At 40.0% G+C, this 54,802-nt stretch overlaps 1 protein-coding gene across 1 annotated transcript; it reads left to right on the top strand.

Annotated features, from left to right (window-relative positions):
* The first annotated feature begins 20,759 nt into the window (after nt 1-20,759).
* Nucleotides 20,760-49,821, top strand: SLC41A2 (solute carrier family 41 member 2). Its single transcript, XM_063134566.1, has 10 exons — nt 20,760-21,495; nt 24,619-24,726; nt 25,340-25,411; nt 27,386-27,530; nt 29,799-29,945; nt 36,969-37,116; nt 37,879-37,958; nt 41,359-41,490; nt 42,279-42,427; nt 49,267-49,821. The coding sequence occupies exons 1-10, from the start codon at nt 20,938-20,940 to the stop codon at nt 49,450-49,452; spliced, it is 1,725 nt and encodes a 574-aa protein (XP_062990636.1). The 5' UTR covers nt 20,760-20,937; the 3' UTR covers nt 49,453-49,821.
* Nucleotides 49,822-54,802: the final 4,981 nt, after the last annotated feature.

Raw genomic sequence — 54,802 nt, 5'->3', positions numbered from 1 at the left:
TTTCACTACTGTTATAAACCATTTTAAAGCAGTAGTGTAGATTCTGCCAAGGTTTTATGACGCTGTTTTCCAATGCTGTTTGTTTACCTTGTTTCATTGCTAGGATTGATTTTGTTGTGATTTATATATGTATTTGCAAGCCACCTTACAAATACCTTTATTTGTTTGATATTGTCAGCAAAAAATAGGTTTTAGGGCTGGAGAAAGGTGAGATTGTAATATCACAGGCCTCTTTTTATGCATGCACACAGCTGGTATTTGCTGAAAACTTACAGAACCAGTATTTCCTGAGCTTGACTGTAAAGATAAAAGTATTTGAACAAAACATGCTGAGCACACCTCCCCACTAAATAATATTGTGACTGCATACAGTTGAACAGAGCAATCTCATATATCTATGCGAAGAAATGGGCCCCATTTGATTCTAAGGAACTTTCTCCCAGGTACACTAAGAATAAATTCCATTGAACTCAGTGGGACATATTTCTGAATAGATATGCATAGGGTTGCACTGTTAAGAGTTCCTTTCCATCTGAAACTCAGAAACACTCTTGCCAAAAGCCTAACATTTATTTATTTATTTATTTTTAGAAAGGAAAATAGTTGAAGTTAGCGAAAGCATTTATTTTAAAAAGTAGTAATAAAATTGACAAGACCCAGTAATAATAATAATAATAATAATAATAATAATAATAATAATAATAATAATACATGATCAAACTATAAACTCTACTTATGTGCAAATTAGGGGATCTTATCTTAGAAAGCAAAAACCTTGCCTATCCCTAATATTAGGCAGGTGAGCAAGTCACAGAGAGTGAGATCCCAAAGAGCATTTATTTGAACCATTAATGGCAATGTGATGCAGTGCATTGTATTGTGCTGGCATAGTTCATATGGTTCAGAGGTTGCATCGCAGAGCAACCAGAGATGGTACACCTGTGCTCACATCACTGCAACACATAAGTCCTTGAGGAATTCAGAAGAGGGAGAAGAAAGTCCTGGATGTGGGCAAGAGTAGCGATGTTTGGCTTAATCCTGTCCATGCTCACAGGATCCAAACCTCTCCTTGGCCCAGTGCATTATATCTCCACAGACACCTGAAATTCACTCGTATTCATATGAACATAGGTTCGAAAAGGAACAGGATCTCAAAGAAAGACAGGCAGCACAGCCAATAAGCACTAGGCAAGCATACAGAACAACAATATAGACATCAAGTATCACAGTCTGCCCCTTTCCAGTCCACCACCACCACCACCACAACAACACAGTAGCACACTAGTAAACATCTCGAGGGAAAGCCAGACACAGGATACAGCTGCACAGCACACAGCAGATGGAACCCGAAGCAAACACACCACAGAACACACAGAGGTGGGAGATGTTGAGTCAACACAGTATGGCACTTTGAGCAGTAAAGGTTTTCATATGTGCACACAGTTCTTTAAAATTTGGTTTCATCACATTTCATCTTTGAACTTTCGAAATGCCAGGTGGAGGAACCAGGCAAGTGTTAGTGCAACTGGCACCAGTTCATGGGACAACCTACATCAGCATTCCTTTCTTATTTCAATAACTTCATTGCTAATTTAAAGTTATGTGAATGAGCAATCACATATGTAGACTTTAGAGCTGAAAATCCAAGTTACAGAGCATGTAGAGATAATCATTGAACCGTGCCCTGAGCCACTTATCTGCAACTGTGGTAAGATATTATCCTGGGGCAATTTGATCTTATGCAAGGGCTCACGATGTTCAGAATTTGGCACTGATCACAAAACGTATTGGTATTGAATGGTCACATCACACACCCCTGATACTGGATTCCATGCTAAGGACCACAGAAATCAAGGCATGGTTAAGGGGCAAAAGCTTTATCTTTGTTATGGCCATTTCCTCCATGATGGTCTCCCTGTTATACAGATAGTGAATTTGGGTGTGAACCTCACAGAGTAGTCTGTCTAATGCCTTGCTTTGGTATGGTTTGTAGTGTGAAGGTGCAATCCTATGCATGTTTAGACAGAACAAAAGCCCCACAGCTACCAGCATTTAGAGGTCTTTTCCCCTTCTAAATGTATTTATTATTGATTTATAATCACACCCTGAGATTGTGAAGCACTAGCTAACCTAAGTCCTCAATGCAATAAAATCCAAAGGCTCCAGATCATAGGGGTGTGCAAGGGGTGTGCTAGGTGTGCCCAGGCACACCTTAATGTCTCGAGCAATAAGTGCTGAATTGAGGAGGCCTTTGAGTAGGGAAGGAATGGGAACAGTTCTCCAGCTGCCCTCTGGCTGCTCTGCTGCCACTGCTCCCAACAGTGTGCCGTTGCTCCAGGCAGCAGGGCAAAAAGAAATTGCTTTGCCAGGAGCCACACTTCAAAGAGGCCAGGAAGAGGGGCCCTGAAAGCTAATATCACCTTGTAAGGCCCTCCTTCAGCCAGTATCACTACAAAGCCCCAACAATGCTGGGGCTTGAGGAGCATCTCCTCATACCCACTCCTCACATGAAACGGCAAGCTGAATGCAGAGTAGGGTGTCAGTGACTACAGTGTTTAATAAATAAATGAATAAAAATAATGTGCTTTATGACTGAGAATTCAATAAATGTTGGCCTTTAATTATTATTTTTTAAAAATAAAATTATCTGGGTGCACACCCTAATGAAATGTGCTGTGCACACTTGTGCTCCACATCTAATAACTTTCACTGCATTATTATATTTTAGGCGTTGAAAAATACATCCATGTTTTAAGATTAGGACCCATGTTACAGTTCCTAGGTAAAGTTTCTCTTATTTGTGATGTCCAACAGTAATTTCACAAAAAACTGTGCAGAATTTCCTTCATCTTCACAAAGGCTCCTACAGGAAAGGGGCTATTTTTTTTTCTCCAGGGAGGGGGTACAATACTCTGGCATGAAAAACACATTGAATTAAAAAGAGTGGTACTGCTAAATTAAATTAAACAAATGTGCAAAGTGCTTGAATGCTGGCAAACAGGCAAGTAGTTGCTATTTTTACAACCCTTCCTGTGCTAATTGTCTCTGCTTGGCAGGTGCCTCTGAGATTAAAACATTCCCCTTAAGGCACTCAAATTATCTTTTGATAAAATTACTCACACACTTGTTGCTGACTCAGGCTGAGTAGATAGAATTTGCTCTACTCTTTTTATTGCTGTATATGCTTATTATGAACTAGACCTTGAAATCAGTAAAAACAATAGGATAATTTAAACAGCAATTTGATACTCACTTCTACATTGCAAAATCCAGCTCAGATCAGTTGTGGTATTCCCAGCCTGTTGTCCTCCAGATGTTTTGAACTACAAATACAAGAATTCCTGACCGTTGGCCTTATTGGCTGGGATTGATGGGAGTTGAAATCCCAAACAAATCTGGTTGGGGTAAATTGTATAGCAACAACAACAACATTATTTCTATACTTCCCCATAGCTGAAGCTTCCCTCTGGGCATGCTTCCAGACATAGGGCTCCTAATGCTACCAATGAACATACACCGTTCAGCCAATGAACATACATTGTGCAGCTTTATGGATTTTTTTCTGATAAGAAAAAAGATGGAGGAAGTGGTCAGAAAACACAAGAATATCACAAACAGAAGCCAAGAACATCTGTACCCTGTGTATAATTCCATCAATGATGCAGGCCAATGTGAAATAAAAGCCTCATCTGAAAGCATCTGGAATGTCCCTAGATAGATCATGGATTGTATTTGTTACAAGGCATGCTTACTTTGAAACCAGTCCCATCGAACTTAATGGAACCTATTCTAGGGAAGCAGGCTTCATATTGGACGGTAGCATACCCCTTTCTATGTACTTTTCTGCATAAGGGCTATGACAGATTCACACAATAAACACCATTCTACTGGATCTGCAAGTGGACATGCAAATGTCTGCAGCCAACCTTGGCATCCAACTCCTGGGATATGAATGTGTGTACACAACGTTCCTTCGCTGCTTATCAGATGATCAGTACCATTCACTCTGCTTAGTGTGGGGAGATGATTCTGGTATCCCTTTCTCCAACCCACCTGAGCAGTACTGTCAGAGCTGACAGTGCATCCTATCCCCTCATAAGTGAAGGAGCACAGCGGACTTGCTGCTCAGTCTCTTGACCAGGGCCAATTATAGCAGCCAAAAAACACTGCAACAATATTATTTCCGGCTATGCCAGCTGGTATTTCCAAGGGAAGTGTATGTAAAATAAGTTTAAAAAACTGTTGACTCTTATCTTCCGTTGCCAATAAAGCTTTCTCAAGTGCAAGCAAATGAATCTTTATTTGCCAATATTCCCACTTGGCTGACCAGTTTTGATGTTGTTTTTTGTTGTTATTTTGCAGTCTTGCTGGGAAACAGAAATGTTTGAAGCCTTTCGCTTTCTACTCTCCTGAACTTTTAAAATTAATGACAAATAAGTAGTTGGAAAAGGGCATGTTGCAGAATCAGGAAGTGAACAGAGTATTTAGGGGCTTAAGCAGGGGAGAAATGTAATGACCTGAACATTTCATTCTTAAACACTTTCCTTTCATTTTTGGTATGGCTCTTTCCTCAAAGCAACCACACAATCAGTTGCTTGTAAAGTAATTTGACCTATCTCCCTGTCAGAAGGAAGAAATTATACAACGGACAGCACTACTGTAGTTTTAAGGGATTCTTGGAGGTAATTTAAAACAGGATTATTCTGGAGGGGTCGTTTATAATTAACTCTGTTGTTTTCCATTATTGAGAAATAGGCAGTATAGTTATGGTTCCTTTCAGAACCATTGCTCAGGGCTTGAGGGAAGGAAATATTTTCATTTCTACATTTTCTTCTAGCATTTTCTTCTTACTCCTTCTAAAAGTGTGTAGCATTTTCAGTCGTTTCCCTTTTTGTTTTGAGTTCAGGGTGGAAAATACATTTCTTCTGTCCCCCAGCACCGGATTTCCAAACAATTTGAGATATATAAGATTTAGTGCCTCCTTTTCCTCTAACATTTAAATTACTTAACTAGGAATACCAAAGATTTACCAAATATTAAAAGGACTCTGAGACAGATTTGCAAAACATGAGATCAGTTTTCCAAAGTAATTAAATATGGTCTCTTTGATTTGTCTATACTGATAATTTATGACACATTGTACATTTCCCTGTGTTTGTTTATATATGAAAGTACAAGGGTCAGAAACTGTAATTAAAAGAAAATGAAAGATCCTATAAGATGTTTAGCAGTGTTTATCATTCAACAGAAGTGGAAAGATAAAACCACACAGCCAAAATCTTTGTTTCACTGCCTGTGTAGTGTAGTTTTTGTGTGTTTGTGTGGAAGTGGGGTACTCCTGTTGAAAAGCTATTCAGTTGCTTTGTATAGCTGAGTGATTGATGGGGAGAGACAAGCATCAAGGAGTTGAGCATATCTACCTGTCGTGCCTCTCTCTCTTGCCCCCTCCCCCTTACCACCCTGGACCTTGATAAAACTACCTGCCTTGATGACAGTACTGGTGTATATTAGATTTGAAGATATGTGAGATATGGAGTCTAAGGATATAACTGGGAAGAAGTCTGCCACAAATGAGAGTTGTGGCAGCCAACCAATTTGTGCAGGTTAATTGTGGAGATATCTTCATGCTATCCCATACAGCCTATGTGCTCTATTAGGTCTTGTGTATAGTGTGCTTTAGTCTCTGTGTTAGGCTTTATTCTCTCTCCTGTTGGATTGAAGCTGTTGCATCTGGTCAGTTTATTGAATTGTTTTACACAAAGCTGTATAGTTTAACTTGGCATTTTGATAATGTGCTTACTTATTGACATTATGGTTATTTTGTAATTGTAAAGATTCCTACTCTCATTTTGAATAGTTTGATTTATTGCTATTCATTTGATACGTTGTGAGATGCTTTGGGCACAATCTTGTGGGAAAGTGGCATACAAATAAATGGATGATGATGATGACGACATGATAGTGTCGTTTGTATCTTTGTCTCCTCTGTTTGTTAGGATACAGCTAACATCCCCCTACAATTCTTTCCCCATTTGGTGTTGGATGTTGATTATGGTTCCTACTATTTCTTGGGAGGCCCCTATATATACTTGCAAGAAGCCTGCAGTAGGCTCTAATCTTTTGCTTGGGACACTTGCCTCTTCCACAGGGAGAATATGTGACTTGCTTAGTTTACTTCTGCAGTCCTTAACCCACCCTCCTCCCACAGTTCTCCCCAGAGCTAGGAAAGCACAAGGGAGCTTGGATTAGGAGTTGCATTGGATCGGTGGGAGGCGGGGCTTGGGTTGATAGTCTCCAATAGATCCTGGACACTGCCTGACCTGGCTAAGTGATGCTGGCACTAGCCAAGGTCTTGGGTGCTTCCAGATGAAGCTTTTATTGCCCTGCCTCATTCACAGAATTTTATGCGGGGTCCAGGCAACATCTTCAAACTCATAACCTCTTGCGTTTTCCCATTACAGAATATCTGCATATTGCCTTTTGATTGTTAGCATAGAAGCCTTCTGTCTGCAACCATCTTTCAGCTCTGTATTTGAACCTGTAATATCCTCTACCTCTACACACTCTTACCTCTTCTAGTTTGGTTTGGGAGGCTGTCACCCCTTCCACTGTGGGTTGTATGTACTATTTCTCCCAATATCCCTTCGCTGATGTGCCCTTAGGATTCTCTTGTTTTAAAGGTAACTAGGAAAGTCTCACCCCTTCCACCACCCATTATTTTGGTTTCTTAGCTACATATACAATCAGAGCTCTCTTCAAGTTCAAGGGCAAGAGTTGGGAGGAAAACTGAGAACAGAAATAAAAGCCACTTTTAGTGTGTTTTTCCCCTGCACGGAAAACACTTGGATCATGTACACTGGTGATTAAAGATATGTATGCATTAGCGTGTATGCCTTCCACACATTACATCACGGGTAGGTAACTTGTGGTCCTCCAGATGTGTTAACCTACAACTACCATCTGCCTTCTCCAGCAAAGGAGATCGTTACCTTGTCGTGGTGCTGGAGCTTGAGCAACTCAAGAATGCCATGAGCTAAACTGTGAAGGGACACCAATATGTCGGTATACCATCGGAAGATAGGACCCCCAGATTGGAAGATGGTCAAAATGCTACTGGGGAGGAACAGAGGATAAGTTCAACTAGCCCCAGACGTGATGACGCAGCTAGCTCAAAGCTGAAAGGACGGCTAGCGGCCGACGGTGCTGGTGGTGAACGATGAATCCGATGTTCTAAAGGTCAACACACCATAGGAACCTGGAATGTAAGATCTATGAGCCAGGGCAAATTGGACGTGGTTATTGGCGAGATGTCAAGATTAAATATAGATATATTGGGTGTCAGCGAACTGAAATGGACCGGAATGGGCCACTTCACATCAGATCAGCACCAGATCTACTACTGTGGACAAGAGGATCACAGAAGAAACGGAGTAGCCTTCATAATTAATAATAAAGTGGCTAAAGCAGTGCTTGGATACAATCCAAAAAACTATAGAATGATCTCAATTCGAATTCAGGGTAAGCCATTTAACATCACAGTGATCCAAATATATGCCCCAAACGCAGATGCTGAAGAAGCAGAAGTAGATCAGTTCTTTGAGGATCTGCAGCACCTACTGGATAATACACCAAAAAGAGATGTTATTTTCGTTACAGGAGACTGGAACGCTAAGGTGGGCAGTCAAATGACATCTGGAATTACAGGTAAGCATGGTCTAGGAGAACAAAATGAAGTGGGACATAGGCTGATAGAATTCTGCCAGGACAACTCACTGTGCATAACAAACACTCTCTTCCAACAACCAAAAAGACGGCTTTATACATGGACTTCACCAGATGGCCGACACCGAAATCAGATTGACTACATCCTTTGCAGCCAAAGGTGGCGGACATCTATACAGACAGTAAAAACAAGACCTGGAGCTGACTGTAGTTCAGATCACGAACTTCTTATTGCACAATTTAGAATCAAACTAAAGAGAATAGGGAAGACCCACAGATCAGTTAGATATGAGCTCACTAATATTCCTAATGAATATGCAGTGGAAGTGAAGAATAGATTTAAGGGACTAGAGTTAGTAGATAGGGTCCCGGAAGAACTATGGACAGAAGTTCGCAACATTGTCCAAGAGGTGGAAACAAAAAACATCCCAAAGAAAAAGAAAACCAAGAAGGCTGCTGAGACACTGGAAGTAGCCCAAGAAAGAAGGAAAGCAAAAGGCAACAGTGATAGGGGGAGATATGCCCAATTAAATGCAAAATTCCAGAGGTTAGCCAGAAGAGATAAGGAATTATTTTTAAACAAGCAATGTGCGGAAGTGGAAGAAGACAATAGAATAGGAAGGACAAGAGACCTCTTCCAGAAAATTAGAAACATCAGAGGTAAATTCCAGGCAAAAATGGGTATGATCAAAAACAAAGATGGCAAGGACCTAACAGAAACAGAAGAGATCAAGAAAAGGTGGCAAGAATATACGGAAGATCTGTATAGGAAGGATAATAATATCGGGGATAGCTCAGACGATGTGGTCAGTGAGTTAGAGCCAGACATCCTGAAGAGTGAGGTCGAATGGGCCTTAAGAAGCATTGCGAATAACAAGGCAGCAGGAGATGACGGTATCCCAGCTGAACTATTTAAAATATTGCAAGATGATGCTGTCAAGGTGATGCATGCCATATGCCAGCAAATCTGGAAAAAACAAAAATGGCCATCAGACTGGAAAAAATCTACTTATATCCCCATACCAAAAAAGGGAAACACTAAAGAATGTTCCAACTATCGGACAGTGGCACTTATTTCACATGCCAGCAAGGTAATGCTCAAGATCCTGCAAGGTAGACTCCAGCAATTCATGGAGCGAGAATTGCCAGATGTACAAGCTGGGTTTAGAAAAGGCAGAGGAACTAGAGACCAAATGGCCAATATCCGCTGGATAATGGAGAAAGCCAGGGAGTTCCAGAAAAACATCTATTTCTGTTTTATCGACTATTCTAAAGCCTTTGACTGTGTGGATTATAACAAACTGTGGCAAGTTCTTGGTGGTATGGGGATACCAAGTCATCTTGTCTGCCTCCTGAGGAATCTGTATAACGAACAAGTAGCAACGGTAAGAACAGACCATGGAACAATGGACTGGTTTAAGATTGGGAAAGGAGTACGGCAGGGTTGTATACTCTCACCTTATCTATTTAACTTGTATGCAGAACACATCATGTGACGTGCTGGGCTTGACGAATCCAAGGCTGGAGTTAAAATTGCAGGAAGAAACATTAACAACCTCAGATATGCAGATGACACCACTTTGATGGCTGAAAGCGAGGAGGAGCTGAGGAGCCTTATGACAAAGGTGAAAGAAGAAAGTGCAAAAGCTGGGTTGCAGTTAAACCTCAAAAAAACCAAGATTATGGCAACTAGCTTGATTGATAACTGGCAAATAGAGGGAGAAAACGTGGAGGCAGTGACAGACTTTGTATTTCTGGGCGCAAAGATTACTGCAGACGCTGACTGCAGCCAGGAAATCAGAAGACGTTTACTTCTTGGGAGGAGAGCAATGACAAATCTTGATAAAATAGTTAAGAGCAGAGACACCACACTGACAACAAAGGTCCGCATAGTTAAAGCAATGGTATTCCCCGTAGTAACCTATGGCTGCGAGAGCTGGACCATAAGGAAAGCTGAGCGAAGGAAGTTAGATGCTTTTGAACTGTGGTGTTGGAGGAAAATTCTGAGAGTGCCGTGGACTGCAAGAAGATCAAACCAGTCCATACTCCAGGAAATAAAGCCAGACTGCTCACTTGAAGGAATGGTATTAAAGGCAAAACTAAAGTACTTTGGCCACATAATGGGAAGACAGGATACCCTGGAGAAGAGGCTGATGCTAGGGAAAGTGGAAGGCAAAAGGAAGAGGGGCCAACCAAGGGCAAGATGGATGGATGATATTCTGGAGGAGACAGACTTGACCTTGGGGGAGCTAGGGGTGGCAACGACCGACAGAAAGCTCTGGCGTGGGCTGGTCCATGAAGTCACGGAGTCGGAAACGACTGAACGAATAAACAACAACAAAAAAACCATCTTCTTTAGCCAGGCACAGCCAACGTGAGGGACGATGCGAGTTGTAGGCAAAAACACATCTGGAAGGCCACAAGCGCCCCCCTGCCTTATATGGGCACCCACAAACAGAGACTCGTGTGTATGGTCTTCTTCACACATGCCATTCTGTAGTATGTGAGGTGGCTCCCTGCTCGCCGCCGCCCCACCTCAGTCTAGACGCCATGAATGTGCGAGGGAAGCCGCTAGGGGGGCTATGAGGAGGAACCCCTTTTTAGCCCCCTCAGCTCAGCACTTCCGCGCGCTCGAAAGGCAGGCGGCGGGTTTGCTGTCTTTCTTCCCCCTCTCTGGAATTTCCCCTCCAAGGGCGGCTCAGCTGCCAAGCGTCGGTGACGACGGGCCACATCACCACAGCCGGGGGCGCCCGGCCCAAGAAGCCCGCCCTCTTTATCCCCCCCCCCCCCATACACGCTCTCTCTCTCTCTCTCTCTCTCTCACACACACACACACCCTTCACCCGCCTTCATTGCCGCGCCTGCTCAGTGGCGGCGGCGGCGGCGGCGGCATTGCTTCTTCTACCCTGAGGAGCTGTCACTGCCTCGGTCGAGGCCGCCTGGCAGGTTCCTTCCTGTGAGTTGCGGGCGGCGGTAGCGGCAGCAGCAGCAGCAGCAGGCGCTGAAGCCGACTGAGGATGGAGAGCTGCGGCGGCTGCGGGAGGCTGGTCCCTGCCACGCCGTCGCCATTGCCCAGGTAGGAGAGAGGGGCGGCCTGAAAAGGAGATGGGCGCGAAGGGCTGGGGCGGGGGAGTAAAGGGAGGGGACCCTCCCGGGATGGGGAAGGGCGTCCCAGCAGCAAAGTAAGCAGGTGACTGAAAAATGACGCGGACACCTTCCTTCCGTCCCTGCCAGCCTCGGGGCCGGCTGATGGGACTTTCTTCATCCTCACTCTTGGTGGCCCCCTTCCCTCGCTCCACGCTCACCTTACCAAATAATTAAGGCCAAACGTTAATCGCCTCAACCAGGTAGAGGCTGGTGGGTCCGATTTCGCTGGGGCGGTGAATTCATTCTGACTTTCCGTCAGAACCAGCCAGAGCTCTAAAGGAGCTCTCCAAAGTGCTGAACTCGAGCCTCAAAATGGCTTCAGCACCTCGTGGAGCACCTATAGTGTTCTGTCTGGTTCTGACTGAAACCCAGAATGGATTCGCAGCCCTTCCAAAATTGGAGCCACCAGCCTCCACTGGCCTCAATTCTCCTGGCAAATGCACTTAATCTCCCTCCCTGTGCTCTCATTATCTAACTGATTTTAGTTCTCTTTCTATCCTGCCCTATCCCCAGGGCTTGAGGTGGATTTAGGATCACTGTATTTTATTTTATTTTAAAACAACTAGACTTTCATATAACAAGCTAATTGGTCTTCAGACTCCTACAAAATAGGTTCCCAATAAGGGTGTTACTCTGATGATGTTCTAAAAGATCCAAGTTACATATAATATGCTTTTTATCTCAAATATGTACACATAATATAACACCATACGTATGTAATACAAACATATAATCAATAAGGAGCTGAAGTATGGTGAACATCCGTTTCGACAAATAGCTTTTATCAAGTTCATATGATTAATTCTGATTCCTTGGGAGGTTTTACAGCTGGAAGGGCACAAGAACAACAGAAAAAGTGGGAGATTTTCAGCTTAATAATGACACAATGGGATTCCAACAGAAAACTTCCTTTTAATGTGTGTCTTTGTATACATGTTTGAGATAAAATCATTTTCTATTTATTTTGGGTCTTGTGCTATATTGGGATACATATTTTGAAGACCCCTATTTTGTGCAGATGCTCTAACAATGCCAATCTTGGACATTCTCTCTAAATGTGTGCTTAATTTACAATAATTTACAATAAGTGTTTTAATGACATTAGGCAGAATGAGTTACTATAATCATGACTGTAATCATGATTTATGATCTTTCTTTGTAATTCTACCCAGAAAGTGTTGTGAAAAGGAGAATTTGAGCACTTGGCTCATTCAAAAAAGTGCATTGTGGGGGTGGGGGGCAGAACAGGGAAATCTACTTGAAATATTAGTTGCAATCCCTGCACATCTGAATTGCAACGTAATGATCATGCATATCATAGAATCATAGAATAGCAGAGTTGGAAGGGACCTATAAGGCCATCGAGTCCAACCCCCTGCTCAATGCAGAAATCCGCCCTAAAGCATACCTGACAGATGGTTGTCCAGCTGCCTCTTGAAGTCCACTAGTGTGGGAGAGCCCACGACCTCCCTAGGTAATTGGTTCCATTGTCATACTGCTCTTACAGTCAGGAAGTTTTTCCTGATGTCCAGCTGGAAACTGGCTTCCTGTAACTTGAGCCCATTATTTCATGTCCTGCACTCTGGGAGGATCGAGAAGAGATCCCGGCCTTCCTCTGTGTGACAACCTTTCAAGTGTACAATGACTGTGTACAAAGTTCACCATATATTTTTAAAAAGTATTTTAATGGTCATCATACAAGTGTATCGTCATAGAAATACTATTTATAGAAGCAGCAAGGGTGTAATCCTATGCATGCAATGTGCATAGGATTGCACCCTAATGCTTTTAAAATACATTAAAGTCAGAGAAACAAGAAATAGTTGTCTGTTTGCTTGTATGAAAGCCATAAGCATTAAACAATGGAAATTAAAAGTACAATATGAAGAAAACAATAGAAACATCAGAAATAACCAGTATGATAATATTCCATAATTGTTTTCAATTATTACTTGAAGGCGAAACATCTCTAGCTGGGCATCTTCATAATACACCTTGTTCATCTGGACCTATTGCATGTATCTATAAATGTGGGCCTAAGATTTCAACCTTGAATGTGTTGGACAGATGCCTTCCCATTCAGCCAGTGCTCAGGGACGAAGCTGAGCATTTTTCATCCAGATAAAAAATTACCAGGATTCGGCAGCAGACTACCAATTCCAGTATAATGTGTGTACGTAACAGTATGGGAAGATGCTACTAGATTAGCAGCATTACATGTCACTGTTGGAAGAGATTTGGATAGAAAGGAGGTAGGGCTTGGGATGTCTCCTCTCCATGACATCTTAGAAATATCAGCTATAACAGAGACAGCTAATCAGGGCTTGTGAGTTCTTTCTGTGCCAGAACATATACAAAGGTTCTCTGAATAGCTCTCACCTATACTAAATACTTTGATATGGCCATGCAGATGCGAATATGTCTACTGGTTTGTTGCCATGACTAGGTTGCATGCTTAAGAACCATGCTAGATTCACACTTAATTTTAGGGGTGAGGAAGAGCTCCTAGATTATTAAAACACAGCAAGGCACAGTTTTTTTATTATTCTGTTCTGTAGATAAGATTAATCCAGGCCTATGTTTTCATAACCTTACTTGTGCATTATTTTAGAATAGCTTTTTATAACGTGACTGCAGTTGACAAGCCGCATAGACCTGAGGGCTGTCTTCATAGCGCTGAGTTGGCACCACTCCATTGTCAAACCCCGCGATATTGCCAGTGCAGGGTGTCAGCAAATAATCCCCACTAGGGGTGGCAGCAAGCCTAATGGCAGTTTTCCATCTGCCATTAGGCTTGCCTGGCCAGCCCCCTCCCACGGCTTCCAATGACCAATGGGAGGTCACCTGCCCGGGAATGCCTCTGGAGCAGCACCAGAGTGAGGACAGATTGTGGAAGAGCCACGCTTACCTTGCTTGGACTTTTCTGCTGTGGATCTTCAGCTTTTGTCCCAGGGTGGCCCCGCTTTGGTGGCTGCATCGTATAGCCAACGCAGAGCAGATTTGGAGCCACCCTGGGGCTTCCAGAGCATATGTGGTAACTTGTGATCTGTGGTGTGGTAACTTGTCATTTGTGAGGGGAAGGCAGTCCACAGCCCAATTTCATGCATCTCCTGGCCTAATATCATGTGGGGTAGGGACACACACGAAGAAAGACAGATGGGAAGAGATGTAATCCTGTAATGCTGTAAACCCTGCCCACTTTTTACTCTAGGGCTACCTATACGGTGGCAGGTTTCTGCTGCACTAAACAACCCCCCGCGCTTTTGCTGCTTCGGGGTGGTGGTGGCTAATCCTGAAGCAGCAGCAAAAATGTGGGGGTTCCAGAGGCCAGGCCTGCCCCCTGCCCAGGTGGATGGCAAACCATCAGGGTTTGCCATCCACCCAGCCACGCCTTTGCCTCGACTCCAGAGCAAAGACAGATGGCGGATGTGCCATACTTGCCTTGCTCTGGAGAAAAAAAGCAGGGGTGGTGGGTGGTGGGTAAGTCCCAAACGTTTTTTTCTTTGTAGCTGCTGTGTCATATAATCAATGCAGCACCACAGTGCACCCACTCTGGGGCTTTCCATGCATATAGACAGCACCTCTGGTTCCAACTACCAGCTCACACTCCGTGTACTTTTGTAAACTGCCCAGACAGCTTCAGCTATGGGGTGGTATATAAATGTAATTAAATAACTAACTAACTAAATAAATAAATTTGACCCCTTCATACCTTTGGGTGAAGATGATCAAACTTATAAAAACAGGATGCTGCTATATTTATGTCAGTGCAAAGTATTTACTATTGCAAATGAGTTTGGTCAGTACCAATTGTAAACATTTTTTTTAATATGGCTCCTGGTTTATCTAATACTGAAAATCTGTTTATGCTCTCATTCTTTTTGACAGTTATATTTACCACATAGTGCCACAGTTTTTTAAAATCATTACAATTGGAAGTATTTAATCCAGGGGTGGGGAACCCATGATCTGTGGGCCTGCAGTGTTGTTCTGGCTGCTTCATCCCTACTGCCCACTCTGGGACCTTTAAATATCCTGCTCATGCTTCTGGGCCAAGCTCCACTCCTGCCCATGAAGCTTCTGCCATTCCTGCCTAAATGCCATGTGAGGACAGCTGGGGAGAGAGAGATTGAAATCTCTCCTCTCTGCATGCGACTGCCAGGACCGAAATCTCCCCCATGCAGCAGTCTGGCTTAGAAAAAGGTCTTCATTGGCACTAATGGGAGCTTCTATTCCTATGATAATTGCTGTGCTGGTAGGGTTTGTAGCACATGGGGAGAGTTAACAGGGCTGGATCTACACTACTGCTTTAAAGCACTTTAAAGCTCTTCATAACTGTTTTGACAACTGTATATGGAGTGTGTCCTGGGCCTCAACAGTTTTCAAAACTGTTATAAAGCACTTAAAAGCAGTAGTATAGATCCTGCCCAGGTCTCCCTGTTGATCCTGATAAAAAATTCCCTCTTCCCCAATGTGCACTTGGTGCTAAGTTCCTCCCTCTCTCCCCCCTCTCCTATCATGCCTGTGACCCCTTTCTTTATTGGTTTGTGGTTGTTAGTCACTGCCCAACCTACATTTAAAATGTTTGTGGAGTCATGTAAAAGCTTTAACTTGTGTTTGTGGCAAATGTGTCAGACAACGTATTTGCCATGAGCTGTCAGACTGTGAGCAAAGCAAAACTACAAGCAAGATAGAGTTGTGTACATTGACTACTTGTTCAGTGCTACTTTGCCACATTTCCCTTTTGCCAAGATGGACCTGCAACAAAATGGTGCAGCATGGAGTGCAAGTGTTTAGGTTTCCAGCCAGGCAGCCATGCTCTCTTCTAGAATACTTCATTCTATTCAATCCCATCCTCCTTTTCCATTTTCCTCTTAACAGTCAGTCATTCTATGCCTACTGAGAATACTCAGCTCATTCAGGCTGTTTGGTTTTCCCTCCTCAGGGATTTCCTTTTCCTTCATAAGATTTTTGTTGCACTTCTGTGAATCTTGGGATTCTCCTGCTGATATCACCCTTTTCTTTGTGGATGGAAATTATGTTGAAAAGAAGCAATAACATCCTATACACTAACTAATTTCCATGAATACGTGCAAACAAGAAGTTGTGACTGATTCCAATTGATGTGCACCTTGAACATTCAGTAGAAACCCAAGGTAGGATTATGAGGTAATATGAGATCATTTCTTTTGACCTTTTACCAGCTTAGGCTGATATACCAACTGCACCCTTATCTGGACAGAGATAGCCTAGCTACAGTTCTCCATGCTCTCATAACCTCTTGTTTGGGTTACTGCAATGCGTTATGCATAGGGCTGCCTTTGAAAACAGTCCAGAAATTTCAACTGGTACAAAACAGGGCAGCACATTTACCAACAGGGACTGGCCAACGAGACCACATCACGCCAGTCCTTTTCCAACTTCACTGGATGCCAGTCCAGGTCCAGGCTCGATTCAAAGTGCTGGTATTAACATTTAAAGCCCTAAATGGCTTGAGACCAGGCTATCTGAAGGAACACATCCTCCCATATGTACCTGCCAGGACCCTAAGGTCATCCTCAGGGGTCCTTCTCCGTTAGCCCCTGTCAAAGGAAGTGAGGCAGGCGGCTACTAGGAGGAGGGCCTTTTCTGCTGTGGCACCCCGGCTGTGGAATGAGCTCTCTAAGGAGGTTTGCCTGGCACCTACACTGTATTCTTTCAGATGCCAGGTGAAGACCTTTTTATTCTCTTAGCATTTTAACAGTCTATAAATTTAATATTAACTTTGCTGATTTAAATTTGTATTTTCAATTTGCATTTCTGCACTGCTGCTGATTTTATCCTGGTTGTGCTTTCATATTGTATTTTGTATCATGTTTTTATACTGTTTGTTTTATATTTTGAATGGTTTTAATTTTTGTGAACTGCTCAGGGAGCTTCGGTTATTGGCTGGTATTAAAATACTATAAATAAATAAATCTTGTTCAATGTACGGACATGCACAATTGGTCAGATTGATATAGTTCATTTTTGTCCCAATAAAAATATTATGGAGAAAGAGACATTTATTTATAGTACAACACTATTCCATTAAGATGGAATTAATGTAAATTAATGTTCAACCTATGGCTGAATCGTGTCCAGTTATGCTCCTTAAAACCTTTTGGAGTTAGTATGAGTAAGCAGTCTGTATACAGGATTGTAGTCACCGGCAAAAGTGTGACGTCTGAATTGACAAACCATAGTTTGCTGTCATCTGGCAAACCAGATTCAGAAAGCATGGTTTGAAGTAGGCCTGCTAATCTGCTTTGTGCTTAACTTCATCTTGTTATAATGTCTGATTTTACAAACCATAGTGACAACTGTTGATACACCATAAAAATGAGAGTGTTGAACAGATGGAAAACAAGCAAACAAACAACATGGTTTGCTCAGCAGATGGAAAATGAAAATGGACAAGCCACTCTAAATTATAATTTGTTTGTAGTATTGCAAGCTCTAATCATGGTTTGGGTTTTAAACCATAGCTAGTGTGACATTTGAAATTAACCATTGTTTTCAGGGGATGAAGGATGGCACTCATTGTGCTGATCTAAGCACATCTATTAATTTTTCTCTGAAAATCTGTAATGCAAAATGCAGGGCACAGATTTCAATGCTCATAGACTCTGTGTAGACATTCAGATTATGAGCCTAATCCCCACCCCTTCAAAGACTATACACATTAGTCATGTAATTAAGGTTAACTTTATGTTGGGGAGCAGGTAAAATGTAGGAAGATATACTGTAAGCCACGAGAACAAGAAGTACAGCAAATTGAAATAGGATTCCTGCATTGTAGATCCTCTCCAAAACATTTGAGCAAGTAATTCTCCTGAAAAATTGGCACAATGATTTTCCTATGAAGCCTTTGTAACTGCACAAATGCAGAAACCATTATGCCTCATAGTAAGTAGTTATTTACTGATCCAGCAAGGGTAAGCGTAGGCTGTAAGTCACTGACTAAGCAAACCACTTTGAGGTCTCTAAGCCATGAGTTATACTTAATGAAGACAATGTGATTATTGACAATCCAATTTGGTAATTAGGAAGAGTAAAGAATTAACAGGATCTATCAGTCATAAAATGCAAAAGGTGTGAAATAGTTTGAAATACAGTGCACCCAGAAAAGATTTATAGAGTATAGCAGTTCTTACAATGCTATGAGACTTTGTTATTATATGTCTTTAGTATCACCCACTCCAACTGCTAAATTGAAAGGTTTACTTTTAAAGTGCCTCGCAACTATATATCTATTAATTTATTGGATTGATTTTTTTAAAGCTAAAATATAGAACGTGGCATTTGCAGAACATTCCAATGGGTGATTTCTTTTAAAGAGGTTCTGCAAGTTTCCCTTACAGCTATTATTACACAAAGTACATTTTTGCTAGAATCATAGAATAGCAGAGTTGGAAGGGGCCTACAAGGCCATCGAGTCCAACCCCCTGCTCAATGCAGGAATCCACCCTAAAGCATCCCTGACAGATGGTTGTCCAGAAAGTATTTATGAAGGTGCACCCAGACCAAATTGCATGTCGTTGACAAATTGCATGTCATTTCATTTTGTTGTGTCCCTTAATGTTCTTACAGTGTTTTTGTATGTTTCTGTATATGCTGCAACAGGAGCAACAGTTGAACTAGCTGCTGCTATGCTGCTGCTGGAATTGCATCTCAATGCCAGACCAAGGGCACTGCGATCCTTAAGCTTGATCCTTTGGTCTGCAATAGTTCAGAGGACTGGATTGTGAAGCTTTGATTTTTCTTAAGTATATTTGTTTAGAGGTAGACTTCAGTAAATTAGTGGGATCTAATATTATGTGGGTTTAGATAGTTTCTGAGAGTATTATTTCAAACCATATCTGCAAATATGTAATTACAAATAAAAAGAAAAACTTTTATGAAAAATAGAAACTGTCTTACTCCGAGAAACTGTCTGACTGCATTCCAGAATGATGAATAATTCCAAAGAGCCAGACTGTTCTTCCACATTATTATTTGTGGCAAGTGTGCCCAAAATATGCAATTAAACCCTGAGATGTGGTGTTCTTTGCTGCTGAAATCATTCAGCAGGCATGTAAGATTTTCAGCCTTTTCTTTCATTCTTGTACCTTAGACTATGTGTTAATCAGCTCACCATTGCAATGATGCCTGTGTTAACACACACACCCCATGGCAATTGTTAAAGTAATAATCATGGTCTGTACTTTTTGCATTTCAAACATCACCACCTCACCCTCAACCCCAGCATGTGTATATAAATTTGCCAATTTTAGGTTAACATTTCCTGCATCTGATAATGTGGACAATTTCTTTGAAAGCTGAACCCAGAATAAATTTAAGATGCCACAAGACTTTGTTGTTTTGACTACAACAGACTAACATGGCTACCCCTCTGGAAATTAGCACTAATGCTGTGACTCTTGCTAAAATGATTTTATATTGTACACATGTTTATGTCTGCTATTTATTTATTTATTATTTATTTAGAATATTTATATACCGCTCCCCATTGAAAAAATTCAGAGCAGTGTACAAGGTAAAATGAAAATAAAAACAGAATAAAACAGTAAAAACAAAATTTAAAAAAGAAGCAAAAACAGAAATCCAAGGCTGCATGTTAAAGAAAGGCTTCTTGGAATAAAGATGTTTTCAGGAGGCGCCGAAAGGAGTACAAGGTTGGTGCCTGCCTGACCTCCAGAGGCAGGGAATTCCCTATTTATTAAAGTGTGGAGGTGATTTTCAGGCAGAGCATTACTACGGTCCGCTTAAGATGACCACCATTATGTCAGAACTTATACTGGAGTAATTCATTGGTATCCCTGCAGAAACATCAACGGATCAATCATAACAGTAGAAAAGAGATATGATAGCAAAGATAATGATCACTCCACAGGGTAACTGCAACACCATTACCACCCACAAATTACAAAATCACTTCTGAAAATGTCCTCACTTTACCAATGGATGGAAGGCATCAATACATAAGTGGCAATGGCAGGAGCAACACATGCTAATGTCACTGAAGCGATTCCATACTCTCTTCCACACACAAGGCATAAATGTGCTTCCAGAAAACATTGTAGTGCCTTCTTCAGTACACCTAATGCCATAGCTTTCTGGGTTAGGAAGGAAGTAACTATGCTTAGGAGCTTCAGAGCTTCTGAAGACAAGGTTTTACATACAAGTGTACACAGTTGCAGTTTTTTTCAGGGACACATTTTGATAGATGTTCTCTAGATATGGGGATTCAGTGATGTAGCGCCATGGTTGATGTTGGACTTGTCTGTTCCCTGGCTGGGTCTTGTATACTGCCGATGGTATGTCATGATTGGCTACAAAGTTAGTCCTCCATTGTTTCTGAGGAGGGGAGATGAACAAGGGAGACCTTCTCCATGAGCTTGAATTGGTGCGTATTTATTTATGACAGTTATTTTGCTGTTTACACTGGACAGGGAATCAGGCTTTTGCCTAAGCTGATCCTTCTCTATCATCTCCCAGAATATACAACAGGATGAAGGCATCACCCTGAGTTTTTAACTGACCCTACAATAGTTGTTTTAAATGGATATTGTTGTTTTTTATACTTTTGGTGGTTTTAAATTTTGTATATCTGTTTTTAATGTTCATTGTTTTTAACTTTTGTAAACCTCCCAGAGAGCTTCAGCTATGGGGGCGGTAGATAACTGAAATAAATAAATAAATAAATAAAATAACATACTATTGTAACTTTCCTGCCGTTACACCTGTGCAGGGGACTTAGTAGCACTGTAACTCAAGGATACAAATACACTGTTATTTGTAATGAAAATAATTTAGAAGCAGAAAAAGCAGATATTTGAATACTTTTACTATGTTGTTTTTTTCAGATCCAAGCTTTGTTGTAGAGCTGCTCAAAAACAAAAATGTGAAAAGAAAACTTCCTACATTACAGGCAACAAAGAAATCAGTTATGTCAGATCCACTATTTGTTTATAATCACTTGAGTTATCAGCAAAACTTCTTCCTTGGAATCTGAAGTGATAACCAGAACAATATTTCTGAAACAGCATGACTAATTATAAAGGAAGATCTGTCAGCAAGAAAACGAATGATAAAGCCTATCATGAAGAAGGTTTTGTAAATTGGACTATAAATCTAAATACAATTCAGTCTGACAAGTTCTTGAACCTGCTGTTGAGTATGGTTCCAATTGTTTATCACAAAACCCAGGAAGAGAGACATAAGAAAGTGAATGGTCTCTGGCAAGATGGATTGCAGCCATCAGGACACAGTTTCAGTGTTAGGACTGATCAACACATGGATTATCATCACTTTTCAGAATCAACTTTTCATCATGCAAGTAATGGACATAATTCATCGAGCTGTAGTCCAAAGTACGATAACTTCGTAAATTATAATTATTCAGATGCAATTGACACATCAGAAACAGATGCTATGCTGCAAGACAACAATATATCTAGTGATGGTGATGAAGATGCAATTGTGGAAGGAAGCAGAAAACAGCCAAAAGAATCTAGTAGCATTATGGCATTGCAAATACTTGTACCATTTTTATTAGCAGGATTTGGAACAGTGTCTGCTGGGATGGTTCTGGATATTGTTCAGGTTGGTATTTGCTTAATATAGCTTTTATTATACACATTCAAGTTCTTTCTGATGCACTTAATCATGATATTTAGTATGGACTTGTATATTAAGGCTGAAGAGTGTGTTTCTCTTTTTAGTTTTAAAAGTCTTTTTGGGGTGTGTAATGGCATTTGCACTCATATCTTCTCCCAGGAGTGGGTTCTGTTTTGTACTATCTCTGTACCTATACTATCATAAATTCCTGGCTTCAGTTCCGATACAGATTGCTGCTCCTCTCTCATGCTTTTTGGCAGGTTCTTGGATTTTTAAAACATAGTTTTCCATGCACCCATTATATTTTTATTATTAAATTTCATTAGGTGCCATAAAAAGTGTTTTAAAACAACAAACTTGAAACTTTACTCTGGTTGAGGGGGAGTAGCATTATGATCAGCCAATCAGTATTCTGCACAGCTAGCCATGAAGGGGATGGTGAGGTATGGCTTCATGATCGTGAGAAGGGCCGGCTAATCAAATTTCTTCACAGCTAGCCCAGGCTGGAAACAAGAGGTGTGAGCTGTACCCAAGCAAAATTCAGTTTGGAAGTTTATATGGATGTGCATAAGGGATGAATGCAGATCTGTAGTGGGCTCACTGCTTGAAATATGTATATCTTTATATATGTTTTTGCCTTTTGATAGAAGCACAAACTGCCTACATCTTTCTATTGAAAATATCATATTGCTTGTTAGCACATTTTTTTTAAAAAAACACCTTTACTCTTGGTTAAGTAGAACCTAGGCTAGAAGAGATATGAGTATCTTAAGGAGCAATCCTACTGTTTATGCCCTTGATGCTCGTAAGCCTCCAAAGTCAGAGGCTTACAAGCATCCTGATCCAGAGAAGAGTGGGAGGAGCAGTGATCATCACCTTCCTACTCCGATCGCTCTGCATTTTTGCTAGATGAGCTTTTTGCCCATTTGGCTTGGGTGCTTCAGAGGGGAAGGGAAGAATGCTGGAGATACCTCGGGATACCTCATATTCTGACCTCTCCAGTCCCCTCCTCACTCACCAGAATGCCCCATTTACCACATTTATTTATTTATTTTTAATTTATTTATTTCATTTCTATACCACCCAATAGCCAAAGCTCTCTGGACGGTTCACAGTTCCTGGATCTTTCTGCGCCAGCTGCAAGGTCAGAGCACTGTCTTCAACCTGGATCTGGGAATCTGAAGTATCCTCTGGCCCCCCAGATGCTCTCTAGGGGCCATAGGATTGCTCTCCCCACCTTCAAGAAATAATTCTCCCACAATTTTTTATTATATCTCTAGAATGGCTGTTATGTTAATATTCTTGGTGCAACTCATATTTTCTTTCCAGAGATTTAGGTTGTTTCCAGGTGACACTTTTAGTGTGCAGCTGTCCTGCCTCAAATATAGAATTTTGTTGTCTTCCATTGTAACCCTCTTGTGTTTTCCTACTGCTTCTGAGAGCTTTTTCTTACTGCAGAAAATCTGTTAAGGAGAGAAAGATGGAATACCTGCTTGATATCTTTTGACTAGGAGCACTAAGAATCCTCTCTCTGGAATCACCCTGAGTAATTGGCTCATTCTTTCCAGTTATCTCTAAAAATTGTTTTTCTTGCTTTTGAATGCAATTGCAAAGAAAGAAAGAAATGAGGCCAGAATGTTCAAATCCAGTCAAATTATACAATTTAAAAAGTTAAAGGGAAGTGCTTATCACAAGTGCCACGATCTTTACAGGATCTTTTTTTAAATAAAATATTCACATTAATATTTCAAATTCCTCAGTTTTGCCTGTAGGAAATTGAATTGATGTTATTTAATCTACTATGATATTAATAAATAGGGATTTTTGTTGATGCTGTCAATTCTGGGGATGTAGTGAAAAGTTTCCACTCCTCTGTCAAAATGTCCTCTGCCAAGAAAGTTTGTTTGTTTGTTTGTTTGTTTGTTTATTTATTTATTTATTTATTTATTACATTTCTATACTGCCCAATAGCCGGAGCTCTCTGGGCGGTTCACAAAAGTTATGTATTACAGATGTTCATGCTAGAATAGTAAATAATTTCATCCCCTCTTTTTCATACAGATGCACCATAGCCTACTTCTGCTAGCATCTAGGATAAGGGAAAAGAGCAATATGTATAAACAAACAGTTTTCATGGTTTAATTTTTACCCCACCTTTATGCAATTATGTGTCTAAAACAATTGAAAAAATGCAATATAGTACTACTCCAGATATTAGATTAGAGTAACTAGTTAATTATGTCATTCTCTCCCAGTAGCAATGTCAACCTTACAATAATAGTAGTAGAAAAGAGAGCTAACATAGTAGTGATGAAGGTTGCAACTACAGAGATCCTAATAACAGTGCCACTACCAGTCAGTCACAAGTCACTTCCTAGCTGCAGAGTTTGTCAGTATTGTATGCTCCATTGTTCTCATGGGGTGGAGGAACAGAAGGAAGTGGGAAGGCAGACAACTTTGGCTTTCACTTGACTTCAGTGGGTGTCTATTTATTTACAACAACCTCTTTTCTTATCTCAATTTTATGGCAGCAGTTTCAGAACATTTTGATAGAAACAAGGTAGGTGATGATGGAATGAGAATGAACCCTTTGGCTAAGTTCAATAGGATGGTCTTATGGGAAAAGTTAGAATCCAAACTAAGCTGGTCACTCTTCCAGCCCCCATAATTACCAATTTCCACCCTTTACTCTAGTTTACATAGTGTAACTTTAAGCTGGTGTAAGTCCTATGACCTGTCCTGTAATAATGGAGCAGCTAAGCCAATGGCCGCAAGAGAGGCCATGGCATCTCTGTCTTGCAAGTCTGACTCTGATATCAAAGCAGATGAGCCACACAGTTACTGGATGACACTAACAGTCTTTTGGCTTTGAATGTACTAGTTATTAAAATAACCTCCACGTATTCAGTAATGATCTGTCATGACTCATTTCTGGATTGTTTCTGTACTGCTGAAGGTACTGATATTGGATAAGATATGTTAGATATCAACTTAGATCTTTATTAGTTGCTAAAGTACTTTTGCATTTGTGAATCTTCTGTGATTATTTTTGTCATTATTTAAAAACATTTATTTTCATGTTATATAACTTTTTCATTTGTTAAATAGCATTGGGAAGTCTTCAAAAATATTACTGAAGTTTTCATCTTGGTTCCTGCACTACTTGGTTTGAAGGGGAACCTGGAAATGACTTTGGCTTCTCGGTTATCAACAGCTGTAAGTATTTGTAGCAGTTTCATTTGTAACATTTTCAGTTTGTTTGTTTGTTATATAGGGATACCTGTCATAATTACTGAGTTCAAAGCCTGTGGCCTCCACCTCCTTTAGAAGCCTCCTGTTGAGGTGGCTACCAAACTCTTAACAGCCTTGTCCTAGTATCTGGAAAGGAAGGAGGCAGAAACCTTGATCAGGCCATAATGTTCTCGGAATTGGTAATCTAGTTCCTCCACTGGCCATCCCTCAAGAGGCAAGCAATATTTGACTGCTGAATTGACTGCTGTTTCAACCTTACTCCCCACCCCATAGTACATTACACCTAACCTTTTGTCAGGTTGGTTGAAGGAGTACAGGCAACTTCAATCCTCTTTTTTTTACACCTCTAGATACCAGTTTTATAAGCGTTTCACAGATGGCAGAGGTTGGCAACATATGACCCACATATGATGTGCAACCATCTTCTTTTCTAGCAGTTTGGGATTGCCAGTCAAAATCTGATTATGTGCTTCAATTTTCCTCAAACAGGTGTATGCAATCCTTAAATGTGCTGAGACAAGCTTCATGATAGTAGCATAAAGTATTCATTGTTAAACTCTGTTATTGCTTTTTACAGGTAAATGTTGGGAAAATGGATTCACCAATTGAGAAGTGGAATCTAATAATTGGTAATCTGGCATTAAAACAGGTAAGGATTCAAAAGAGCATCAAAAAAAGTTATAACATATACTGGACAAACACCAGTTTGATCCTCTTGTGTTCTATCAGTCATAGCAACATTGTAGTTATTGTATTCAAATGATTCATGTATTGTTTACACTAAATGAGTTTTATAAGTTACATGATATTATAATTGAATATCTAGTCAGATGTGGGACATTTTCCTTAAAGCCTCGTAATACAGATTTAAAGCAAGTCTCTGTGGAACATACAATCACTCTATAAATGAACATCTTTCAGTTTACCTCACTTAATTTCTTACTTTGGTCTGGGGGGGTTTCTTAGCAATTTTTGCACGCTGTCAGACTAACCTAGATTCACCAGCTAAGTAGTGTGGTGAAATTCTTCAGGCTTTTGAAGTCCAAACAACAGGTTAAAAAACAACAACACAGAAGTGAAGCAAGTAAGTTTCACTTCTGCAAAAGAGAGAGCTAATAATTAACTCACAATTTCTTCAGCTGGAATGTATAGGTGAAATGGATAAGTATTGTGGTATTTTTCCTCCAGTTTTCTATGTGGGTGTAATATGAGACTCACTGCCTTCGCCATGTTTAACAGAGCAATCCAAAGAAGATAGGGGGTGGAGAATCCATGGTGGAGGAACTGCCAAATCCCAAACCTTGCCAGGCCCATGCTCACAAGGTGGAAGGTGGGAGGATAACTGGAGGGAAAGACACGTATGCCAGCTCTGGGGGCATGTCGTGTGAACAGCAGAATCTGAAACCTCTCTGAGGGCCTTGCTAGACCTGGTGGAAAATCCGGGGGAGAGGAGGGGAGACCTTGCGTTATGAATAACGCAAGATCTCGCCCTTATTCACACGCGAGACGTGACAAGCTCTGGAGGAGAGTTGTTGCGGCCGCCATTTATTTTATTTTTAAAGCGGCAGCAGCAGCGCAGGAGCCAGGAAAGATAAGTTGGGTGTTTTTTTTAAAAAAATTCTCCTTCCCCGCATCTGCGATCTCCCCCCCAGCCCCAGTCTCCTTCCCCCGCCTCCCCCCGCCCGCTATGTCTGATCCCCTGCCCACCCACCTCGCTCACGATGTCCGATCCCCCCCACCCACGATGTCTGATCCCTGCCCGATGTCCCCTGCCCACAGTTCCCCCCTCCCGATGTCCCCTGGGCCACGATTCCCCCTGATCTCCCTGGCCTCTTTTTCCCACCCCCATGTCCCCCCCATAGTCCTGATGGCTGCAGCACTCCTGTGGAGTGCTGCGGCCCATCCGCCGCTTTTCCCGGCTACTCGGGAGTAAATCCGGTAGCCGGGAAAAGCGGGGACTTGGCTACATGGGCCTGAAGCAGTGCCAGGCCTGAAGCCGGGCCTGAAGCAGTGCCAGTTACCCCTGGCCCAGGGAGGGTTCACCCCTGCCTGAGCCCCGGATACCCTGTGCGTCTTCTGGTCGCACAGGGGTGAGCCCAGGGCTTGCACCGGGCTAAAGCCCCATCTAGGAAGGCCCTGAATCTGCATTCACCATAGGAGTATTCATGATGGAGTTTTAAGGCAACAGAGGTTACTGTCCCAGTAGACAGTGGGATTGTGAGGGTAGGTTATTCTCTCTACTTGCAGACTTCCATTTCCATGGGTAAAGAGAGAGAGAGAGAGAGAGAGAGAGAGAGAGAGAGATCCACACTACCCTGTGGCCTGTGGGATGTCCTCCCAGGAACCATAGCATTGCAGTCTATATATACTATATTTTAGGTGCTATATCAATAAAAATAATGGATCAGTTCAACTGCAGATTTTGGACAGTGGAGCTGGAGCTGAGGAGAGAGGTCCTAGAACAAAGAATCCTTCTCTAATGGGTGTGAAGGGATGGGCACTGAGTATCGCACCACAATCTTGAAAGCTGCTTGGATTTTCTGGCCACTAGTATATGTTTTGAGTATCAGTGTGTTTATATAGAGGCAACCTTTTCTACTGCTAAATGTTTTTATGTTTATAGGTACAAGCAACAGTAGTTGGTTTTTTGGCAGCTGTGGCGGCAGTTATACTGGGCTGGATTCCTGAGGGCAAATACCACCTTGATCACTCAGTCCTCTTGTGTTCAAGCAGTGTAGCAACAGCCTTCATAGCATCCCTTTTACAAGGTAAAAAAAAATCATTCTGTTACTTTTTTAAAAAATGCAAAGACCATTAATTATAACATTACAAATATTTTGCAACCCAAAGAATACACAGTGTTTTTAAGCAGTGGTGAATTTCATTCTGCCTACATTCTAGCCAGCCAGAAGTATATTCAGAGATATGTTTCAGGTAGTGCTGACTTTGCATGTAAAAGATAATATTTTTAAAACCTATAAACTTTCTTCTGATGTAGTATTTCCTATTGTGACTGGACCTGTAGAGTACAATCCTTCCCAACTACCTGACATCGCACATTTTCTTTGTTACTGGCACTATCTTTGTTATATACATATAATACAAGTAAAGAAAATATAAAGTTTTTTCTGCACCTGCTAACGGTCTCACTCTTATTAGGCATGAAAATATTTGATGTTTTAGGTAGTGGGCCAATAGATGCTGCTGTTGATGACAACATGCATATTGATAGCATTTTACAAGTTCTAAGATGACATGTCACTGCCCTGAGGGGCATACAATCTACACTTGAATTCAAGGAAGACCACAGAGGGAGGGAAGGGAAAAGGAGGCAGGAATGAACAGGGGATTTATTTCAGTTATATATACTTAGGGTTGGTTTCTGTAGGGTATGGGGACCTAATACCCTTGGTACAAAAACACTTGCAAATAAGTCCACAGATGTTACCAGCAGCACACACAACTTTTACTAGCCTATCTGCCTACACATGCCGATGCAATTAATTTGCAGCTGCCTTTCTTAAGGATTTTACCATGTGAGTGGCTTTTTACAACCCTGTTCTACATCCCCAGTTTCAGCTGAAGCCCTCCACTTCTTTCGCTTTTCCATACCCCATCCCTAGCCCATACTCAGAAAGACAAATTCACTCATTAAAATAATTATCTCTTATAGGGAAATTTGGAAAATAACTAAATACATGTGATCTAGCTTGAATTAAATAATGTAATTATTAGACAGCTGCATGAAATAGAGTGCTTTAAAAAATGGCAACAAATGTTTATTTAAAATGTTTAAACAAAAAGTTCCAAATAATATTAGTGTTAACACTGATTGTTCAACAGACTTTGCATGGATGTAATTCAGATAGATTATTTTTAGACAGAGAATACTAAGTAATGAAATGTTTTAAAATAATTGTTTTTTTAATCTTTTTAAAATTATTTTGCTGCTTAGATTATGTATATCTTGCTGATTAGAACCATAACATCTTGACATTTGAATGAACAACAAATTAAGTTTACCTCGGCCCTTGCTAGACGTGCCGGCTTATGCCGGTAGGGAGGCGGGGCCAAGGCGCGCTAACGTCGGGTCCCTGCAGCGTCCGCCATTTTTTTTTTTAAAGGGGCCGCGTGCCTCCCGAAGCCAGAGAAGGTAAGTGGGGTTTTTTTTAATGGGGGGGGGAAGGATGGCAAGGGGGGTGGCAAGGGGGGAGGGCGGGTGACAGAGGGAGCGCCGCGCGCCGCCGCTGCCCGAGCAAGCAGGCGAGTGGCACTTGCCCGGGCAATGCCTGGCATGGGGCGGCATTGCCTGGGCAAGCGCCGCTCGCCTGCTTGCTCGGGCGGCGGCGGTGTGCTGCGCTCCCTCTGTCACCCACCCTCCCCCCTTGCCACCCCCCCTGCCATCCCTCCCCCTCCCCTCTCTTCCCCCCCCCACGGGCCGATGGGCACAGCGCTCGTATGAGCGCTGTGCCAGGTCCGTGGCTTTTCGCGGCTACTTGCGAGTAAGCGAGTAGCCACAGAAAGCCACGGAAGTCACTAGACTTCCCCCAGCCCCGGCCTGAGGCCGGAGCTGGGGAAAAGGCGCGCTATAAGCGAATTTGCTTATGGCGCGTTAGACCAGGCCTCAGCGCGGCCTGCCGCCGGATTCCCCTGTGCGTCATGTGGACGCACAGCAGGGAAACCGGCCCACAAAGCGCACTAAGGCCTCGTCTAGGAAGGCCCCTCAACAATAATAAATGCAAGTCGGAGTAAATGGGATCTGTATGTAGGAATGATAAGTTAATAAGTTGTTCAGACTTTCTGGGGTCTACAGTATTTAATTTGTACTGCTTGTAAGTGGAAGTTATTACACAGCATTTCTTTGTATTAAGTGTGTCTACAAGTAGAGTTGTTTTAACAGGACAGTAAGGAAGATGTAAATAAATAAAAGCATACCACTGAGCTGGAAAAAAGAGGAATATTTGAGCTCTTCTAAAGTTTTCCCATTTAGAATTGCAGCATGCGATTGACATACTTTCTATTCATAATTGCTCTAGGAATAATAATGGTTGGTGTGATCGTTGGGTCTAAGAAGACTGGCATAAATCCTGACAATGTTGCAACACCTATTGCAGCAAGCTTTGGAGACCTTATCACTCTTGCCATACTTGCTTGGATAAGTCAGGGTCTTTATGATTGCCTTGGTGAGTATTCTTTCTTCAAAGGATTTGTGGTAAATAATTTACCAATTTAAAATATCTGTTGTTGGGTTATGAACTGTAAGTTGTTTAAACTATGGGTTGTCATGTGTGAACCCAGAATCATAGGTTCCTTCACCAGGCTACAAAGGTAGCAGGGAAAAGCAGTAAAAAAAAACCACCAATCTTTTTACATGCATGTACTACATTGTCGCACAGGCAATGGGGATACAGGGTAGGAGGAGATGAAGGAGGAGGGAACCAAACACACCCTGGGTAGGCCATCAAACCATGGTTTAAAAAAACCCATGGGTTACCATTATGTGTAAACCAGGCCATTTTCTTAGAAACCATGGCAGGATCTACACTACTGCTTTAAAACGGTTTATAACAGTAGTAACAACTGTTGGGGCCCAGGACACATACCCTATACAGTCTTCAAAACATTTTCAAAGTATTATATCCTGCTTAGTGTAGATCTGGCCCATATGGCTACTAGGTGGCTACTAGGAGGAGGGCTTTCTCCGCTGTGGCACCCCGGTTGTGGAACGAGCTCCCCAGAGAGGTCCGCCTGGCGCCTACACTGTACTGCTTTCGTCGCCAGCTGAAGACCATTTTATTCACTCAGTATTTTAACACTTAATTTTAACTTAAATTTAAATTTTACTGTTTTAACTCTGTATTTTAATCTTATATCAACTTTGCTGTGTGGTTTTATCCTGGTTGCGCTTTTTATACTGTATTTCGTAATTGTGTTTTAACCTGTTGGGTGTTTTATTGTGGTTTTAATTTTTGTGAACCGCCCAGAGAGCTTCAGCTATTGGGCGGTATAAAAATGTAATAAATAAATAAATATGTATGCTTGTCATACTCCTTGTATGCAGAATTTGCTGGTTGTTGGTAATTGCTTTTCTTAGTAAGATGATGTTGGTTTGCAGTGTTCCCTTGGATGACTTGAATTATCTCAGATTACATTTCTTTTGGTGATTGGAAAGGCCACTCTTACACTGGCAGGGCCTGCCATAAGTATCACATCCTTTAAAGAACATGTGTTGGGGCTGCACTAGTGTTTGGCAACAAGGATGCAAACCATGTACAGACTACCGTTTGCCTCCTTTCTAACCCATATCTTTTCATTTTGTTTCAGTAACAAAATGTCCTGCAATGTACATATGCTTGCTATTAGCACATGGCCATAGTTCATAGAACATGTGGGGTTAGATCCAGGTTCTGCCTTCTGTGGACAGAAGGACTTTGCTCACAGAAGTTGTCTCCAACCCATTTTCGGGCATTCCTCTCCCCACTTGCACCAAAGCTCAACTCATTGAATAGCGTCCCCCGATTCTTTGTATAGTATTTTCAAGGAGCTGGAGGGACTGACATGCCAAGAAGGGGTGGAGAACTCCACTTCTGCCAGCCCAATTGCATTCACTTAAATCTGGACCCAAGCCATAGCCTATAACTCATGATATACTTGCCTATCTCCATTCACCCCCTTTTTAAATTCTGCATTTTAAAAGAAATGTTTTCAATGTTTGAACTGAATAAGTAATTTGTTTCTGCTGTTGTACTAAGACACTCCAGAAAAGCAAAAAAAGGTAAATGGGGTTCGAAATATGAATGATGTGTGCCAATCTGAATTTGATGGGAAGATGGGATCAAAGTTGTGATCTGAGATTTAAAAAAAGGGGGGGGAGCAACAGAGGAGGAGTAAAAGAGCAAGATCTGAACCTGTCCCGGAATGCTGCAATTTATTATGCATGGAAGTTTGCACTGAGTAAGGTACCCCTGCTGAATAAAGGGGTTAATGGAGACTAGACATGGAATGCTGAGCAAACAGCACAAGCTAATCACGTTTTTAAAAATCAAGTGCAGAATCAACTCTGGATTTTTAAAAATGTGACAGTGGAGAGACTCATTTGGATTACCAGAGACTCTTTTAGTTCATTCTACTGAAGGTATAATAATTATAATTTTAAAGTGTAAACATTAAGTGTCATCTCACTGTTATTAATTTGCTGTTTTCTTTTTGGGACATCACTCTAGTTTAACAGTGGTTGTTGCTACCTGCTCTTGAGAATTTCTCTCTCTCTGCTGTACCTTTTTAACAACACACACACACACACACACACACACACACATCTCTTTTCTTTTTGTGCTTTGCCTGGGCATTTGATAAAGTATTGGTTTTCCCTCTGACCAATGGGGTCATAACCCAGAATTAATTCTGCCCTGATCTAAAGCATTATCAATGCCACAAACACCATTTTAAAAAAGAGAGAATGCAGAAGAAAGAGGTGAAGAAATAGGTGAAAGGTATATGGTAAATTACCTTTGTGTCCTGTATTGCAGGTTGAAGGTAAGAGCAAGTCCAAAAAGATTGCTGTTCATGGATATACTACATTTTCCCCAGGCAGAGTAACTAATGGCTGATTCACACAGTCAAGTTCCTACATGGAACTGCATATAGGCAACAATTTGGAGAAATATTGTATAAACAAGGCTTTACATGCAATTTTTATGATCACAACTGTTCATTGTGCAACTGATTGTGCAGGTTTCCACATGTAGAGCCCATGTATGTAGACTGTCATACGGAGGGCTTGACATTTCTTACTAACTAAATATGGAGCCTATTACAGACACCTTTTCTTCCCTTTTCTCCTAACTTCCCTATGTATTTGTCCCATTTTCCTGTTCTTTTAATATGGGCTAGATCTACACTACTGCTTTATGGTGGTATTTATTTATTTATTACATTTTTATACCGCCCAATAGCCGAAGCTCTCTGGGCGGTTCACATTTGAAGTGCACTGATAACTGTTGGGCCACATTCTACATTCCACGTATCAGTTTCATTGTGTTATTTCCTGCTTTTTGTTCCACATTATCCAAAATACCGCAACAAATGTAATTGTGTGTCCTACAACATATAAATGTGTGAGAGGGATATAGTGTTACCATTATGGGATCGTAATGATTTGGCACAAGGTGTAGATCTGGCCCCAGTCTTATTTAATACAGGAACTCTGTGAAGTAGCTTCTTTGAAGTTATATATCTTGTTATTCAACAGAAGATGGACAGATAATCTAGGCAATTATTATTTTATCAGATTCTGCCCTTCAGAAAATTCTGATTACCCAAGCATACAGATGTAGGAGAAAAGGAAAAATATATATGGTACATTTGGAAGAGCAGCTGCAGGAATGAGCAGCTGAACTCCTGCAAAAACTAGCCTTTGTGTATAGAAAGATGCATGGAGGAAAAAAGAGAGGGCGGGGCAGGGTGGATGACGTAATGGGGATGGGGCAGGGCTTTCAGGTGTAAAGCCCCATGTCCTGACATCGTCCGACCCACTGGTTTGGTCTGGGAGGGTAATCCAGCCGCCGAATCAAAAGTGGTTGCCCTCTCCTGATTTATGTGTTTGAGATAAAAGCATTTTTAAAAATATAATTTGGGTCTTATGCTGTGTTGGGATACATGGTAGCTACTATGCCATCTTGTAGTCATCTCCAGTGGTGCAGAAAGCAGGCCAGTAGTTCACTCCTCAGGCAAGTTAGCACAGGGCTCAGAAAGTAAGGCATGTGTGGGAGGTCCTGCTGCTAGAGTTCTTTGTTTGAATCTTGGTGCCTTAAACTAATCACTACTGAACAAATACTTGTCATATATGTATGATGGCTAGCCTCTGGGAAGCAAATGCATGTTAACAGTTTAAATAGCTTTGATGTTCTAAAGAATATAGTATTATTTTTCTGAAAATGTTCTGTTCAGTTTAACTGGTTTGACCCCATTCTGTGTTAATGTTAACTTAAAATGTAGTTTTTGAAGTAACGTATAATATGTGTTAAGATCACTTTGGAACACTAGAGGGCTCTATTGTGCTGTAATTTGGATGTCATTTTGAAGCTAGTTTATATTCAATGGCTGCAGAAATTTTAGTATTAAAATCAGTGGGTGTAACTACTAAGTTAAATGATTCTAGGATTGAAGTATGAATACAAAAAATAGAAAGAGCGAAACTTGAAAAGTGCTCATCTCTGATACATATTAGATCTTTCATTTTGCCATTGGTTTTAGTAGAAGTAGAAATTCCTATGCTGATTCTATTTAGGGTGACCATATTTTGGAAACCAAAAAGGAGGACAACATGGTCGCCCCCAAGGGGGCGTGTCCAGCACCAAGGGGGCGTGCCCACCCGAACATAGCCTTGGTCACATGTCTGATTTTACAGCACACATTTAAGGCAAATCTCTTCTACATAACATCTTAATGTTAAAATCACTGAAATAAAGAACAAGTGAGAGATTCAATGTATCTGAAATTAACTTCACTCACTCCTACTTTTGTAGGTTTTGCTGTACTTGGAAGCTTTTGCTATACTCTGTGTGTTACATTCTCCCCTTCCCTCAAATATCTTTTCTGACTGTATCTTCACTCATTGCAAGCTGCTGTTGTTGTTAACAGGGTTTGCTACTGGCCCCAGATCTGTTTCAAATTTGGTATGGCTAAAGCTCTACCTAAAAGCTATCATGGTGCCAACTTTCAGCTCTTTATCTTTAAAAATGACAGCTTAAAAAATAATAATTTTAAAACCTCATTTTTTAAAAAAAATCCTAAAAAATCAATGGATGAACAGATCTGTTTCAAATTTGGTGTGGCTAAAGCTCTACCTAAATCCTTTCATGGTGCAAAGTTTCATCTCTTTATCTTTAAAAATGACAATTTAAAAAATAATAATTTTAAAACCTAAATTTTTAAAGAATTCCTTAAAAATCATTGGATGAACGGATCTGTTTCAAATTTGGTATGACTAAAGCCCTTCCTAAGAGCTACCATTGTGCCAAGTGTCATGTCTTTATCTTAAAAAATGACGGAGTTATAAGCATTTTTGTTAATTCCCATTAGAGCTGCTCTTTGGGGGGAAATCCGGATTTCCCCTCCCCCTCCCGGATTTGCCATCAAAAACCCGGACAAATCCGGGCAAATCCAGTCACATGGTCACCCTAATTCTATTTGAAAATTGCAATCTCCCATGAATATAAAGTAACATCTCTTACTTTGCTTTACATATTCAGTGTGAGTTTCGAGAACACTGATATGAATCTTTTGGGTGTCCTTCTTCCTGTAGCTATTAACAGGACTATCTAAAGATGTTGTCTGTTCCCTGCAACCCTTCAATCTTATTGATCATTTATTCAGATATTAGATCAGATATTAACAATATTTATCTGCAATATTTTCCTTGATGTGACTTCACTTTAGTTATCACTATCCTAAGACACTTTATCATGGATTCTTAGGATATGATAAATAGTTTTGAATGGTTATTAGCTGCTTGTGTGGAGTGATAGCTGCTTTTCTAAATGACTCTTACACATTTCTGATATGTATAGATCACGATCTTTTCCCGAAGACACCAAGGAAATAGTATGGACTTTATAATCACAATACATTTAAAAAACAACACATTGTTCTAGGCTATGTGATAACAATAAGCATTTTTGTAAAGCAGTGACTTCAAAGATCCTTAAGAATGAAGTGGTACTCCGTTCTGCAGCCCCACTCCCACCCTATCCCATATCCTTGAGTTATAGTATACAGTTATCTACTTTGCTGCTTCAGTATGTGAGTATATACTGTACATCCTTGATGTGGTATTTGGAACTTTCTTAGCTCCAGAGTCACCATGAGATTAAGAGACTATATTCATGTCTGTATTCCATGATGCACTTCAGAAATAGTGAGTAATGATGGTAGCAGAGGGGAAATCTGTAGAGTTCCAAAACTCCATAGATCAGAAATTGTGAGTCTTTGATGTTCACTCTCTGCAGAGTAGATGACTCTAAAATAAAATTGCCTGCTTTTTTTGTGGTTATGGCATCTTCCTTTCCTCCCACAATCACAATGAGTTTGCAGGACCGCTTTGCTGCAATGCCCAGACAGTGTGCTATGTTCCCTGCAAGGAGAAGAGGTTGCTATAGGCATCACTGCAGGCTCTTCTGTCATTTAGGGTCCCTATGGATTTGCCTGCAGCTGTTTTCTTTATTGTTTCCCATTGCTATAATTTTATTCTTCAGAGGAATCTTTCTAAATTATGAACAGACCCAACTGAGTAAAATAATTCATAGGACATCAGTATTGTTACATATAGTAAACACATAGGCTTGATTGTGGTTCAAAGGCCATGTATTGATACACTAGTTAAAACTGTACAATTATGTACAGTTCTCTCTTATGAAGAAAAAAACAGATAGAAGGTGGGGAGATTAAATAACAAAGCACATATTGCTTTTAAGACTTCTAAAACTACAGAAATATTTTTCTAATACCTCTTTCTGATTGAGATACTTTACATAGTTGTCTCACTGAATAGATGAGAATGGAATTCAAATTAAAGGGTCTATCCATAAATAATCCCTTGGCCTTCTTTGTAATGAAACATTTTGAGAATCATCCCTGTTATGACTAGAACTAACTGTAATTTATCATTGCTAAAACTGAATTACAAATGCAAGAACAATTGAATGAAGAATATCTCACATTCATATCATGCTTTTGCTTTGGTTTTTAATTCTACATTAATTTACTATAACAAGTTGTAATCTCAGATTGGTTGTAGAAGTTGACAATTCTACAATAAGGAAGACCTTTAGTAATGCTTTATGTTGGGTATTATTTTATGTATCAAACATGGTCCAGAAGTAGGGACAATGCTATTTCAGTTGTAAGGGAAAAATAATATTCCTGATCCTAACATTCAAAGCTTTCTTTCTTGGAGATGAAGCTAAATTAATAACAATGAATTTGGGCACAATCCTATGCATGTTTAGTCAGGAAAAAAGTCCTACAACTTGATGTTTTTTGAGAACCCCATTGCTCAAACTTACACTATTGGCATAGCTCTAGAGGTCCCTTAGGCTAGCACAGTATAATTTGCATTAGCAGAATGACACTGTCCAATAATTTCAGAATGTTATAGAAATTCACAATAATAAATAACAATAAAAATGTTGTGTTTTGTATTGTAGAGAAATATTATTATATATCTCCCTTAGTTGGTGCCTTTTTCTTGGCTCTGACTCCTATGTGGATTGTAATTGCTGCTAAACATCCAGCTACAAGAACTGTCCTCCATTCAGGGTGGGAGCCTGTTATAACTGCTATGGTCATAAGCAGGTAAGTAGCTTGAACCACAGCTGAGTACAGAAAAAAGTGTTGTTTTTAAAGGGACCCAATCCAGCTATAGTTGTGCCATGAGTAAACATTGTACCTGACAAATAATGCAAGAGACTAGACAGGGATACACTTTCCCTTTCACATTTCAATGTAGAATGAAATGCAAATTCCCACCATCCAGTGCTTAACCAAGGTTAACTATGTTTATTTATGTACACTAATGCTGATATTTATTTATTTGAAATATTTCTAATCTGCCCTTCATCCTGATGGATTGCAGGCTGGTGTACAAAGACATGAATAAAATTAATCATGCGAATATAAATACAATACAGTAAAACATCAATAACTATTAGTAGCAATTAAAACTATAAAAACCACAAAGCAATGAGTCTTAACTTCTGACCTGCATGCTGGAATTGGAGGTGAATTTTAGGACTCTGGGGAGGATTTTACAATCAATGATAATTATGTTGATGGTATATTCACACTGATCTTTCCTATAGTTCTCAGATATCACAGATATATACTAATGCTAAAAACATTTCCCATTTTTGTTAGGTTCACTTCTAGGAACAATATTTCTAGAAACAATAAGGATTCCATACAAGTAAAAATGTAACAAACCTCAGACAGAAGCTACAATTATGTAGAGTTTCTAGAATAGCTCTGGCTTTGGGTTTTTTTGTTTTTAAGAAGACTACATTGTTCATAGAATTTAGATGCTTTTTGACTTGTTTGAAATCTTGAACTCTTTTTCAGTATTGGTGGCCTTATTCTGGACACAACTGTATCCGATCCTAATTTGGTTGGGATTGTTGTTTATACTCCAGTAATCAATGGTAAGACAGACACAGGATTTCTTAAAATTGCTGTGGCTCAATGCATGCTGCTTAGATAAAAGAATATTCTAGACCAAATTGAGACAGAAGTGGGTGGGTATCTACTACTGTAAAGTCACACTATAATTTTAGGGTAAAAACAGTTCCTGGTTTTGTGTTGCGACAAAGGGGAAAGATAAAAATACATTTGGGGTATGAGTGAGAGTGAAAAAATATTTTTAAAACTACCATGGTTTATATGTCTAGACCCCAAAATAGATTTTAAAATATTCTGTTAGAAATATATACTTATATCCATATAAACACTTTTGTAGGCAGAAAGGGCACACAATATTATTGTAATAGCTCAGTGTGTAACTGCAATAGTCAATACATCTCACCAGTTCACCAAAGCAATTATATTCCAGTACATTGAGTCATCCATATGGATGAGGTCATATCCAATTTCCATGTGCTTTTCATGTTCAGTTGATTAGATAACAGGTAACAGTATCAGAGAACACAGCAGTGTATTAGAACAGCACTGCAAATACTGTTGATGACTGAATGAAATAGTATTGAACTTTTTCTACATACACACATACACACATTTTAAAGGCATATGTTTTACTATACTGGAAACTTTCCAATTATTTAAATGCAGACTTTTTCTAGAATCTTTTACTGGAATGAATTCCATGAGCCTACAAGTAGTGTGTTGCATTAATGCCCCAGAATGTTAAAATATTAGAAATATGTTTTGACTGGCTGACATGTCTTCATCTTTGGCTTCCAGTTTGATAAATGATTTCTATCAATAAAATATAACACCCAAGCCATGTCTCTTATTATAACTCTCCCTCATCAAAGTCTAAATCCATGTGTTTCCACTGCCCCCCTTTCTGTAGGAATAGCTGATGCTATGACATTTCTTGATTATCCATTTTCTTCCACTTTCTTTTTATGTGTACGTGTGTGTAATCTGGGCAGCCCCTGTCAAATTCCCCTCTCCCTAATGGGTCGTTAACTTACCTTGTGTCCTGACACTGTTATGCTATGTAGTTTCCCATCCCACTCCAATTAATTGGCTGAGGAGTGCAATGATGTCAATGATGATAATGTGTGCTACATTATGGAGGGGAAGGGTGAACTCAGCAAAGAGCCTGCCATTTTTGGCAGTAGCTCTGAGGTTCTTGAAGTTCTACTCTGTCGTTTCTCTTTAAACAGGTACCAAGAATTTTTGTTTTGCCATGGGTATGAAACAAAGGACTCTTGGGTAGTCTAGGAGTGACTTTTTCCTATTGTATTCATCTCCCATTCCTCCCCTTTGGGCAGCATTTTCTCCATTCATTGCTTCATGATCTCATGTTACACCCCCATGCCTTGTTTTTTTCTCAAGGCACATAAAAGATTGCATCACAGATTGCTGCCCTTATATTTGAGTGTTTAGGATTTGTGTTTCTAAGCTGTCCTTCGCAATGGTAAGTGCAGCAGCTTTAAATAAAAGTTGAGTTTCTTGATTATGTATGTAGCCCAGGAACTGTGGTTTTAAGAGAAATGTCAACTATCTCAAGTCTCTCACACTAAAATCACACAATTGAGAAATTATTTTTTCTACTGTAGCCTTTTTCAAGTGCCTTAAAAGATTTATTGTGATAGGCTTCACTGTATGGTATGTCCCACTTTAGATATATCTGCATTAAAGTGTTGTAACTTGCTATTTACTGCTGATTGCACTATCCAGGATGGTTAAGCAAGGCTTCTGAGCCTATGCCTCCATTCAAGTGCGCATATAAAGTAAGAGCACATTAGATAGGAAAGTTTATGCATTCCAGGAGACTTTAGTTTACTGGTCCTTTAAGAATGTCATTGGCGGTCTGCACTAGCCAGGATTTTGAGCCCTAGACCGCTTCACTTATTCTTACTGATAGAGGAGCCATTCTGAGTTCATCACAGAGCTGTGATGAACTCAGGTGATTTATAAAAATCTTTTAATTGAAATTGCAAATGTACGCTTTTTCCTTGGTGACTGTAAAGAAGTTAACAGCACAATCTTATATATTTCTACTCAGATGTAAGTGCCATTGACCAAAGGGACTTACTCTGAGATAAGTGTGTATAGGAGTGCAACCTAGATTAGCAAAGTTAGCCATTATAATATAGTGAGATATTGAATAAGAATAAATAAATACTGAATAAGAATAAGAACCTGAATAAGAATAAAATTAATAATAAAGGATGTGGAGTAGCCAAAGCCCAGTACTCCAGCACATGCAAAAGGTTCTAAATTTAATCCCTAGCATCTCCATGTAGGGCTGAATAGGTTCTCAGCCTGCAACCCTGGAGAGCTGCTACCAGTCTCTGTAGCCAATGCTGAACTACGTGGACTAGTGGTCTGACTTTGTATAAGGCAGCTTTGAGTATTCCTGTGTTATGAATTAAGATTCAAGTGTTTATAGAACTTTAAGGACAGAATAAACCCTTCAGGCCAATAGATAGATAGATAGATAGATAGATCCATTTATACAGCCTTCAAAGCTCAAAAACATATGAATCATAATTCATAACATAGGAACACACACACACACACACACACACACACACTGATTAGCCTCTAAACATTTTACTGCAGAAGGCATTAAAAAGAAGCCTTGTATTCATTAAAGATTTGTGCCAATAATTTGGAATATTGACAACCTGTTGTGTTCACTAGCTAATCTTTACCACATGTACATTTTAATGGCTTTCTACTTCTCTTTGTGAAGTAATTAGTCTACAACAGTCTAAGTAATTCAATGAGTATATTAGCAGACAAGCTATTAGAAGAAACAAATTGTCCATTAGGCAAAGAAAAAACACTTCTACTTTTCGAAGGCATGTGCCTCAAGATCAAAATGACAGAAAACAATCTTAATCATATAAGTCACTACCCCTTTTTAGAACTGAAAGCACGATTTGAAAGAATCAATTCATAAATAAAAAGTCAGTCATGGCAAAATCTGATTTCTAATTCTTTCTTTCTTTTACTAAGAATGATCAAACTAGACAAGTTGCATTTATGGTTGGTAAGGGTGTTTTTGTTTTGTTACATTTCTACAAAATTTTTACTGTGTTGTTATAGCCCCAGCAACAATCCTGTAAGATAGTGGGGGGGGGGGGGGAGAGAAGCCCCTACCATACTGTTGGCACTAAATAACTATTAGCAGAAGTATTAAGTCATAAGTTAACCATCATGGAGAAAATTCAGTATGTGTGTGTTTGTCTTGTCCTGTGTGGAACAGGCATAAAACAATAGATAAACTTGCTGTCAGAGACATCAGAAAACCTACTGTGGCATTTGTTACTCTACTCCGTTGCCTAATAATTAATAAAAGTGAAACGTCCTTCTCCTCCCCCTTCCCCCCCCCCCGGTATTATATAGGTATTGGTGGAAATCTAGTGGCAATTCAAGCAAGCAGAATTTCTACATATTTACATTTACACAGTGTTCCTGGAGAATTACCAGAAGAAGCCAAGGGCTGCTATTATCCATGCAGGACATATTGTGGCACAGGTGTGTGTTATGTACACCCAGTCATTTTTATCTTCCCTTTTCATTTTATGTATTCAGCAAATACCACATTTTCATCCTTAAAGCAATCATTATTATTAAACATATTGATATGTGCTCTTAATTGAGGTTTCTTTGGCTTTCACAAGCTATAGAGACCTATATCAAGGATAGGTATCCTGCAGGGCATGTGTGGCCTTTGGAGACCCCAGTTCCCCCCATTGCACCAAGGTAGCATGATTGTGCTGGGGAAGAGGGATGATTCTCCCCATGCGCCCTGTTCCCCAGCTCAGTCCACCAAACAGCTTCAAGACTTTGTCCTCATTATTTATTTAATTGATCTATATACCAGCAAACATATTTAGAACTAACGAAGTAGTTTGCTCCATCGTGCTCTGTTTAGTTATTAATACCTTCAGGATAATGTTAGTCCTTAACATACATGTACAGAGGCATGATCATCAACTCTGAAATTCTCTGGTCTTGCTGAGTTAGCAAAGCCTGAGCATTAACATTTCTGGATGCATTGTAAGACACTGTTATTTACTAGAGGGAGATCAGCCATGGAGGTGTAAGAATTGTATCATTTGTTTCTTATCTCATATTATCTTTTTTAAAAATGGGTGATGGTTTAACATGCATTAATATTTTTATTAACTTTCCAGAGCCCATGGGAGGGATGAATAAATGAATAAATTAACCTAATTGTCACCAAAGGATACATTAATATTGCTTTCTTGTTTGCACAAATGTGCTAAGCTGGCTATGTTATTATTTATTCTTATTTGCAGGAGTAAATAATAAATCAGCTCAAGTTCTTCTACTCTTGGTCATTCCTGGGCATTTAATTTTCTTGTACACTATTCATTTAATGAAGAGTGGTCACACATCCTTGACTCCAATCTTCATAGTGGTATATTTATTCACAGCCCTTCTACAGGTAAGCATAAAAAGATCTGGAAAGATTAGTTTCCAAAGAATGTTGTATATACTGTTTGTTTTCCAACATTTTGAGATTGAACAAGCTAATGTCCTTTTTTGTCGTGATTGCCATAAATTGTTCAAGTAAACATCAATTTTTACCTTCCTAGTTAGGTTGAACGATTCTAGGGATATTTCTTTCTCAACGCTTCTCTACGCAGCTTACTTCCTTTTGCTTTTTGTGGATGATTTTTACTTGTAGCATTGGGTCAGGGAAGACAGATGTCAGATTTCTTTGGTAGCTGACTACAGTTCTTGCATACTTATGTAGTGTCAGGAATTTGTACATCTTTACAGGCAACCACATTATATAGAAATGCTCTATCAAATCATTCTATTTGCACCCTTTTTGTATAGTTAATAGATATTTCCTCTGTCTTTTTAGTGACAAAACTACTATTTTGAATTTATTAGCTGTATTAGCATTCTCAAGCTATCCACAAAACTGCTGTTTTTAACTTGCCATCTTTAGTCTTGCATGTTTATTTTGCAGCATCTGTATAAGCATTGTCTACCAACAGACCTTGATAGCTTTTCTGAGGATACACTTTTCCCTTTCTTCATTCATTTAGTAAGATAATATGTATAATTCAATGTTAATTTGCACCCCAGCCTGTGTGTGTGTGTGTGTGTGCACGCATGATGCATCTGTGCAGACACTCAGATATCTACCTGCACAACTGAAGTATCTAACACTGAAGTGCTATTTTTGCATGGCTTACAGCACAATCCCATTCCTGTCTTTTGAATGGGATTGTACTGTTTGCATTTCAGCACATGGGATACAGAACAATCCGTTGAGTTGCATCCCATTCTATGGGAGTTATACATAGGTAAGTGTGTGCTGAAGACATACACATAAATATATAATTAGTAAAATATCCTCTTCTTTCCTAGGCCCTCGGTTTCCTATCTTCTCTTTCCTCTGATCTCTTTGACACATCCCTTATTTTTCTAGCTAATAAGACTGAAAAACTTCACAGCCAGTAATAGGCAGTGGGCAGAATCTAAATGGGTGCAGATCCTCTTCTGTCCCATTGCTTCTCTTCAACCCCACCAATTGCGTTGCGCAAGTGCCCACCCCCCACTCCTTGCACAATAGCACTGGAGTGCTTCCAGGGTAATGCATTTCTGAAAGGAGGAAGGTCAGCAATGCCCTGCCGACCTGCCTCCTTCCAGTAATGAATGTTTCTGCTCGTTTCGGGGCTTCGTTTAGGAAGAACTAAATCTCCCTTGAGTAAGCAGTGGGTCCTGCTTGCACAACACAGTTGTCCAGGAACTCATGTGGGACTCACCATTTGCACAATGGAATCGGCAGGGCGGAAAAGAATTGGCGGGGGCATAAGCACCCCATTTGATACTGGCCTAAATGTTTATAATGGGAATATTATTTCATAAGATATAAAAGGTTTGTCTCTTGCAAAAGTTGTGGTATCTCTAAAACTGCTAGTCTTAAACCCTTTAGAGCCAGTCTGGATTGCACTATTCAGCAACATAGATTGCTTGTTTTATACATCTACCTTTTCAGGGAAATATTGGGCTGCCATCCTCTAAACACCCTGGCAGTCACTCAAAAGACTGGCAGTTTTGAAAATGGCATGGCCTTTCTGAGAAGCTTAAAAAGCCAAATCTTCTGTACCTTATGTCATATGCCTGCATGAGTTCCTGGACAATTACAGTCATTTTAATTATCAACCAAATAAGTTACATGTGTGTGTAACTCTTTAGTATTACAAGGTTTCTAACATAGCTCCACTGGTACTGCATCATTAATATTTGTTCTTTCAACTTCATATTGAAGTCACACTCTTTATCTTACAACACCGGCATGTTGGCAAATAAGCTTAAAATATTCTATGTTTGAAATAGAAATTACTATCTCTAGAAAGCCAGAATAAAATAATGCCCCAAAGCAATAATAATCAGTTATGAACTTCCCCAAATGTGGACTGATTTGATATAATTGTTTTGTCCTATCTAATTCATTATTCATTGAATTGATTTTAGGGCAAAACTCTGCAGTTCTCTATTTGCATATTCCTTCTGTTGTGATGATTGTGGCAGCATTCTGAACCTGTTCTTTGTGACAGTTAAAATTCCTTCATTAAGGAAAATGTGTGATTTTCTAGTCTTGAAAAATTCCCATTATATATATTTGAATGTTTTCTGGTGAATTGAGTCAAAATAATGGCAGAATAATGCAATCAAGTAAATTTCTCTTGTCTCATTTTGGTGTTTGTAGATAATTGTTGAAGGCCTGTGAGGACTCACTGTGGGATAGTGCTGGGAATATAAATTGTAAGAAATCCTTTCCCCTGACAGCTATTCCAGAGCCCCAAAACCTACCACCCTCCACTCTCCAGTAAAATACCACTATTTAGATCAGCTTTGGGGTTAAACTCTGTCTCCCTGTTGTGTTCTGGAGAGTGCAAGGCTGGCAAGGAAGTGTCCTGCTTTAGTGCACCCTTCGTCATCAGTAATCAGAGATAACAGCAGGGATTCCTCTTGCCTAGAAGGTGGGACTTGGAGAAAGGGGATCTCCAAAGGTTGGATGGGGAACTTCTGTGGGCTGGATTAGGCCCACAGGGTGGAGGTTCTCACTGTATTTTATACTGTAAGTTATATGAAATTCCAAGGGAAAGTATCTGAAGAAAAGCATTGACTTGGTAGCCACTTATAGGGAAATGGATAAAATTAGATATTTGTTTCTAGCATGTTTATTACAGTCAAATTTGCTGTGAATGCCTTCCAACTCAGGCAATCCTATGAAGCTATTTTTTTGCCTATGGCCTTTACCTCTTGTGTATGATTTATGTATTGTGTTGTAAATATTTGTTTGTTTGTAAATGTTTCTTTTGGTTATAACCTGTAAATGGCTGCCTAATCACCTTGACTTAGTTTTGGATTTGGATAAATAATATGTGATGCTGAAGTCCTTATTTTTGTTGATAATAACTTGAATTAAGTGAGGATCCATCAGACTCTAGGAATAAAACTGTTCTAAGAAAACGAGGCAAATTCAAACAATTGATGTGTTCTTTCTAAAAGAATGATCTTGCTCTGTGACAGCCACATATATATGATTGAATGATATTCCTTAAAATAATAATAAAAGTACAGCCTGCTTGAACTATAGTCATCTGGTTATAGAGAAACAGCTTCATTTTCAGACTTGTCAGCCATCATCAGACTGAAGGCCAGACTGGAGTTACCAAGCCCTCAGTTTTTTGTGATTCAGTGTTTGTGACTTTCAAAGGCTGTCTCTGTATTTCAGGTTCCTGCTGAGCCAGTAAAGAGCCCTCTGGAATTTTCACACCTCCTAGGCAAATCTCAGAACACAGTTGTGTTAAGGGCTCTGGGAATAAACAAGTAATGGGAAACTCGAGATGTTATTGCCCAATAAATTTGCCAGGGTAAAATAAAATTGATTGTATCCACTAAGAATCAGAATGTTTGTTCTGCAAAATAGCCTATTTTGAGTATTCCTACTCTTGTAAGTCAGAATTCATTAGATTAGTCCCTGACCCTTCTCTTCTTAAAACAACACCCTGCTCCCCTAGCAGTTAATAATTATTTGGAAACATTTAAACCTTAATGATAGGAGGACAACATTGGCTTAAACAGCAGAAGTTAATGGGTTTGGAAAAGAAAAAAATAACAAAAACAATAAGACCACATTTTGTCCTGGCCTTGTTCTAACATTATGAAGATGGTGTAGCTCTACATTAATTGTCCTGATAAAATATGTAGGGACTTACAATATGTTAATAAACCATTATCTGAATCAGTCTTAAGGCTGAGATAACAATTTAATTCTAGGTTCAATTTCAGTATTAGATTACATTGGTTATAAAACAATGTAGGTACTTGTTCTTGTCATCATGTGTTTTTTAGAATACAGCTGTACTTATTGGAAAGCTATATTTATAACAAAAGGAAAAATCATGGGAAAAACTATAAACTGATCAATTGTCCAAAGCAGCCTTCCCCCATTTTCCCTCTAGATGTTTGGGAGTTCAGCTTCCATCAGCCAGCATAACCATTGGTCAGGAATGCTGGGAGTGGTAGTCAAAAACATCTGGAAGCCTTCAGGTTGGGGAAGTCTAGTTTAGATTTTTGCCTGTGATTAAGGGGGAAAGCATCTATAATATGAGGTAGCTGCATCATTAGTTTTAGAGGCAGTTAAGTGAGATGAACTGATATGTTCTGTGCCTTTCTGTATGATGAAATAAGTGAGATAAGAAGTAGGCAGAGTTCCTTGGGGTTGCTGCTAGTAACTGTGCCAGTTCTCTTTTCTACTAAATGATATAAAAGTATGCTTGACTTCAGACCAACAAACATTTGCAACTGCATATTAATACTGATACCAAGATAATAGATGGGTTATAAATTAGGACTTCAGGGAAGAGAAAAGTGTTAACTATATAAACAGAGTCACTTCGTTGTGTTTCTCACTTGGAAAATGTAATGAAGGTCTATGTGGGCCGCACACATAGTAACAGTCTCCTTACATGAAAAGCTTTTGGTTTATTATGACAATAAGAAGTCAAAGGGGTAATTGGCATGTAATGGCAGCCCATGGTGTTTTCTTAGATATACAAAAAATAGTAAAGACTAGTTTGCAGTCCTTTCCTGGAATTTCTAGCCTCCTCTCCCCATACCATATGCATTGGACATGTAAAGTGTGAAGACAAGTTAAAGTTGGCAGAGACCATGTGGAATTAATGTTTCTTTGGGACTTCCATGACTAAACATTGTCCACCACAATCCATTGTTCTTTCTTTGAGCCAGGCCCCTAACTGTAGGAGCACATAAAGCACAGTAGTATGCCACATGAAGCTGGGCCTCAAATCTATCTCTATCTATCTATCTATCTATCTATCTATCTATCTATCTATCTATCTATCTATCGCATATGCCAGATTTTCTTGGGAAGGATAGATGAGAAGGTGGCAAATGTCTTCAGTCATAGGTGCTAGAAAGCTGCTGCTTGTCAGAGTTGACAACAATGAGCCAGGTGAACTGTTGGTTTAAGTTATGTGACGGCGACTCCTTGTATCTGCTGCTGCAGTGATTCTGGTCTACAAATCTGTACCTTAATGTGTCATAAGCTGAGATACGAATCCTTTGCTTTTCTTCAAATATGTTTTTATGTGATGTTATGTCTAAAGGACAATTGCCTTTTCTTTTCTTTTTTTACAGTATTTCCAATATTTTTTCCCCTCAAGTAAATAATGCAAATCTGTGCCCAAAGGTCACTACATATTCACCTACACCTGTCACATCTGATTACAGGTTTTGAGGATCTGCACGCCCCTTCCCACCCATTCTGCTCCCCCAAGGGCATTCTTTGGTATTTGGCAGCATGCACAACCTTAGTACTGGTCAGCTTGTACACAGAATGATGAAGTGGTCCTCTCAGGATAATGGGAAGGAGAGATAATTTTTCTTTGAGCTCCTCGTTCATGCTGCATTCTTTGTCAATTGGAATAACAGAAGTAAATAATAACTACCCATGTGATGTGGCATGCCAGGAGATTGGTCACGGATAACTATAATGGTGTTAGTGTATCTTGTGTGTTCTTTTTTGGAAGTCCCAGAGCTTGACAGATGCTGCATGGGGATTTTAGTGGCTAGCATCACTGTATATAAACTATTTGCCTGCCTTGGAGAAAGAGGAACTGTTTCAAAAAATCTGACAGGCTCTTCCAAAGAAAATACGTGCTTCCAAATTATTTGTTTGGATTTCAGAGCAGCACACCTAGCACATGCATAATTAGCTTAGACTACAGAGTTGTCTTTTCAGCAAGGATATTTATCTAAATAGCTTATGCATATTCCATAATGGAAAAAAGGGGGAGGAAATTTGCTAATTTGCAAACCATATGGATACATTTTAAATATTCTTTTGTAGTACAAATCAAAGGTAAGGATTCTCTTAGAAGTATTACATTATTTCAGTGTGATTAATACTGTAATGTCTTTCTAATTTTGCATTGTTTAGTTATTTAAATAATCTTTAAGGAAATGATTACGTTAAAAATGTTCTTGGAGACATTTGGTTAATATACCAAAGGTTACAATGTAAGTGCACAGTTTTATAATTGTTTTTGACCTGAAAAATCTTTTTGGTTTTAATATAACTTTGGGTTATGAATCTTATTTCCTGACGATACAAATTGAACAAGAGAGCAATCCTGTGGCCCCTGGTTGAGTGTCGCAGGGACCATTGGATTGTTCGGATTCCCCCTTCTAACCTCGGAGATAGCGCTCCAACTTGGGAATGGGGAGTCAGAGGTCCAGCCCCCCGCCCCGCCCCCTCACAGCTGGCATGGAAAGAACCTCGTCAGTTGTCCTCTCATGTCAGAAAATCAACCTTAAGGGAGGCATTCCAGAGGACAGGGATGGGAGGAGAACAGAGAGACCATGATATGAGTTCTCCTGAGTCTCTTCCAACTTTCTTCGCTGCCCATCTGAAACTGAAAAGTCTGGCTATCAAAATCTTCAGTGTGGGAGGACAGGGAGGCAAAGATTGCCTCCGCTTCTCCTTCCGCCCTGCATTGGATGGTCAGACTCTTGAGTTCATGGGCTTCCGGGCACCAATAGCTCAATTGTTAGGATTACACCCTAAAATCTCAACTTCATATATCCATTATTTAACCTAGGAAGTCCTTGCAAAAAGACAAACAACTAGGAACTGAAGTGATATATTCAATGACATGAGTAGGAATTATGAATTTTATTTCAGATAGTTTTTACAGAGTGTCCAGATAACTTTTTTTTGTTATTCTCCCATAGGTGTTTACCTTGTTATGGATCGCTGACTGGATGGTGCACCACTTCTGGAAAAAGGGGAAAGATCCAGACAGTTTTTCTATTCCTTATCTTACTGCACTTGGGGATCTTCTTGGAACTGCCTTACTTGCAATGAGTTTTCACTTTCTGTGGCTCATTGGTGATAGAGATGGGGATGTAGGGGACTAAGAATCCAGATGTGCCCCATTAGATGACTTATTATTTCATCTGAAGTATCTCAAGACAGTTGTTGATTTTGATTATGGTAACTTACAGTGCAATCCTACATACATTTACACAGAAGTAGATCCCATGGAGTCCAATGGGACTTATGCTCAAATAAGAATGTTTCTAAGATTGCAACCTCAATATTGGCACTAATACTAAATGGCCTTAACTTTTTTTAAAAAAAATTGGGATGGAGCTGGAAGGATAGGCTTTAGATATTTTATACTGCAAGGGAGTGTGGCTGTTGCTACTAGCACCATCTGACCACAGAAAGAGAAAGGTCAGCCAATATTGTGCCCACAAACAAAGCCCAAAAGTATAGTTGATGGGAGGAAACCACTCATATGTCTGAATTCATCAAAAATTAGTTTGCGTTTCAGTGCACAAACTGGCTGTGTATTTTAACTCACACTGTATCATGGGTTCACAAAATCAAATATTTCTATTTTATAGTTTAAACTTCTGGAAACATGCATTTGCTAAATAGTAGATGAAACAGATGATGTGTGCATGTAATTAAGAAAAGAGGAAGTTCAACCTTCCACAGGGTATTCAGCACTCCTTTTTAGTTACTGGTGATACAGACTAAAGCAATTTATGTTCTGAAAACTAATTTGATCAGGAAAATGGAAATGGGAAAGATGTTTCTAGAGATAATCCACTTTGCATCATGCACAGACATTGCTGATGGTATATTAATGATTGTATTTTGAAAGGTACATTGACACAGTTTTCAAATGTTTGATTTTTTCTTTTGCAATTTAATGCAAAGTATAGGGAATTAAGACTACTTACAACAAGAAGAGAAAGCAGCTTTTGATAGGTAGTTATGGGAAAACAATATAGCTTCTAAAGATATAAATGGTGGAGATTTTGGTGGAGAATTTACGAGATACTGTTGAAGAAAAGGAAATCTTGGACATGTAACTACCAAGCAGTGCTCCTGCACTGCTGCAAACAGCAAGTGGTTATTTATTATTATGTGTCAGATGGAGTTTTAAGGGCTTTTCCAAATTTTCATTTTATTGTGCAATAAGAAGGAAGTTGCTGCTCTGGTGTGGTGGAGGATCCAGTCATCTCTTTCTGATATACCACTACTGTTGTAAGGAAATTGCATTTTCCCAGTACTGAAACAAGAATAGTTGGTTGTGCCACTGCTTGTAGAATGAACGCTCTGTAGAATGTAATAATGTGATGTCACAGGCACCCTTTGGTTAGTGCCTGTGGCACATAGGTGAAGATCAATAATGCTCCCATCATAGATCTGCACCATTTCATGAACCAATGCCGCTTTCCCCAGCCCTGGTGCCTTCCAGATGTTTTAGGTTACACCTCCCAGCATTCCTGGCTATTGGCCATGCGGGGTGAGGCTGATGTGAGTTGAAATCCAAAACGTCTGGAGGGCACCAAGTTGAAGAAGGCTGAACTAAAGTGTTTTTTTAAATAAATAAATAAATCTGTAAACACTGTGCTTTTCCAATTGTAGCACTTCAAGTTCAGGAACCCTTCTGCAATGCCTATCCCAAGTCAGTACTTTTAATTTCTGTAGTGCTGCACTGCAGCATTGCATGTTATGTTCCAAATTTTAAAGCGTTTATTGCTGTTCATGTAATTGGAATTTGAGCATTTTGCGGGGGAAATTACACAAGTGTTTGCATAGCAATTGGTGCTTCTGCTTATAGCTTGCTATGAGTTATACATTGCCTTGAGTGTTATATAAATAAAACAAATAACTTTTCGAACTATGGCAGCGCAATCCTCCATTGCACTGCACAAAACCACCAATGAGGCTGCACATTTCATTGCAATGAATGGTTATTTTGCATTTCCTATGAATATCAACACAATTGTTGCCATTATTTATATCCAGGTTGCATGAATTGGTCTAGCTGATTCACTTCAAATATGGATATGCAAAATTGGGCATCCTAGAGCCCCTAGACAGTCTGGTGAGGCCAAAGGTTAGTTTGGATTCCTAGATCCAAGGTCATATAGTCAGCACTCTGACCTCAGAGTCAGAAATCTGACCTCCGCTAACCTCTCCCTTGCAGACGAGGTGGAGAGAACCATGCCTGCTGCCTCTCCTAGGTTGCAACCTCGGAAAGGAGGGAATGGGGGCGTGCTGGTGTGTGGGGGGGAGCTTACAATGTATCCTCAGGCCTCCTCAGCCTCCTTCCCTCCCACTCTGCAGAGACCCAGCAAGATGGGTCAAAAAGCCCATCTAGCCAAACTAGAGAGCAGGAGGAACATGGAGGCGAAGACCACCTCCACCACTTCTGCCAGTCTGCGTTGGCCTCTGAGTTTGGAGGCTTGCAACCATCCCGATAGTATTGCACCCTAAGGCTGCAATTTCGTACCCACTTACCTGGGAGCAAGACCCATTGAATTCAATGGGATTTACTTCAGAGTAGGCATATTGCATTGAAATACATGGTGCCCCAGCTTTCACATGCTGCTTTTTATTCTTATACAGAAAAAGAAGAAAGCAATACTAACAGGCATAGTTGCTTGCAGAATATCCTCAAGACACTGGCAGCTGATTAGTTCCTACTTGAAACCTTCCATAAATAACTTTCCCATACATTAAAACAATTGTAAATGTTTGCATAATTTTGACTAATTGCCTTGTCGCTGGAGTTGGGAGGAGAGCACAAACAATAACATTTCAGAACTGTGAAGGAAAATTGGACTGTCCCTGTAGGTTCCCTGCCTCCCCTTAGTCTATATTCTCATTAAACAAAAAGGTACCATGCCTATCTGTAGTACTGTGGATAACATTCCTATTCATTTTGTTTTCAGAAGCAGTTGGTGATAACTCAAAATACTAGTATTTGGAGATATAGATCTAGAAGAAATTAAGTTTTTAATTCTGCTTGGGTAATCTTCATGTGGAATTATTGTCTGATGGAAAACATTTTAATGTTTGAAGAAGCTATGGAGTTTTAAAGTTATTTGGAACCAAACCAAACAAATAAAATGTCTTGTTTTTAATACAATAGTCTTTGTTTTGTGCGGGTACATACAATTTTAATTTGCTTATGCCTAGGATTTGTGTGTCCTGGTGTCTAAGATGGGATCAATACTTTCCAGACCAGACTAGCATTAGGTCACACTACTTACTCTGAAATATAATGAAAGGTAAGCAGTAATTGGGAGAAAATAAAATATATCACAGCCAGTATGTTTGATAGGACTATCTTTAGATATAGGACTAAGGCAAAGGATTCCTTTTAAAGGGTATTACAAGGTCTTGATTGCCAAATATTACTTATTTTTTAAAGTCCCCTGTATTTTAGTGGTCTCTAAGAGTTCTCTTATTTTAAAACTGCCATCTTCACCCTGTGAGGAAGAAGATGCAAGGGAGACTGGAGAAGGCAGGGACCATCAGAGCCTGCTTCAATTGGAAACCACACACCCCCTCCAGGGCTAACTGCCATCTTCACCATGTGGGGAAGAAGTGAGGGAGACTGGAGCAGGCAGGGACCATCAGAGCCTCCTGCAGTTGGACACCCCCCCCCCCGCGGGCTAACATATTCCCCTTGTGGGGAATAAGTTGCTGTTGGTTTGCACCTCCATTGGAAGATGAGAGGATGGAGCAGGGCCTTCCCACCAGCCTAAACAGTCTCCTTAATTTCTTTTTATTTTCTCCCTCTTCCCTCCCCATCCACTTTTCCTTGTGTGTCATGTCTTTTTTTTAGAATGTAAGCCTGAGGGTAGGGACTGTCTTCTTTATTGATACATTGTAAGCCGCTCCGAGAGCCTTTTGGCTGAGGTGCGGGATAAAAATACTCTAAATAAATAAATAAATAAATAAATAACTTTACAGCTCCCTTGTACCCATGTAGAGTTCACTTAATGTACCTTTTGTGGAGAGGATAGATGCAAATGCTGGGACTGCACAGCTGCCATCACCCCCCTTCCCACACACACACAAATTTGGCTTGGTTGGTATGCCAACTATATGGCAACTGTTTTATGTATTTTATTGCTTTAATCTGGGAGGGCTTCTGCCCTGAAAGATGGCCAACAAATGTTTTAAATAGATAAATTAAATAAACTATAGGGGAAGTCCTCCCACCCCAGTTATGACCATTTAAATCTTGTTAAAAACAGTCCTTGCGTGGACAGAAATTAGGAAGTGTACAGTGATGGTGATATAGAGTTGCAGAATGACTTGAGGAAAGCACCAGAAGCAGCATATCATTTTCAAGTGCTGTTATCTGGATATATTTGATCTTTCGTTGTTCCCACATGCTGGATATATCCAATACTTCATAATTATTTATACCCCAATCTTCTCTTAGAAGTACTGGAGTGACATACAAGATAATCTTGAAATCATGTAAATGTGTTGGAATGGAGAGAAAGGTTGGGGATTCCAATAGTATCCTGATCATACCCATTAATCACACTGACTAATTCCTGTGGGTGAACTTCTGGGTTGGTGTTCAGGTTATCTAACCATTCTGGGACTTCCACTAGAGGTCTGGGTCAGGATTTCATGGCCACCCAGATTGTGAGGGACTCAACACATACAGATGTTATCTCACCTTAGGTTTGTTTTACTCTAGCATGGAAGCAGGTGCATTAAGACCTGTCATAGATGGACAATTCCCGAACAAAGTTTGTCTCTGGATTGATAAGATGGTCATGGCAATGGGTAGAGTAGCTCCAAATGCCTATTCCCTTTGTTACACCATAAATGTCTCTGGTTTCTCAAAGACATGGAGTGTGCCAGTAAATAAAAGCAAATGGGCCCAACAGTATTCACCAGTAAGATAGTAAAACATTGTAAGGTTTTAAACATCCAGAAGCAACGCAAGAAAGCAGATCAAGTTTGGCTATTTGGTATTAAAATTGTACTTTAAATATTTACATGTCTTAATAAATATTTGAAAGGTTTTTCAACTAAGAGATTATTACATTACATTAATGTTTAATGGACTACAACTCCACAATTGGAACATACATTATCCCAATTAATATGCACCTTTGGGATATGTTAGAGCTTCTGAAATGGAGTTTGATATGTAGATCTCAGACATGTAGTTCTGAGCTTTTATGGGTTCCTTACAGGAAGTGGAACATTACAAGCAAACATGTCCAACAGCACCTACTGATTTCTTGCAAATTCTGCCGTGAAAAGTTAGCTAATTGGACTTCTGGAGAGATCAATGAAATAATCTTGCCAGTCCAAAGTCTTGTCCTAACTGACACTGGTAGACATGGCATTGCTGTTTGAATAATCAAGTACTTCTGAATATTCAAGGATAATAATACAAGCCCTCCAGGTACCACACTGATTACAACA

This window comes from Elgaria multicarinata, chromosome 9, assembly GCF_023053635.1.
Source record: "Elgaria multicarinata webbii isolate HBS135686 ecotype San Diego chromosome 9, rElgMul1.1.pri, whole genome shotgun sequence".
In the NCBI taxonomy this organism is placed as follows: Eukaryota; Metazoa; Chordata; class Lepidosauria; order Squamata; family Anguidae; genus Elgaria; species Elgaria multicarinata.
This window is presented reverse-complemented; position numbering and strand designations above follow the sequence as displayed.

What these genes read in the sequence shown, in the direction of transcription:
- SLC41A2 (XM_063134566.1), top strand. Translation starts at nt 20,938, where the DNA reads ATGACTAATTATAAAGGAAGATCTGTCAGCAAGAAAACGAATGATAAA. An exon ending in CATAGCATCCCTTTTACAAG is followed by an intron (nt 27,531 to 29,798) that starts GTAAAAAAAAAT and finishes TAATTGCTCTAG; the next exon opens with GAATAATAATGGTTGGTGTG. An exon ending in CAGGACATATTGTGGCACAG is followed by an intron (nt 41,491 to 42,278) that starts GTGTGTGTTATG and finishes TCTTATTTGCAG; the next exon opens with GAGTAAATAATAAATCAGCT.